The sequence below is a fragment of the Ixodes scapularis genome, unplaced genomic scaffold, assembly GCF_016920785.2.
Source record: "Ixodes scapularis isolate PalLabHiFi unplaced genomic scaffold, ASM1692078v2 ptg000979l_1___fragment_2___debris__unscaffolded, whole genome shotgun sequence".
Taxonomy (NCBI): domain Eukaryota; kingdom Metazoa; phylum Arthropoda; class Arachnida; order Ixodida; family Ixodidae; genus Ixodes; species Ixodes scapularis.
The window spans coordinates 3,932-76,020 of record NW_024610077.1 but is presented as its reverse complement, the minus strand read 5'-3'; the positions used below and the strand labels follow the sequence as shown (position 1 = coordinate 76,020).

At 47.9% G+C, this 72,089-nt stretch overlaps 1 protein-coding gene and 1 long non-coding RNA gene across 3 annotated transcripts; both read left to right on the top strand.

Annotated features, from left to right (window-relative positions):
* Positions 1 to 15,248: 15,248 nt before the first annotated feature.
* LOC8040825 (arylsulfatase B) lies at positions 15,249 to 64,096 on the top strand (the record flags this gene model as incomplete). The annotated part of the gene is made up of 5 exons (XM_042288043.1): positions 15,249 to 15,450; positions 58,474 to 58,586; positions 58,678 to 58,788; positions 62,911 to 63,048; positions 63,970 to 64,096. Coding segments are annotated over exons 1-5 (691 nt in total), but the record flags the coding sequence as incomplete, so codon positions are not given.
* Positions 45,409 to 49,058, top strand: LOC120845345. 2 transcript variants are annotated; one of them, XR_005716627.3, is made up of 3 exons: positions 45,409 to 45,449; positions 45,934 to 46,024; positions 48,960 to 49,058. It is a non-coding gene; the product is annotated as an uncharacterized LOC120845345 (long non-coding RNA). The 2 variants fall into 2 exon arrangements; XR_005716626.3 differs by lacking the exon at positions 45,409 to 45,449 and adding an exon at positions 45,799 to 45,835.
* Positions 64,097 to 72,089: the final 7,993 nt, after the last annotated feature.

The following is a 72,089-nucleotide window of genomic DNA, read 5'->3' as shown; positions in this document are numbered from 1 at the left end:
TCTGTTCTTGCTTAAAAGCGTCAAGCGCGTTTAATCAAAGTTCTTGAAAGTCTTTCTCGTAAAGTATAATTCGTGCTTGTGTTGCATAAAATGCTCAAATTCTCCTTACTTGCTTATGAAGCTCGAAATTTTTCCTTTATGTTCATGGCAGCCTTGCAGAAAATCACTAACGCGTACTGTCAGACCATAGGCTCCCACGCTGCTCGTCGCTTCCGGGGAGCCTGGGGCTATGCTGCCTCAGGCCATCCGGTCCCCTCCGATTTCGGGTTTTCGGAAAGCTGTGGATGTCGAGTCCCTAGCTTCGCCCGCAGCGGTAACACCGGGCGGAGTTAGCGGCGGCTCAATGTGCGGTGCTGCTTTGACTTCCATCACCAAACTCTCTTGCCTCAGAGTCTTCAGCATGCGGGTGTTGTCTCCGGTTGGCGTGATCACGAACTGCTAGATTCCCGGTACTCCGGGGTAAATAGGTGGGACGGACTTGCAGTCGCGGGAACCGTACAGTTTTGAATACGTATACGTCGTCCGGCGGAGGAGCAGGCGCCGTAAATGCACACAACAAAACGATATGCGAATATTATCTGGTCGGAAGCGCATTTTGTTTGCATCACTAGAATGCTCCAGATGACTGGAGGATCTCGTTGTTTGTTCGAGCTTGGAAACTTCTAGATACCCTAGGGCTTACAGAAGCAGCTTGCATTGCTGCTTGAGTCAGTCGTCGTTCCTTTGCAGCTTAATGCTTTTGTTTTACTTTATGTGTCTTGGCAAGAGTTCACGGCATTAAACATTCATTTTAGTTGTTTAATGATTAAGTTTAGTCGTTTATTCATGACAGTATGGCGAGATGACTCGCGTTAAAATGCAGTTTATCTCGTTCTTTCTGGTATCTTACGGGGCATTCGCGGGGTTCCTTCTGGGCGGTTTCGAGCGCTATTTCCAGGGCGCTCGAGATCAGGTTGTGGAGAGGAGGTGCGGTGGTCTCATCGGCTGGCTCTTCCCGATCGCTCCCCTCCCTCCTAGCGCTCCTAGCACTCTGTCTCGAGCCGTCTCGTGGTACGTGGACAGGGAACACGTGCTTTGGTTGACGATGGCGGCGGGAGTGGTCTGCTGTGCTTGGGAGAGGAGCGTGTTGGTTTAAGTCATGGATGAAGAAAGAATAAAACAATTAAAACAGGGACAACGCAACCACATCTTTCAACTAGCAACAGACGTTGCTAGTTGAAAGATGTGGTTGTGTTGTCCCTGTTTTAATTGTTTTATTCTTTCTTCATCCATGGTCTGCTGTGTTCTGCGGGGTACGGCGTGACGGCGATGGATATCTGGTTCTACAAAATGATTGTGCGTTCGACGTTGCGAGGGTTACAACGAACGGAACGACATCCACATGGGAATGTGACGGGAAACCTCGACGTGGGAAGTGTACCCAGTGCTTTTACGAGATCGTTTATCTTAAGGCGGCTAAGCCGCAAAGGTGATGCTTGCACAACATTCCGCCGAGAGCAAAATGGAGTTTATTAACCATTTTATACTTGCTTGTTCTGCCATACGCATGACCACTATCGCATCACGTTCACTGTCGAAAACGTCATTAGTTGCCAACTATTTCCAAACATTGGCCTTTGTTGCGTTCAGCGAAGATCTATGCGTACGCAGCTAAATGTTTTTTTTTCAATACGTTGCGAGCATTATTTTGATCAATCGTCCGTCGTACGCTCTAAAATACTTGTTTTTTTATTTATTACCAATGCAAAAGACGTTTTACTTCCTTGACTGGTCCGGGAATGCCAAAGCGGTCCGAGCCTAGCAGTTGTGAATGGCTGAAATTGATCCTTAGAAGCCGTGGCGGCGTGGAGGGCGCGCTCTGATGAATCAAGGTCAGAGGAGAAAAGCGACCACCCAAATTCGCCATTAACTTGCGTATTCGGAACGCGTTCCGGCGACCTTCCTTTGCACACAATTAAGGCCCGTTCACACTCTTGCGAACTCTTAAACCTAGGTTCCTTACAACTTCTTAAACCAGAAAACACACTGGTGCCATCTATAGGGCAGCAGTGTAAACTCGGCGGTCCGGCATACTTTTTTTAATTTCTCGCGCATTATCCTTTCTTTCTTGGCTCGAAAAACTTTTGTCAATGTTATAAACGAGCCTTTCTATGGGTATTACGCACATTTGACCTCGGAAATCCCGCAAAACCTTCGCTCTTGTGAAATGCAGTTCCAGGGTCACCGCATAGATGGCGCCACAATGCCAGTTTGTTCCCTTATTTTAAAAACATTTAACAAGTTTTAAGAGAACTCGTCTCTCTCAGTCGTACTCGGTCGCACTCGGTCGCAAGAGTGTAAACGGGCCTTTATTTTTGCGCCGCTAGCGAAGCTTAAGGTTGCGGGTTGGGCTTCATTGAAAATACGGTGGTCAGGCGCGGGCCCGTCGGAAGACTTCCGTGGCTGCCCGCGGGAGTAGGTTTGGAGAGCCCTCGTCTAGGAGTAACTGTGATTGAAACTTTAAAATGTCGGGAAGTTTTTATTTTATTTTATTAACTTTAGAATAATATCTACTACCCATTTGGTTAACCTGAATCGCCTATAAAATTACGCCGCTGAAATGAAAAGATCGAGAGGATATGAAAGCTATCAGACAGCAAGTATTAAAACGAAACTCAATGGGTCTAGATACTTAAAGTGAGCGCTTCTTTCGTTGCACTGCGTGATATGTGAGTTGGAGATGCGTACACAGTTTCTTTAATATTCGCTTCTCAATCATAACGCCTTATGCTGGATCTCTTTCAGAGTGCTCGCCGTCATCCTTGTTCAAGCATCAGTGCCCACCTCCTGCAGATCGCCACCACCAAACATAATTTTCTTTTTATCCGATGATTTGGTTCGTACCCAAACTTTTTTTCACTCAAGCTTGTAGTTTTTAAAACAATATATTGTAAAAAATAAAGCGAGCTGCTAACATAAGGCAGTTTTCACCAGCTTTTAATCCTATCGACTTTCCTAGAAATCAGGATATATTTTTCATTGTGTTTTGTGGCTGCAACGATAAAAGTGTATTCAAGAGATCTAATTGGTATTTTAATAAGAAAAACAAAATTGCATGTTAGGACCTTCTTTGTTTCTTACATATCTAGCCTCTGGGTGGCGCCTTTAGTATCCTGTTGGCCATAAACTAAAAAGCAAAAAAAAAAAAACTGCCTACGTGATTTCAATTTTACGGTGTGATTTCATTGCGTCATATTTTGCAGTAGTTTGTGATTATTTTCTAATGCGTATTCAATAGATGTAGGCGATATTGTGGCGCTTCATTGATGGCGTGCGTAGGAAATGCCCAGCTTTATCACATCAGCTTGGGCACTCTAATCCACACGAGTATTTAATATAAGGGACTCTTGATTCGCAAATTTATTTGAGTACTAGTAAAGTTCTTTTCACCGCGCATAATACTGAATAGAGTAGAGACATCTAGATATGGTATTCAAATCCTTTCGAAGGTACTTCCGCATCGCATAATTTGTACCGACCTCAGTGAAAAAGGTTTGACTACTGCAGCGGAAATTTAGCTTTCCAAGGTCTTCAAATGCTAGCAACAGAGACAAACAAAACAAAATCGCAGTGCTATTTTTTCAGTCCTAGTGCAATGAGTGGGATTAATGTGGTGCATGCAACAATCTATCTTTTATGAAGAAAATGAAAGACGATTCCAAATATCTGCAATTGCAAACTAGAGCGCAGCTCTTGAGGAGGAAGAGGCGAGGGTATGGAGGGGAGGGTATGGTCTCCCTCCTCCTCTCATCTTGCCGCTGAATTTATTTTTGGATGACGTCAAAGATCAATACACTAAATAAATTTCCGTTAAATTCAGCGAAAAAACGGAATTGGTGTGTAGGTCTGTGACGTCCCAAATTGCAACACTGCGAATTCAGCTTCCCTTTTAAATTTAGCGGTAACACTGACGTCACATTCCTTCAACACCAATTTAGTTTCCCCCTTAAATCTAGCAGAGAAACTGAATTTGTTCATAGGTGATGTGACACGAAGTCATGTGACGTCATTTTGCCGCTAAACGAAGCGGGGGAGCTGAGTTGGTGTGGAGATCACGTGGCTTCAATTTCCCAGCAAAATTTAGCGGGGAAACTGTGGGAGGGGGGAGGGTATGGAGGAGGATGAGGGAAGGGTACGGAGGTCGAGGGAAAGGTAAGGAGGAGCAGGGTGGCAGGGTAGGAGGAGGAAGACGGGAGAGTACGGAGGACGAGGAAGGGAAGATACGGAGGACGAGGATGGGAGGATACGGAGAAGGTGGGCACGAAGGGGTAAGAGGACACGGAAGAGGAGGAGGTTGCAGAACCAGTAGGCGAGGAGAGTCATCTATGTTTGTACATGTATATATTTCCTTTTCAAAGTGTTTAGCAAGGTATATTGCAAAATCGAAATACCTCAAGAGCAGCGCTCTAATTTCGTATTACAGAGTTTTGTAACCGTCTTTAATTTTTTTTGGACGGATTTTCGCTTCGGTATTCTTACACCGTTCGCGTTTGAGCGAGAAATGGTCTGTTTAAAAAAAAAGAAAAAAAAAACAGGAATTTTTGAAATTGGTCGCGTCAAACATGTTGTCTACATAAGTTCGTTTGATTGTGGGTTCTGCTGTGTGGGCCAGTGGGTTATTCTCTAAATGACCGCCTCTTGGAACATAAAAGAAACGTGAAAAATGTTTTTCTGTCGTCTGTACTATCCAATATATTGTTGAGTGTAAGGCGCGCTCGCCGTTCTGGAAATGTGCTTCAATCTTGCGCAAAGAAAGCGATTATTTCAAAAGAACCTTAAAGGCAAGCTTGAGCATGACCACAGAAATGGTGTGCGCTAGCCGCCTATAGCTTTGAAGGAACGCGTGAGAAATGTCCTTCGGTTGCAAGGTTTTTCTTTTGTTGTCGAGGGTGGGTGGTGCAGTGTTGGACGAAATACTCGACTAAAGTATTTAAGATAGGTTACCACAGAAAGGCTTTAAAAAGGTATTAAGAGTGCTACTCAATATACTTTCCGTGCAGACTGACCCGAGTAGACTATAAAAATACTTAGAAAAATAAATCTATAACTTTCGAAGATATTTCAGCATTGCGTAATTTGCATTCCCAACTTCAGTTCATTTACAATTTTTTATCTGCAAAAAAAAAAAAGAAACTAACATAATAAAATCGCAGTGCTATGTTACGCATTGCAGCCCCATTACGAGGAGTAGCATCACTGGTGCATGCTACAAGATGAAATGTTTGAGATATATGAGCCGAAAGAGGTTACTCTGTCTATAGTGTCAACGCTGAAATCCACACTTTCTTGTGAATTTATAATGTACCCCTTGAAGCGCTCTGTCCTGTCTATTCATTATTTCTGTGTTCGGCCTTTGCGCTAATTTTATGTACTATGCTTAACCGACTAGGCTATCAAATTATTTTGTTGGAGTCACTGTTTTCCTAAGCGCCGAAGTCGCCATATCCGAAGTTAACGTGAAATAAAATTTAGATACGTAAAATATTCACTGAATAACAATGTATTATAGGCATGGCACTTGCTGCGCTTTCTTCAAGAGGGGTACGTCAAGAGGTGCATTCAGAAATGACTAAACTTAAAAGAAAAAGCACAGGAGACACAGAGAATCACTGCAGTCTCCATTGCGGTTGTAGATATCTTTATGATTTTTTACGTACTGAGCTGCAGGAGCCCATTTAGAGAGGCATGCAACTTCGGGAGGGTTATTCGTCTGCATTTTGAGAGGTTATCCTGTTCCTAGCTTGTTTACCTCCTTGGTGGAACCTCTGTCCTCAGGAGAGCGTCAGGCTAGACCGGTTCCTGCCGTGCGGTCAAACCTAGAATTAAAAAAAAACACAAAAAAAAACATTGTATAGTTTTTTTTCTCTCCTCTCGTCATTTCCTTTGATATGCTCATTTGTGAGCATTTCGAGTCTGCATCTTGTGGGGGACAGTGAGCCGCGATGCACGTGGAGGGACGGCGCCATGAGCGAGGAAGAGAAAGGAGGCTCGGGGCAGAGAGAGAACACAGGCAGTTCCAAGGGCATTGACGAACGGAAGAGACGGTGCTCAGCAAGCCCAGAAAAGACCCGGACCACAAGGCCGCCTTGGCCCTCCGCAGCACCCGACTCACACATTTGAGTATCGATTAAGTATTCCTCCATGATAGCGCTGCCCGTGTGACTTCCTCGGAGCGAGTAGAACTCGGCCTGATCGAGCGGTATTGATAGGCGACCCACAGTATTTGGCCCTGGCTTGTTACTTGTTCAGTGTGCGATCGTCTTCGCACTATGTTTTCAATGTGTTGAATTTGGGCTACGCTGTCCCGGTTGCTATTTCCGCATAACATTCTCGCGACAAATATTTTCAAAGTTCACATATATTTAAAATAGTGGATACAAGTTACTGCGAAGTGTAATTAAGATAGTGTAGCAAGTACCCCCGACCAAATGCATTTCCGAGATACCGAATCACTATCAAAGGTGATTGAAATACAGTATCCTGAGTAGACTAATTGAGATAGGCACAAGTCTGTGGAGCAGTCTTTCTGTCGGTTCACATAGCCTAAGTGGGGATTGTTATGTCGGGCAGCTTGACGGCGGGTGCCTGCTGGTGCCATGGTATCTGGGTGTAGGTCAGTCTTTCTGGCACAGTTCCGCCACCTGTGCGGCGGCCTGACTTTTTGATTTCCATCTTTCCTGCGTCTGTGGACGGCTATAAATTGATATTGTCTTTCGAATAAACCCAGTTACGTTTTAAATATTCCGTCGTATTGTCCGGTATTTTATTTCTACTTTTGTCAGGGTTTAGGTTATGATGTTCTCTAACCAACCCACCCAGGTTCTTCCACTCCTTGAAGTAGGTTATGTTGACAATTTCGTCGTAAGAAACGCAAAATCAAAAAGACTACAAATTACTTTTGCTTCTGATATATAACATATATAAACCAAGTTCGTACAAATTACATAGAGGTATCACATTCAGACTTCTAAGGAGAAGACAACAAGGGTGATCGCGTGTTATATTACATATAATACGCAATATTTCTAGAACACAAGTAATCAAATGTATTTGGAAATAGGAGTAGAGGAGTAAGAATATAGTAATTAAGATGATTAAGATAGAGTACGAAATGTTCCAGATAAAATGTATTTTGAAGAGACCGAAACTCTACCAAAATTATTTGAAATAGAGTATTGCTGGTACCGTGTTAGAGATAGGTAGACGTGGCTTCTGACTAAGAAAAATTTCGAAATGAATTCTGGGCAGGCTCTTAATGTTTGAAATCTATGTAGAATAATACCACTTTAGGCTTTCATAAGTCCGAAAGTTTCAGTTAAAGAGAGGAGTGTCAAGTAGTTTCCTGGAATTATCATGGAGCATAGATTTTATTGGAGGAGCTCTTGCCGAGCCTTAATACAGACTGAAGAATCGGTTATCCAAAATATTTCGGTGGGTTTGTGTCCGTTGAATGTCCATCAACAGGTCTTACTTGAATATTCATAAATACTTAAAAATTATAAGTGCCAAAAAGAAGTAACAAACAGAGAGCATAAAGAGCTTGATAATGGTTTGAATTATTCGGCAGGATTAGCATGACCTTAATTACGTAAACAATACACGCTACTTTCAACCCATACGAAAATGGTCTATGGTCGGCTATAGAAAACCTTTTGTATGGCCGGCTATAGAAAATCATTTGTATGGCCGGCTATAGACAATTGGCCCAATTAGCTATAGCCGCTCCTATGGCTGTCTATAGCTTTTCCTATGGTCTCCCCTATGGTTGTCTATAGCTTTTTCAATGAAAATTTCTTTATCGAATTTTGTATGGTTTAGTCAGTGGATGTCTTTAGAAGGGATATGCTATAGCCGCCTATGGCTTTTCTTTTGGATCCTTTGGCTGTCTATAGCTTATTGTATGGTCAGCTATAAAGATCTCTATGGCCTACTCTATGGATCTTTTTATAAACCGTGCTACAGCTGCCTACGGCCTTTTTTGCGGTTTCTTTAGCCGCCTGTTGCTCTTTGTATGGTCCGCTATAGCTCATTTTATAGTTCGTCCTATGGTTCTTTATACCCATCGTGATAAAGCTGCCTGTACCATTTACTATGGGTCCTTTAGCCGCCTATAGCATCTTGTATGGTCTGCTATAGAGATCTCTATTGCTTACTCTATGGATATTTTTAGACAGTGTGCCATCGCAGCCTATTGTTTTTCTATTGTTCCTTTAGCCGCCTATAGCTCTTTGTACGGTTTGCTATAGCTTCTTTTATACCTCGTCTTATGGGTCTCTTTACCATCGTGCTATACCTTCCTGTAGTCTTTTTTTTTACCGCAATCGTATGAAATGCGAAACAAGTTATTTGTTGTCGCTGCACATCTTTAAAAAACCTTGTAATACGTGTCGAACTTCATAACCCAATTAAGAAAAGAGCTAACGCTTCAACAAAAAAAATTACAACAAAAAAATGAAAGCCGCTTACAACTACTGTAACGCCGAATTGGAGCGCAGCTCTTGAGGAGGAGGGAAGGGCACGGGGGGGGGTTAAACTAACCAGGGGGGGGGGTCACGTGACCTTGGGGGTCACGTGACCCCCAATGCCGATGATGTCATCACTGACGTCACTGATGACGTCATCAGTGACGATGACGATGCGGGTACCGATGACGTCATTAGTGACGTCACTGATGACTTCACCAGTGACGATGACGATGCGATTGTCGGTGACGTCATCAGTGACGTCGCTGATGACGTCATCAGTGATGATGACGATGACGATGCGGATGCCGGTGACGACATCAATGACGCCACTGATAACGTCATCAGTGATGGACGATGACGATGCGGATGTCGGTAACGTCATCAGTGATGATGACGATGACGATGCGGATGCCGGTGACGTCATCAGTGATGATGACGATGACGATGTGGATGCCGGTGACGTCATCAGTGATGATGACGATGACGATGTGGATGCCGGTGACGTCATCAGTGATGATGACGATGTGGATGCCGGTGACGTCATCAGTGATGATGACGATGACAATATGGATGCCGGTAACGTCATCAGTGATGATGACGATGACGATGTGGATGCCGGTGACGTCATCAGTGATGATGACGATGACGATGTGGATGCCGGTGACGTCATCAGTGATGATGACGATGACGATGTGGATGCCGGTGACGTCATCAGTGAGGATGACGATGACGATGCGGATGCCGGTGACGTCATCAGTGATGATGACGATGACGATGTGGATGCCGGTGACGTCATCAGTGATGATGACGATGACGATGTGGATGCCGATGACGTCATCAGTGATGATGACGATGACGATGTGGATGCCGGTGACGTCATCAGTGACGATGACGTCATCGGGGGTCACGCGACATCGGCGGGGGTCACGTGACCTCGGGGGGTCACGTGACGTCGAGGAGGGGGTCACGCGACCTCAGGGGAGTCACGTGACTTCGGGGGGTCACGTGACCCCCCATGAGGTCACATGACCCCGGTGGGGGGCTCGCGCAGTGCATTATGGGACATTTCCCATGATGCACCGCGCGGTTACGCCGACGGCGACGGCGACGGCGACGCCGCTCAAGCCGGAAACGGGCCCCTAAGAGCTGCGCTCTAAAATGAAAGCCGCTTACAACTCCCTGTAACGCCGAATTGGAGCGCAGCTATTGAGGAGGAGGACGGAAGGGCGCTGGGGGGGGGGGGTTAGACTAACCAGGGGGGGGGGGTCACGTGACCTTGGGGGTCACGTGACCCCCAATGCCGATGATGTCATCACTGACGTCACTGATGATGTCGTCAGTGACGATGACGATGCGGGTACCGATGACGTCATCAGTGACGTCGCTGACGACGTCATCAGTGATGATGACGATGACGATGCGGATGCCGGTGACGACATCAGTGACGTCACTGATGACGTCATCAGTGATGATGACGATGACGATGCGGATGTCGGTAACGTCACCGGCATCCACAGCGTCATCGTCATCATCACTGATGACGTCACCGGCATCCACATCGTCATCGTCATCATCACTGATGACGTCACCGGCATCCACATCGTCATCGTCATCATCACTGATGACGTCACCGGCATCCGCATCGTCATCGTCATCATTACTGATGACGTCACCGGCATCCACATCGTCATCGTCATCATCACTGATGACGTCACCGGCATCCACATCGTCATCGTCATCATCACTGATGACGTCACCGGCATCCACATCGGCATCCGCATCGTCATCGTCATCATCACTGATGTTGACGTCATCAGTGATGATGACAATGACGATGTGGATGCCGGTGACGTCATCAGTGTCGATGACGTCATCGGGGGGTCACGCGACATCGCCGGGGGTCACGTGACCTCGGGGGGTCACGTGACCTCGAGGAGGGGGTCACGTGACCTCAGGGGAGTCACGTGACCTCGAGGAGGGGGTCACGTGACCTCAGGGGAGTCACGTGACTTCGGGGGGTCACGTGACCTTGGGGGGGGGGGGTCACGTGCCCCCCCACGAAGTCACGTGACCCCGGTGGGGGGCTCGCGCGGTGCATTATGGGACATTTCCCATGATGCACCGCGCGGTTACGCCGACGGCGACGCCGACGGCGACGGCGACGGCGACGGCGACGGCGACGGCGACGCCGCTCAAGCCGGAAACGGGCCCCTAAGAGCTGCGCTCTAAAAACAAATGCACTCACCCATGTGTTTGCAGAAGCACAGGCAGACAGAAACTAGGAATTGTTTTCGAACCTCCTAGTAGGTTACTACACACAGCCGATTCTGTAGACAAGCACAAACTAAGCAATTTGTAATATGTGAAGAGGTACCACTGAGGCTATTATACAACTGAGAATATTGCAAAGCAAACGAGATTCAAAGGCCATTCTTGGGTAGTGTCTACTCTCCCGGCAGCCGGTCAAATCCCCCCCCCCCCGCCCAAAATTCTACTGCCAGTAGCCACTTATTGGCGCTGCAATCAGTTCATCGAACGACGTTTCATCGACAGATCGTTTCATCAACACGTGATGTTTATAAACAATCCAAAATATGTTTTTTTTTTGTTTTTTGTAATGGGTTGCTGCAGACTCGCCAAGAAGTGGCGTGAACGGGTGGGCTGGGTCGGTGAGCACGCGCCTCAGGAATACAGGCGCGACGAAATGTCCCTGCAGCGTGCAATTCGCGTAACGAGTGTCGACGAACCGTTAGTGTCGACTAAACGTGTGTCCAGGAAACGTGTATCCACCAAAAAGGTGTCCATGAAACGTGCTTTCACAAAACGCAGGGAGAATAAGAAAGTCAGTATTCTAACTGCAATTTTCACTTGATTTCAGACAGCTAATGGCAGGGGACTGTGGTAGAATTTCGGAGAAATTATTCTCCCAGCTGTCAGAAGATAGGCACTGCAAGGAGATAGACACTACAGAACGGTCAATTGTCGCCGAGTAGGTTGCAGCGCACTTAGGTTGAAAATACCGGACTTGAAAGATGTAATCCGAGATATATGTCGACACGGGGACTGCAGAACAACCACTCAAACACAAAACCGAGAAGGAAGGGATCCGTAAAGATTCACAACGATGTAGCACAAGCTGTCATTTGGCAAAGCAAACACTGAGCGCATCACAAGAGTGTCTTGGGCTTCTTTGAAGAAATCGCTTGTTGCCGACTTACGGGTAGAACTTTTCGATCGAGATACCATTTACCATACACGCGAAATCCACAGCAGCCCCGCGGGCTGCACGGCACGCGAAACTAGGTCCGCATAGGGTGCCTGCATGTTTCCGCCGCTCCGCTGTTTAGGATGGCGACAACGTTTGTGGTACCTGCTGCCGACAAACCAGTGTTGCCTACCTCGTTACCATGGCAACCTCCGCTGTTTTCGTCGACCATTTTGTCACACCCGCGGGTCGTGCGCTCGGACTACGCCGCTAGTCCTCGTTAGGGCTAGGGAATGCTCACCGCTCTCGTTCCGACGGCGAGGTTTCGGCTTTCAATGGCGGTTTGTGGCGTTCCATTTTGTCGCGGGAACTCGCTTTTCGATAAAAGCAACGCACACTTCCTGCTCGCAACTACGAAATATTAAACACCCGAATAAAGAGAGCGACTTAAATAAATAAGAGAGCGACTGCCACCACGACCGCCATCCCGCTGAGTTTCCGACTTCTCTTATGAACTTAAACAGAAGTGGCCTCACAGAGTTGTCAGTGTGTCGAGACTACAGAAACTCAACGTTGTGTACGTTTAGCAAAACTAAGAAGTGGGAAAAAATGGCGGTGGGAGGGGATCTGGGAAAGGGTAACAAGAAGTTGGTGCCACCCTAAAGCGGAGCGGAAACATGTAGGCACCCTAGGCCCGCAAGCAGGCATTCCGGGATTGGCAACGGCTCATCCGTCATCCTTCAAAAAACGTGATCACGCTCCTTCCGTTACATACGCACAGAGAGTGTTGTCAAGCGATGAAAAGTCCACGGTTGATTGGTCCGCCGAGTGCGCACCTTCTACAAGGGTTTCAGCTTAGGGAGACAGAGAAAACAGAGAAGTTGAAAAGCAGAGCTTCTTCAAGGCCAAAACGAGGGTGCGATCACAAAGACTAATCTTCTGGGCCATACCAACAAGGAACACAACGAGAGAATGTGTCACTTATATCCTGTTGACAGTTCGACCCAAGGTTGATAGTGCAGTGGATGGTATATGAGGCCTTGGGCTTAAGGCAGGTGGTGCCGTGTTCAGCGTTATCACCTGCTTTGAGACTGTTGTCACGTGACCATAACCGGAGACACGATTGGCATCAAGAACACATAGCGTATACTCTGTGACCAGGACAGCTCCGTGAAGGCCAGCTTTTGGACTTCCAAAGTTGCACTTTCCAGAAGTGACCCAAAACGGGGCAGGTCTGAAGATATATTTTACGCCGTGTAACCCACATAATAATTTGAAATGAAGAATTAATGGCGAATACTCTTTTTGTGCAGGATGTCCACAAGTAAATAAATAAATAAATAAATAAATAAATAAACATATATATATATATATATATATATATATATTCTGTTTTACCAACCACTTTCGAATTATGTGTCAACTGTTAGGTTCGCATTTTTCAACTTTAATTTTGGGAATCTTTGCATCGTTGTGGCATTTTTGATTGCATGGTGTAAGAAATTTTTGCCGTTATACGTTTTTCATCCGTGAGTTCAGTCAGAGCAACGACGCAGCAACCGCGAAGCGAGAGACAGCTGCGGCTCGATCTGGCTGTCCGCGTTCGCTCTGATAGAATGTGAGCATGGGACTCTCGAGCAGCGTTAGCTTGCTGATGATGCAGGACGCCGCTTGACGTTGAGAATCTTTGTCCTGTGAATGCCGGCGAAAATGTTCCAGTGCTCGGCGTTCCCTAGACAGCAGCGCCTGTCAGAGACCACCCGCGCAGCATCGCAACCTGTCTGGAGCCTATTGGCCATCTGCGACCGCCGACGATTTATCGTCGCGACTTGAATGGGAGCATTTTATGAACCCCGCGAACATGAAACACCGCGAACATGAACTCCCGCGAAAATCAACTCCCGCAAACATGATCCCCGTGAACATGATCCCCGCGAACATTATCCCCGCGAACATGATCCCCGCGAACATGATCCCCGCGACGACCGACCGCCAGCGCTCGCAGACGGAAGGTTCCGATGCTGTGCGAACGGTTGTTGGAGGACGCTGCGTAGGGTACACCGGGTGCTGGAACGGCTTCGCAACCATTCGAAGGGCAAAGGATTCGCGACGGCAAAGTAGCGTCGTGCATCTTCAGTAAGCTAACGCTGCTTTAGAGTCTCAAGCTTACATTTCCCAGAGCGAGCGCGGCCGGCCAGGTTGATGCGCAGTCGGCTCTCCCGTCGCGATTGCTACGTCGTTGCTCTACCTACACTGATGACATGTGCGCCGGCATTAGAAACAGCCCTCTAGAGAATTTATTCGAGTCCAATAGACGACTTTATAGAGCGATAGACCGTCGTGACAAGAGTAGAGCTCACCTCCGTAGTGGCGTAAGGAGTGGCTTTATGTTCGTTGACGCCGTGTCGAGAACGACTAAATATACACGAAAAACATTAAATATATTTAATACAACAGCCAGAAAGAAATACAAACATGACAGGAACACGGACAAAGTATAAAGCGCGCTACAAAATACATATACTTACCAAATACACTGGAAAAGACAGATAAGTAAAGATAAAAAACGGAAGATCGAGATGACGTCAACGCCGAAACAAAACAATGCGCAGTGAAAGCAGCCGTCAAAACTGCAATAGTCCTGTAGGCAGCTAAGGACGCTTTTGTGATCGCGGGTGTATAGCCGCGGCGACGCACGCCCCGTTAACCTGGCTAAAGAAACTTCTCGCCCCGATCGAGCGCATGAATGACTGTCTTCTACTTTCCTACATCCACAGTAAAAAAAAGAACAAAAAAAAAAAAAAAAAGGTCGCGTGCCTGTAGTTTACGAAATATAAAACACCATTGAGCCCGCTAAGAAAATTTAAAGGGTCGCGAGTCTATAGCTTGAGAGGCATACATACCTGTACAGCCGGCTAAAGCACATTGAAATATCGGAGGGTATAGTCGGCTAAAGAAAATTAAATGATGCAATTCTATAGATATAAGGACATACACCACTCTATTGTCGGCTAAAGCCCATTCAGAGGTCGAAGGTTTATAGCTTTGGTGACATAAAACGCTATAGGGTTGGCTAAAGAAAATTCAATGGTCGCGAGTCTATAAATTTAGGGACATACATTACTCTATAGCCGGTTAAAGCACGTTCAATTGTCGCGGACTTATTACATTAAGGATATACATATTTTTATACTTCGCTTAAGAATATCGAACTGTCGCGAGTCTATAGCCGCGTAGCCATAAGTTGTTCTACAGACAGCTATAGAAATCGGAATGGTCTAGATTCTATAGCTTTGAAGACAGATTTTTCTGTAGGTGGCTATAGCGTGTTTTATGGTTTCTTATGGCTGAACACAGAGGGCCATATAAGGTGATAGCTCACCATATGATTTTTCATAGACGTCCATTGACCATTTTCGTATGGGTAACAACCAAGGACAACATTTTTGAAATCAACTCACGCCGCCTGCGCGTATTACGAGAGCAAACAGTGGTTAAGCGCCTGAGACATGATTTACCCAGATACGCAATATGTTGAAATGTCAATAGCCTCGAATATTCTGAAAATATTAATCACGCAGGGATGGGCGGACGCAAGCTTCCGCGGAAATCCCCAGATACCAACCCCAAACTTGGATGTTTTGGCATCGTCGGGAGTTATCCTGAACAACTACTATGTGCAGCACCTCTGCACGCCTTCAAGAGGAGCTCTCATGACTGGCCTCTACCCAATACACACAGGTGGGAGATTACGCCGTATCGACCACACCGGCCGCGTGTTTTGGTTCCAGCTTTCTGATACAGTTGTCGTATAACTGTTTAATGTCGTCCGTCTTATGAGGTTTGAATTTGAGAGAGTTGAAATTTGTCAAAAAGTCCAACTTAGTGCTTACGCAATTCGTTGTCAACGTGGCGTCATTGTCGTTCCCGCGCTGCCTTCTACCACGATTCTGGTGATTTTCCCGCTTTCTGTCTTAATCCGTTCTTGCGCCTTATCCGTATTCCGTCTGAGACGAGCCTGTATAGCGCGCTGTAACTGAAAGTCGCGTTTTTCAAACCAGCAACGAACGTTCCGAGGTCTATATCATACGACGTGAAAGTTTGTTTGGTCGGACGGTTGTGCGCATGCGCCGGCACAGCGGGATATCGACCAAAGTTAAGACCCCCAAGAAGACAAGGTACACGCGTGAGGTCATCATTGGCAGACCTCCGTCCCGCCCCTAGCGGCGAACACATTGAAGCTTTACGAGAGCCGCCGCAATACTTTCACATATAACTTTAAAAATATGTGCATTTGTGTCTTAAGCGGAGTAAAACGTATTTTGCTCCACAACAAAGCTTGCCGCTTTAAACGCCCATCTGAAAAGGTTCATGCTTTAATTGCTCTCCAAAGAGCGAAATACTATATATATTTATATTTTCTAATGAAAAACTATTATAGCTTGCAACTAATAAAAACGAAGCAATTAAAATGCGTTTTCCATGAAAATCGAATTCGACCATGCTAGATTTTTGAAACGTTCCGTCATTCAAATGTATATAACAAATTGTATTTTCTACATATGATGTGGACTTTGTACTTATTAAAAGAACTAGATTTGATCTGTTTGGTGACTTAAAGATGATTAAAATATCTTAAGTAAATAACACAGAGAAAGTTGCCCTACTTTTCTGAAAAATATTCAAAGGAAAACTGTTCGACGTCGATTTTTTAAATACACTAAAATATAAGTTATTAGCTCTTAAGCTTCATAAATTCTACTTTAAAAGTGTCACAAAATGTTTTAGTGTTTTCTTTTGAGAAATTAGAAAATAGCTTTCGGTGAAGTCTGCAATCCGCGCCCAGTACGTGTAACTTCAGTTTTCGCTAGGGCACCTTCAATGGCCAAAAACTAGAACAAAAAAAAAATGATCCGCTAAGTTTGCCGTTTGACCTCTATTTTGTAATAAGAATGCTCAAAGAATATTACAAAAAAAAATCCACTTCCAAGACGGTGTTTGATTTGTGACGAAAACAGCCATAAATATTTTGTGCTGCCGTTTTTTGATGATGGCGCTAAATTGTTTCTATTGTGTTTCCGTGCAAAACGCGAGTTCGAAACGATGTGTTTCAGGCTGACATTTCTCGCCGGCAGGCTGATACAAAGCGCGAGATAACCTTGGACGTTTTATGGAATCTTACGTTGGATGGCGAGGGTTAGCCAAGATTTTGTAGCCATAAGCCATACTTGGATATTGGGGTCTTTTATCCAACGAAAACTTGTTGGACTCGTCACATAAACTCAGAATGGGGGTTGTACGGAAACAACCAGTGGCGAGTCGTAATCCAAGATGGTGCACTGGATGTAACAGTTTCAGAGCCGATTGCCGTGCTGTTTCATACACTATAGCAACCTAGTCAAGACGGAATCACACAAGAGAATTCTATAGGCGCAGGAGACATCTATCTGATCACCAAGTCTTCTTAGCCACGGCCTTTAACAGCTTCATACTTTTAAGGCATTTTTCCTAAAACACTTCAAGTGAAAAAAAAAGTAAACTTCTTATCAAGGATCAAACCCACAAATTTGCGCTCATCTTTAAAGGGATTGTGGGGTCAAGTTTTGTATTTGAGAAAACAATTGAATTTCATTGTTATTGCATCGAGACGCATCGTACGCGCAATATCTGAATTTTGTAAGACCCTCTGCATGAGTAATTTAATTTATACTGCTCCAATCGCACTCTAGCGTAAACGGTGCTTTCTGTGGCAACATTGGAGCTCCGACGTCGCACAACACAAAGCGAGTATTTCTGTTTCGTTAGTCTTGTCGTTTACCTGCAAGTGAATGCTTCATCGTGCTTCGTTTTTGTTGACGTGCTCGACTTGTTTCGTGGTTGGGTGAGATTTTTGTTGCCCGATTGGGTGCCACAACCACTGGGCAGCACATGCGAGCCAAGACATGACCTTCCACACTTTTACGCGAGGCGTGCAGTGACTAGCAAAATGGATCGTCGCCGCGCGTAGGGACTGGGTTCCCGTCAAGATCAAGATCCCGCTTATGCAGCAATCATCTCACAGAATAGAGCTACGAGCCGAGTTCAGCGGACAGAAGGTTCGTAAGCTGAGGTGTGTTGCCGTGCCAACGATATTAAACTACGTCCATACACTCCTTGCCCAGATCGGATCAATCATTTTGTTTATGCAGCGAAACCGAAACCAACAGCTAGACCACTTGGAAACAATACCATAAGTTGTATTTAGCACGCGTGCAGTCAAATTCTGTTTGACCCGCATGTGCAAATAGAGCGTGGCTGCGATTCACCGAGCTCGTCCAAGTCAAGTGACGACATGCATTTAAACGATTCGCCGGTTGCCTTCGACCCGCGGTCATCGCCTCTGAGGGAAAGACCCGCAGCCTCATCACCGATCCAGTGGAAGCGCCATCATGTGTACCCAGATACTGCTTCGTGTACCTAGTTGCCGCTTCAGAGGCGAAATCTGCATCCTTTGCTTTGCAAGCGCTCCTGATTCGTTCGGTGGCCGTCGCAGTTGTGCTTGCACGAAACGGCATACATTGACTCGAAGCTTATGGCTGTTTTCGAGTAATATCCTGCTAAAAGGCGTGACTTTTTTTTTGCACACACTTGGAAACTGCAAGAAAAGAACTTTATTTCAGTAGGGTACAGCCTAGGAGAGTGAATCTAAACCATCGATGTTTCGCGGACCCCTTGTGGATCGGCGGAGATGATGGAGGACCCCGTTCGTGGTGAGAGGAGAGAAAAGGTCTAGGTTAAATATAATAATCATTTAATAAATGGATATAACTAAGGGCTAGCGTGAAGTAGACCTCTCTTATTGACGTTCACGCGAAAAACTCGCCCGAAAACTAAAACATTTATTTTCGACCTAAACAAAAAAGAACTTTTATTGTTGGACTTGACTGATGTGGCAGAGCTTCAAGGACCCCCATTTGAGAACCACTGGCCTAGGAGACTACACAATTTGAAACAAAACACAAGACATCCATCGACCAACGCTTGTTATCCCGACCATCCGACAAACCTTTGCGTTTTGTGACGTCACGCAGCGGCTACGGATGTCAGCCATACACACTGGCGAAATTCGGGGTGCAGTTTCGTACATACGCTCTTGAAAGGTTTAGTTAATAGCGGGAGATCATATATAAAAATAAAAATGTTGTTTGTCGAATTGAAGACTCCCTCGACTTATCGAGCGCGAAAACGTAAGTACTTCCGGTTTCGACCGGACAATCCCTTTAACAGGCAACCGCATGGCTTTCAGTTCGAGGTCTGTAATCAAAGGTAGCTTACAGGGCAAGGAAAACGGCACACAAACCGTTTTCTCCGGGGAAAACCTAAAATCATTTCCGTCGGCCAAACTAGCAACTTTATTTAGAGCTAACTGAAGCTGGCGTTCACAGGTGAAACTGTTACGAGAGGAACACGAAATTTGAAGATCGTCTACGTAAATTGAGTATGAGATGGAAGACGGGAGTGCAAACCCCGACTGGTGTGTGCAGGTGTTTACCGGCCGTCCGTATCTTCGGACCGTCTCACGGTGTCGTCACTGTCTGAAGGTGTTGGGAGAGCCTCCCACTCATAACGCAGTAGTCTGCTCCGGTGTCGACGAGTGCCGTCGCGTCGTGGGCGCCTATCATAACGTTGAGGTTATTCGGCACAGTTGCGCAAACATCGTATTGGGGCGTTGCGGCGCTAGAGTGGGAGAACTTCGACGATCTTGGTGGATCTTGGCATCGTTCTTCTTCGGCGACACCACCTCCCGGCATTGCCGCGCCTAGATTTCCCGACGGAAAGCGATGGGTGACAGGCTGTCTCGGCGAGACCGGCGGAAGGGCCATGGCGAGCGTAAGGAAGACGGTGAACGGAATGCCTAGCGGAGAGACGACTCAGGAGGTGAGCGGCGAAGGCAGTCCTCGATATTCCGAGGCCGCTCTCCAAGATGTGGTTGAGAGCCGTGGGGCCCAAATTAACCGCCGTAGGCCCAGTTGGCGGTAGGATCATCGACGGTAGATGTGGTCCGCTTCACCGCTGTGTTAGCAAAGCGGGCGTCGATCGGCCGCGCGCCACACATCCGTCTTCTTAGGCTCCGTTTGTTCAGTACGGACGAGCTGGGGCTGCCCTTCCCGGCTTCAAAAACCCTTCGGCTCTGGGTGACGTCGCGGCGGCGTGAAGTTCTGCCAGGCAGCTGGCGCCAGTCTTCGAGCTACTGCCGCGTAGGTCAGAGAGGGCTCATCGGGTGCTGCTACGCTAGTAGAAGCCTTAAATTTGAATGCCCGTTGAACTTCCTCGCGGACAACTTCGGCTATCGACAGCGAAGCAGGCTGGTGGGCAGCAGGCAGGATCTCCCAAATTTGCTCCCGGATGATCTCGTGGATGTTTTGGATGTTGCAGCTGGACGGCGAGAGGGAAGCGAAGCCGGGAGGTTTCTGGTAGTGTAAGGCCCGTGCTTGAAGGGCAGGTTCGATGTTGGTGGCCTCAATTATGAAACCTTCGATGGTAGTAGGCGGGCTCTACACGAGGCTCTCGAAGATGTTTTATTTCACATCCCGCATTAAGACCTTCAGCTTCTTTTCTACGGGGGCCTCAGGATCCGCGCGGTTGCCCAGTCGAAGAACATTTTCGACAAAGCTAACGACGCTCTCGTTGGCGTCTCGAACCTTCGCTTGAACAAGGCTTCGGCGCGTTCTCTTCGGTGTTGGGGAATGTTCTTCGTAACTTAGCCTTGAGAGTCTTCCAGGGGGTGATCAATGCTTCGTGGTTCTCGAACCAGTTCCGCTTGGTTGCTTCCAAGGCGAAGTAAACATTCCGAAGACACTGTTCCGGTATCCACCTGTTATGGCAAGGCACTCGTTCGTACTGTTGAACCCAGTCGTCGATGTCTTCGTGGCTTTTGCCGTGGAAGGGAGCCGTTGTTGTCCGAGGAGCGACGACAGGTAGACGGCGGAAGAACGGCCGGGTTCTGCTGGGACATCATCGTCGTCTTGGTCTTCGAGTTCTCGGGTAAAAGTCCTAATTCCGGTGGTGGGCCTCGGTTGCGGTGACTTGATCGGGTCTTGGTCTGGTCTTTGTTGGGTTTGTTGTGCTTGGTGTCTAGGGGTACAGCAAGCCGACTACAAAACAGGACCAGCCAGGTTGAGAACACGAGCCAGTCTCCCTTTTATTCCTCGTCTTCTACTTATATAGCTGCAGGTGGTGCTTCTCTCTTGGAGCTGCTAGAACATCTTCCCCTACAAATATCGAGTAACCTAGCAGGTCGTCAGGTTTCACAGCAAGCCCACTCCGCGTGGTTGGAAGGCCTGTAGTTCTCGTAGGCAAGGAAGCCGTAGATGTTGTAGACAAGGAAGCCGTAGATGTCGTAAGCAAGGAAGCCACGTTAATGGTAGCCAGGGGTGATCCGTCACGTGCGCATTGTTAATGTGACGTGGGAATGGGAATATAAATCAAGTGTCCTCGATTTCTTCTCACAACTCCCGGGTCGGTCTCAACTATATATGAACGGGCCCTCCTGAAGGCTCCGTGACGTCACTACTTTGTCTTTGGTCTGAGGCCAACGTGCGTTGTGCAATATGCAGTGGCTTAGGTGCGTGTAGTTCATGCCTTTTGTCAAAGTTCATTTTCTCTTTGTCCCTGCCCTGTTTCTCCCGAATATTGAGGAGATCGGGATACGGAGTCTTAATTTCGGCGAGATCCGTCCAAGGGTAGTGAAGTCCTTTTGCGCCTTCGGATCAGGAGCTCTGCGGGGCTGTAGCCGTTTTCCAGAGGTGTGGCTCGGTACGACTGAAGTGCGCGATAGGCGTCATCGGTCTTATTCATACTGCGCTTGAATATTTCGACAGCAGTCTCTGCAAAACCGTTACTTTGCGGAAACTTCGGGCTGGAAGTTTTGTGGTGGAAGCCCCAGTCTTGTGAAAACTTGAAATATTCTGACGACTCGATGTTTTGGAACTGTGGGCCTTTGTCACTGAGCCAGTTTCTGGTGTGCCATGTCTGGCGAAGATAGATTTGAGGTGGCCGATTACGGATGTTGTTGGACAGGCTCGTGAGTGGCGCAACTTCTGGGAATCTAGAATAATCATCGGTGACAAAGAAAAAACATTTTCCTGCTAGGTAAAACAAGTCCCTACCAACTTGCTGCCACGATCTTTCAGGGAAAGGCGTTGGCATTAACGGCTCTCGTCTGTTGCTCGTTTTTTAGATTCACTAGTGACATTCTCGGACAAAGTTTTCGATTTGAGTCGATATGCCAGGCCACCAGACAGACCTGCGTGCGCGTGTGCGGCATTTAGTAATGCCTTGATGTCAGATGGTGTATTTCACTGAAGATGTATTCTCTCGTGGATTGGGGTACAAGAATCCTTGAGCCTTTCATTAGAAGCCCCCATTCAGAGAAATAACAGTTCCGCATTTACAAAAGTCATTACACGTTTGATCTACATTGCTCTTGATAGGCCACCCGTCAGCACAGTATCGGGTCAAGAGCTGACAGGAGACATCTTTTTATTGTACCTCCTCGATTTGCTGAAGTCGTTTGTCCGTAGCGGGGAGACTGCATTTGATGCCGTGAACGTAAGCGTCGATCTCTTCTTCCAATTCACGGCTAGGAACTTCAGCCAGAGGATGTCTGGACAAGACGTCAGCGACGATGAGGTCTTTACCTGAAACATGTCTGATATCATATGAGTGCCTCATCATGCGTAGCTGTATAAGCAGTAGTCTCAGTGAGATATCTTCTAAACGTTTCGTGGAAAAAATGGGACCAGAGGTTTGCGGTCAGTTTGAATGATGACTTCCAATCCTGTGATGAGGTCGCAAAAACTTTTCACAGCTCCATTTCACAGCCAATCCTCCCGTTTCGATTTGAGCATAGCGCCTCTCTGTGTTGCTGAGTGTCTTTGATGCATATCCGACTGGACGATACGTGTCGCCACTCCGCTTTTGTCGCAGAACTGCGCCAATGCCATAGGACGAGGCGTCTGCCGAGATCACTGTTATTTGCTTGGGATCAAACAAGGCGAGTATTGGAGTTGAAGTGAATGTTGCTCTCAAGGTGTCAATACCATCTGCTGTTTACAATCTCAGACCCAAGCGTTCTTCGAACTCGAAAGCGCCGTTGGGGGATGTGCTTTTTGGGCTAAATGTGGAATGAATTTTCCAAGATAGTTTATCATTCTCAGAAAACTCTTCAGCTCACTTCATTGGCTGCTGTTTTCATTGCCCTGACTGCCATGAGCTTGCCTTCATCAGGGTGGACACCAGTTTGGCCTATGATGTGGCCTAGGAACTTCACTCGGGTTGCTTCAAAAACGCATTTAGAGTCGTTTAGTGTGATTCCCACTTGTTGTAGCCTTGCAAGGACATCTCTCAGTCTTTTGTTGTGTTCTTCCTTGGAAGAGCCGTAGGCGAGGATGTCGTTCATGTTGCATACATGGCCCTCAATGCCGCTCAATAGCTGGCTGATCTTCTTCTGGTAAAACTCTGGTGCGAACGTGATACCAAATGGAAGCATTTTGAACTTGTACTTCCCGAAAGGAGTGATAAAGGTTGTCAGAATCTGCCGCTCTGGTGCTAGTTGAAACTGCCAGAAGCCGGAATTGGCGTCGAGCTTGGAGAAGAATCACGCATTCCCCAGCTGTGCAAGAAAGTGATCCGTGGTAGGGCGATGATGAAGTTTTCTCTCAACTTACTTGTTCAATGATGTGAAATCCACGCAGATTCGATAGCTTCCATTTGGTTTCCGCACCCCTATCGTAACGGAACACCAGTTGGTGGGTTCGTCTACCGGTTCCATAACGTCAAGCAGAATCCTGTTTTCGAGCTCTTTCTTTATTTCTTGCATGAGAGGTATTGGGATCCTTCTCAGGGAGGCTAAAGAAACGGGCACAGCGTCTTGATTCAATCTTATCGTGTATGGCATGTTCACGCAACCAAGACCTGTAAAGAGCGAAGGTAACTCAGCTTTAGCGTTCACTGTATTGGAGTTTAAAAGGGACACGAGCCAGTCTCCCTTTTATTCTTCGCCTTCCACTTACATAGCTGCAGCCTGTGAGTCTCTCTAAGAGCTACTAGAACAAGGTCTTCTGCGGCTTGGGGTCGGACTTGCACTGCGGGCCCTCGGAGAGATGCGCTGAACGGACATTGGCTACCGCGCACCTCCACCAATATATCACGTATGACGAGGTGACGAGCAAGAAATAACTGAGGAAACTGAAACATTTAATGGGGCGAACTTGTGCCCGAAACAAAAAGGAAACAGAAGATAACAACAGAGCGTCGCGGACGGCTAAGTCCACATAACAGCAGGATCGAGCGCTGGGGCGAAATTGACTCCGGCTCGTCAAGCGGAGCCCCTTATGTACACGCGTGGGCCTCTGGAACGTTCGGAGTAAAACATTCGGCGACTAGAACATTCAGACCTTGAATGAGTAACGCAGTTCTAGAATTTATCAGAACATCACATTCCACAGTCAACCAAATGTGTACCCACGGCCAGGACTGGAACCTTGGCTTTTTGCGTGGAAGGCAAACGTGCTAACCGTTAGGCCGCGAGCGCGCTGCCTGCTCGGTCGGCGGCGCTCGGGGCAATATGCGTGTTTTTTGCGGGGATCCAATCCTCGTCGCCATTGTGATCTACAAGTTAATTTGGGATAATGGAAGGATATATTTATTTAACTGTTTATTTTACAATCGATGGGTGTTACGGGAAGCGTCTTTTCTGGTCTGCAACCGCGCCCAGTTTGTCGCCTCCAGATGTCACGTGTTTCTCTGTAGCTCGCCACTCGGTTCCCCCCCTCCTGGTGCCTCGAGTTGCATCTGCCGTTGTTTGTGCTCAATAGGTCGTGTTCACTATGCACGACGAACACGCACGTAATACCACGGCCACACCTAAAAACCAATTCGACTCACGAGGAAAATCTCAAGGTAGCTCAAAAGCTGCATTGACAGTTCGGGGGAAATTGCTGAGTATTTTCTCAGTCGAGTGGAGTTTTAAGTCGAATGTGATATATGAAGCGAAAAACCGTTGTCAACTGTAATTTGAGTGAGGTTTCAAGTCGAGCAGCCTTTGCACATGAACTGGTGCCGCCGAGGCGCGTTCCACAGATATCTCGGGCAGAAAAAACCAAGTGAAGGGCTAGCACTGTCAAATTCAGATTATACAAAACATACCACACTGTATCCAAGCGCCACGAAACATGAATGAATGAATGAATGAATTTGGAGTTTTCTGTCGCAGCAGCAACATAGGCCATAGTGCGCCACACAAAGGGTGAGTAAATATCACGTCTAAAGGTTCATTACTGCACGAGATCAAAATATCAAATATCACTTAAAAAACCTAGTTTCAAGTCTATGTAAAATATTCATGTTTTCTAAAAAGGTAAAAACTTGTGTGTACGCAATAACCTGCTCGTCTCCAAGGAAAATGGCTAAGTGAAAAAATATTTGTTTTTTGAAGAAGATTGGAAAGTAGGAGCGGCGTTCATCATTAAATTGTGGACATACTAAAAGGATATGAAGTACAATTGGGATTTCAGAGCAGTAGCCGCACATCTGTGGGTCGTCGCTTTTTAGAAATCACGCATAAGTCAAGTGTGTATGGCCTATGATCAGTCGGCATAAGATGACCTTGTGAAATTTTTCGGATCTCTGGCACTGCGCCATTAACTTAAAAGAGGCGTAGCTCTATGGAGTTTATTATGAGTATCCTAGTCCCACTCTACTTGCCAGGAATGTTTTATTTTATTTCGTAGTGTAGTTCTATAGTCTGTCACTGCGCGGGTGTGAATTTGAATGGGCCTCTTTACACATGCACCTGCGGCTCGGTCGGCATCTTCGTTGACGTGTATTCCTGCATGGCAAAAGTGAATAGTGATGTTTTGCATTGTAGCGTTTGTTACTTTAGCACGAAGCAGAGAAACGAGGGGATGCTTCCAGGACGTTGCAGAGTTAAGGGCAAGGAGGGAACTGAGCGAGTCTGAAATATCACAGATAATCTGTATTTTTGCTTGATTTTTTCATCTACCATCAATAAGATTCCAAGAAGTTCAGCAGTAAACGCAGATGTATTGGCATTAATTCGTCTAACACGTTGAAAGAACTGCCCAACCGCAGCGCAGCCAGCATAGCAGTAGCCTTTGTCCCATCAGTAAAAAACTTTTCTCCGTTTCGTAGTGACTAGCAATCTCAAAAAATTCTTGCGTTATAGCACTGGCCGCGGCAACTTTCTTGTTGTCTTTTTTCAAAGAGAGGTCGCGTGTTATTGCTGGGCAATCTCAATGAGCAAGTCTGTGTTTGGTTTTAATGACAGAATAGGCTACATCAAAACTTTAGGTCGCTGCGGCATCCTTCATCCGAAGTGCAAAGGAAACCGTTAGGAATGACTTGTTTTAAAAGGCCTGGTGGTATTTTATGCTTTTAATAAAAGAAAAATTCGGATGCTGCGGAAAAGTATGGAGTTTTCAAAAGCACTGCGTGCTAAGATAAAACCTACGTTTATCAAGCGACCGCTCATTTGACTCGGCATACAAGCTGGGCACGGGGGTGTTCGAAAGGCACTGGTTGCCAGTCGGATCTTCTGGTGATGGATAGGGTCTAACATTTTGAGTGTAGAGGGTTTGGCAGAGCCGTAAATAGTGCCTCCATAATCCAACACTGAGCGAACACAGGCCCTGTAGATTCGCAAAAGGCAGACATGGTGGGAACCTCAAGAACGGTGTGCAAGTACCTTAAGAAGATTCGACTTTCTCTAATATCTTAGTCTTAGCTCCTTTATATGTGTGCCATAAGTTAACTTACTATCGAATTCTAGGCCTAAAAACTTATGCTCCGATTTAACAGGATTGGGTGTACCTTTACTGAACAATGATGGCTCGGCAGACGTTCCTAGTTTCCGACAGATACATACAGCCACAGTCTTCTGGGCAGAAAGCCGAAAGCCATTCTGGTCAGCCCATCTACTTATCCTGCTTACCGTAGGCAGTACTTGACGCTCACAGATAGCTAAGTTACATGAGGAAAAACAACCCTGGACATCGTCAACGTAAAGAGAATGAGAGATCGCGGACGAAATTACTTGAGATAGTGAATTAATTTTTATAATAAACAAAGTGAAACTCAAGCCAGAGCCCTGCGGCACTCCATTCTTCTGAGGGAACGGGTCGGAGATTGTAGCTCTTAGGCGTGCCTGAAAGCTACGATCCTGCAGAAAGTCAACAATGCAGTTGAACATTTCCTTCCTTATGCCCAACGAGATAAGGTCATGGAGTATGCCGTATCGACAGGCGGCTTCGTAAGCTTTTTTAAAGGTCGAAAAATACAGACAGACAAAATTGCTTATTTATGAAAGCCTCGCGGATCGTCGTCTCAAGGCGTACCAGGTGGTCAACAGTAGGCCTGGCAGTGCGGAAACCACATTGAAATGTGTTTAGGAGTTTGTTTTGTTCTAACATGTAAATAAGCCTGCTGTTAACCAGCCGCTCAAAAGTTTTCCCTAGACATATAGTAAGGGCGATTGGCCTGTAGCTCGTGGCTTTACTTCGGTTTTTATCTTGTTTTAATATCATGAAGACAATAGCCTGCTTCCAGGTGCTAGGAAATTTCTCTTTCACCCAGATGATGTTAAAAAACTGGCGGACAATGACTAGAAAGATTTCAGGTAGATGCGAAAGCATGCTAGGGTGAATTGCGTCAAGTCCAGGGGATGTAGGTTTTGCTGCAGCCAGAGCTCGACGAAGCTCGTCAAGAAAAAAAGGAGAGTTATATTCTTTAGTGCAACGTTCTGACCTACGAATCCGTCTTCTCTCGCGGTTTAACTTAAACTGCAGAAACTCTGGAGTGTAATTTTAAGAGCTAGAGACTTGTGCGAAGTGCCTGCCCAGTGCGTTGGCTTGTTCATAACGATCAAAATGCTTCTCCATTGTCATCTAGCACCAAAAGGATTGAGAAAGCATGGTAGTCACCATCCATTCTACCTACTCTGCCCCGGATAATCTTCGCTGGCGTGAAACTATTAATAGAAGATGCACACCAGCAAAATGATATCCTTTTTGCCTGTTTCCTAATATAGCGGGCTTTTGCGCGGAATTGCTTAAATGCCAAGAGGTTTTTGGAAATGGGATACCTCATAAATCTTGTCCAAGAACAGTTTTGGCGGCTTCGAGATTTTTCACACTCATCACCCCACAATGGTTTTTGACGTCTCAGCAGCTTGCCGGATGTCTGTGGGATCGACAAACCGGCTGCCTCAACGATTGCTGTTGTTATGAGAGCATTTCCTTCGTCCACAGAGGCCATTTGCGAAAGATTCAAGGAGGAAGGAATATCTGACTGAAAAAGGTCCCGATCTGTTGAAGGGATATTCCAACGGGGAAGACGACAAGGAAGCCTGGGCAGGACTTTTAGGGGAGCAAGATACACCGGAAGGTGGTCGCTTCCGTAAGGGTTATCCAATGCATTCCAAGTAAGATCTGTAAAAAGTCCAGCGGAACAAATAGTGAGGTCAATGCAAGAAAAAAAGTGATTCGCAGAATTAGAAAATGTTGACTCTCCTACATTTAGGACACATACTTCTCCGAGAGATAAAAACCGCGCCACAACAGAGCCTCGGCTGTCAGTTCATACATTGTCCCAGAGGGGGTTGTGTGCATCAAAATCGCCCATTAAAATGAAAGGTTCCGGTAGTTGATCGACTAAACTTTCAAGTTGGGCGAGTTCCAGGGTAAATGAAAGGGGGATATGTAAATGGAGCAGATTGTAATGAGGCGATGCTGTAGCAACATCGCTGCGACGACGTCCAGAGGCGTGTCTAAGAGGGCCACACAGGCAGGCGTGCCACTGTCTACAACAGTAGAGACTTCCCCGGAAGCGCCAGAGGTGGTCACACGGTCCTTCCTGTAGACCTGATATGACCTAAGAAAGTTGCGGTTGTGCGGTTTAAGATAAGTCTCTTATATGCAAAATGCAGAGAATTCATGCCACTCCATTCAAGCGTCATCTCAGAATGGAGTGGCCACTAGCTTGGGGATACAAGGAAACGGGGACCAAGGAGGCAGCTCGGGTAGTTCGTCGGCCGTCACCGATCAAAGGGGTGTCGAGCAGGAAATGGAACTCATCTGAGCGAAGGAGAAGTTGGTGCGACTTGAGCTGGAGCTAGAGCGGCTACGCGTAGAGAACAGACACTGATGTAGCACAAGCAGCGCGGAGTTAAGCCTTCAAGAGGAGGTGCTGAGTTTTTCGCGGCTCATGAAGAGTGTTTTGACTCAAATGCCTTCGTCGGAACTATTGGTGCCTAGCTGCTTCGACGGTGTTGAAAACGTGTTTTAGACGTATGAGGTGCCCGAGCGTCTGAGGGGATCTCTCATCCGACCCTATTTTACGGAGCGCATGCGGGTGCTAGTGAATAGGCTCCCTGTGAATGAGGCAAGCGAATACGGCGCGGTTAAAGAGCGCGTCTTACTTGGGATGAAAATGTCGCCGGCTGAGTACAGGAGACTTCTTCTGAACGCCACCAGAGCGGAGAGGGAATCCTGGACTTAGTTCGTGACACGCATGGAGAGCTGCGTCGAGTATTACGCTCGAAGCCGAGGCGTTGAGTCTCTTGAGGACTTGCTGGCACTAATAGTTTCCGACCGCGTCATGGACTCCATGCCGGCTGACATGCAAGAGTACGAAACTTTAACGAGGGTGAAAAATGGCCGAGACCCTTGGAGGTGGCCGCGCGTGCCGACAGCTTTGACGAGGGCCGGCGGTGCCAGAGGAAAGGGGGGCCCTCACCAGTTCCCAATGACCGCTCACTGGAAAAAAAAGCGTTGACTCCCGCCAACCGAAAACCGAACTCCTGCAGGGTGAGGTGTTTCAGCTGCCAGGAATTGGGTCATATTCCTGCGATTGTGCCTGAAAACGCATGCAAGCATGAAGGAGGGAGACCGAGGCGATAACCCCGTTGTGGGTACGGTCGGGACCGACCTGCAACGGCTCCAAGAAACTAACACGCAGCTGGGCGCACCCGCGTCCTCTTTTTGAGCAAATTCAGGGACGCGCTGGGTTGAGAAGGGTTGATATTTGTTGTGGTACGAAGACCATTAATGCTGTCATCGATTCTGGCGCCGAAATTACCGTAGTCCATGAAGGGGTCGTGCCGGAGACAGATGGGTTATCGGGAAGGTTGTGTTCACGGGTGCGTTTGGAGACAGCGTAAGCGTTATTTTGAAGCTCGTGCCAATGGCTTTCCCTGCGCACTACGTGGAGTACGCCCCTTGCGAAGTGCCACTTCTCAGCGCTGTCACCAACCGGCTGGTGGCCCGAGTGGACATGCTACTGACGCCCGACGACTGCGAGGGCCTAAGAGTAAACCGCGGGACGACTGAGGCCGGCCACGGGGGCCGGCGGACCGCAGACGCGTTGCATAACGAACACGACGAGACTTCTCTCTCAAACGATGGCGCTGCAGCCGTCGGCGCGGTAGTTGGTGTTGAAAATGTCGATGGACTGTCTCTCGGACCACCGTTGTCGTCGCCGCGCTTTCGAAATAGTCAAATAAGCGACGAGATTTTAAAGAGTTCCTGGGAGCAGGCCGGAAGTTCCACCCACGGAATGTTCGTGGACGACGGACTCCTGTTCCACAGGGTGGAGGTTAACGGGAAGCTGGTGAAACAGTTGGTTCTGCCGCTCGAGAACAGGCCAAAGGTCCTGGAGATGGGACGTGACTCCATGTGGGCAGGGCATTTGGGAGAACGAAAAACGAAGGCCCGCGCGAAGATGTCCTTCTACTGGCCAGGCATGGCGGGCGGCATCAAAAAGTACAGTCAGTCATGCGAAGCCTGTCAGTTAGGATCGCCCATCACAGCCGCTAAAAGAGTTCCCATCGCTCCCCTCGAGCGTCCCGAGGTGCCGTTCAGACGGTGTTCATGGACTGCATCGGTTCGCTAGAGCCGCAGTCCGCTCGCGGACACCGGTATGCGCTGTGCATCTTTGATGCTTGCACACGATGGCCAGAGGTGGTCTACCTCAAGTCTCAAACCGCTAAGTCCGCTTGCGACGCCTTGGTAGGGGTATTGTCGTGCACGGGCGTGCCCGAAATAATATGCTCAGACCAAGGCGGCAATTGCACCGCGCAAGTTACGACAGTGCTCCTAGAGAAGATGGGCGCGACGCCGCGTTTTTCAACCCCTGACCACCCGATAAGGAACGGGTTAGTCGAAAGGTGGAACGGCACCTTTAAAAAATGCTTCACCACGTCGTTCACGAGCGGGGGCGGGAATGGGACAAACACGTCCCTTTTCTCCTATGGGCCTATCGAGAGGTGCCGAACGAGACAACGGGAGTGACCCCGTTTGAGCTAATGTATGGCAGGGAGCCTGTTGGGCCGATTCTTTCTAAAACTTGGACGAGGGAGTGGACGGCCATCTGTGGGCCGGCGTCGTCGGCAGAAGACTATCTCGTCGCACTGAGGCAGCGGTTGGCCGCCGTGGCGGACGCACCACGTGAGCACTCAGGCGGGGCCAAACTTCGTGCGACGGCTACTGCAATCGGAACGCGAGGCCAAAAGCCTTCCAGGGCGGCGCCGTTGCGCTCGTTCTTGAACCCGGCTCCACCAATGCTCTCCTGAGGAGGTGAAGGGGCCTGGCGGTCGTTGTTGAGCAGAGGAGGCCATGCAGATGCCTGGTCCGGTTCGAGGACGGCTCGCAGAGGGTTTTACACGTCAACAAATTGCGATCGTACCACGAACGAGTGTGCACTGTGGGCGTGATTGTTTAGAGAGACGAAGAGCTCCTGTTACATTCCTGACATCCCGTTGGAATCGCGTTCAGCGTCTCATTCTCCAGATCTGGCCGGGGCCTGCGAGCCCCTGGGGGGCAGCCAGCGTCGACAGTTGGAACACTTGCTGCGCGCTTTCCCGGGCGTGTTCAGTTCGATATAGGGCGCTGTGAGACCGGGACGCAGAAAATCGAGCTAGTGCAGGCTGCGCAGCTCCGACAGAGCTATCCTTACAAGGTGCCAGTGGCCTTCCGCGGGGAAGTGGACCACCAGATCCCCGAGTTGTTGGAGACGGGGTTAATCTACCCCGTTGAGTCCAGCTTCTCTCATCCCGTTGTGTGTGTGCATAGGGAAGAAAGACGGGGGATGCGCCTATGTATTGACTACAGGAAGCTGAAGGCCGTGGCCATTGCAGACGCTTTTCCCATGACGGATGCGTGCGAGACGCTGCTCCAAGTAGCTCAGGCGAACTTCATCACGACTCTAGACATGTTAAGGGGGTACTGGCTAATCCGGATGGACGCCGCGTCGGAGAAGTACGTACAACGCCTTTGTGACCCACGGCGGTATACGCGTGGCGGGTGATACCGTATGGGTTAAGAAACTCGGGTTCCACCTTTCAGCGCGTGATGAACCGAGCAATGGCACCCCACCGTCAGTACGCGTGTGCGTACATTGACGACGTCGCCGTCTACTTTGCGTCTTGGAGCGATCACGTCGACCATCCGACGGCCGTCCGCTGCACGCTGGCCGAAGTGTGCTTCACGGCCAATTGGCGGAAGTGCGAATTCGCCGTAGTGAATGTCCTGTACTTGGGGCATGTCGCTGGCTCTGGACAACACTCTCCGGACCCTGATCGGATTGAGGCAACGTTACTAAAACACTCAGTTGGGAAACTCGCCGTCGAAACCTGGGCCGCTGGCGTCCACCGAGACCGAGCTAAATGCGACAACAGCGCCACTCTTTTTCGTTTGTCTGTACTATGGTCACCTCGAGCTTTTTGAAATCCTGTTTTTGCCTAAAAACAAACGGAAAAGACTCTTTTTGTATGAAATTTATTGGAGTTTAGTACCAAATGATGGGCGCGTGATGTCTTTATCATCTTTAGTTCGCAAGGTTTTGCGGAACAATTAATATTGTTTTCATACAACCATGCCTCAGCGGGCCTTTCAGGTAGCGCGTCCCGAACTAGGTGCATTTTAACTTCGTTGGTTGAGCGCGGCGCGTCCGCCGGGGAGACGGGGGTTGGCTTGTCGTCGGGTTGCGGTCGCTCGTTCGTGCGAAGCGTCTCTAGTTTTGCACGCGCCCAGGGACCTCAATTTATTTGTGGTCCCCGGGGTTCGAAGCCTCCGCCATGTCGACGCCTACGAAGGCACAGTGTTTCTCTTTTAATGTTCCGGCGGACACTCCGGTAGATGCCATCATGGACAGCATTCAAGCCGTCGCCGGCGGGGATGGTCTGTCGTACCTGCAACACCACGGTGGAGCAATGTTCATGGCAGCAGTCAGCACCATGGCCGCCGCACAACGACTTGTAGCGCAAGGTTTCTTGTCGCTGGGTAACGTGGAAGTCCCCCTGGAGCCAGTGGGAGCCCACGTTGTGTTTGTCTCGGTGTACCGCCTTCCCCCGTACGTGTCGGAGGAGGCACTGTTGCAAGTCCTCGCACAGTACGGCAAGGTGAAGGCGATCAACCACGTCACGTTTCGAGACCGCCCGGACGTCAGGACCGGCACCCGGGTGGTCAAGATGGAGATGTCGAAGCCGGTCCCCAACTTCGTCCACATCCAGGGACACCGGGTGATGGTGGACTACCGTGGTCTGCGACGCGTCTGCAGCCGGTGCGGGCTGGAAGGCCACATCGGACCCGCCTGCAAGACCCCACGTTGCGACAGATGTGGCGTTTTTGGGCATGCGACGGCAGGTTGCACGGCTCCTTGCCAGCGGTGCGGCCACGGCCACGCGACTACGGACTGCGTCCAGCGAAAGTCGTATGCTGCCGCCGCCAAGCAACCCAGGGAGGACCGTCCACGCACTTCGCAGCGAGTTGTCGACACCGTCTCCGACCCAGCCCCCCAGCTTTCCGGTGACGACTTGGACCCGTCCATCCGCCCGCGGACCCCACCACCTCCCCCTGTTGTCTCGGATTCCGACGCTTTGTCGAACGCCGGAGTTTCCGACAGCCAAGCTTCGGGCGCTCCATCGAACGCGGCCGCCCCTACCGACGGCCAAACTTCGGACATTCCGTGGAACGCGGACGCCAACCCCGGCAGCCAAGCGTCGCGCGTTTCATCGAACGCGGCCAGCAGCCAAGCCTCGCGCGTTCCATCGAACGTGGCCGCTAAACCCGACTGCCAAACCTCAGACGCTTCGTCGAATGCGGCCGCCATCCTCGAATCTCACAGCATTGATTCCGAAGATCTGAGCGACGATTCCGACCGCCTTTTCATCGCCGAGGAAGGCGACGTGACCCCAGGCCAGGGACATCCGCCACCCACGCCAGAGGTTTCGACGACAACGACGTCACGTGAGTCGTTCGCAGAGTCGGCATCTCCCGACGCCGACATGCCGGACGACCGCTCCGATGCCAAACGCGTTTTCTCGCCTGCTAGCGGCGGCTCGGACGCGTCTCCCGCCTCGTCAGCTAAAAAGAAGCGGCTCGGCGCGGACAATTTTGACTACGCGGAATCGCTGGAATTCTAATCGACTGTCAGCCATGTTTTTCTTTTACTTTTTTTTCATGGGCCTACACATTCTGACGTTAAATGTGCAGGGTTTTCGGAATCCGAACAAGCAGCGCGAGGTGATACACTTTGCCCAGTCTAATCACTGCGATCTGCTCTTTTTGCAAGAAACTAATTTTTTTTCTGCCCGGGATGTGGCAGAATTTAAGGCCCGTTTTTCGATTCCTTGTTATTTTTCTCTCGCACCTTCTTGCGCGCGTGGTGTTGGTGTTTTAATATTCCGCACTTCGTTTTTGCGAGGTGCTTTTTCACTGTGCGACCCGGACGGTCGCGTCCTTGTGTACAGTTTTTTTATCGGTCATGCCAAGTTTCGGGCTATAAGCGTTTACGCTCCAGTTCGTGGCGGCCACACGCCGGCGAGGGATTTTTTTAGAAGCCTTCTGCAGTATGTGCCTGAGGACGGTTTTTTCTTCCTCTGCGGGGACTTCAACTGTGTAATAGACTCCTCTCGAGACGTTCGCGGGCCTGGTCGCGGGCGGAATACCTCTGACGCTCAGGAGCTGGTTCGGATTCTCGGGCTGCACGACCTGCGCGATGCCTGGGTCGAACTACACGGCGCTGCGTACGACTCCACGTGGTCGCGGGGCACGTCGTCGAGCCGGCTGGACCGCGTCTATGTCCAGAAACATCTTGCATTGCGTCTCCTCAGCTGCGAGGTGCTTTCCTTTCCATCAGCTGCAGGCTATGTTTCAGATCATCGCCCGGTTTCAGCGGTTTTTGATGTGACGGGTTTTTTGTACCCACGCGGCGACACATGGCGCCTAGATATCTCGCTACTGCGGGACGAACCGTCCATCTCTAGCTTACGACAATCGATTCGGGCGTCACTGACGGCCGTTGCCTTGTCCCCCGCCCAGTGGGACGCGCTGAAGTCTGACTGCCGGTTTTTCGCGACGGCAGCTGGGAAGTCGCTTCGGCGCCGCACGACGGAGGCCCTCAATGAGGTTGTCCGTCGCATTCGCATTGTGCAGCGTGGTGGTGTGCGCACCTCCTTGATGTTTGAGTACCTCACGGTTCTTCGCGATCGCCATCAACGTCTGTTGAGCATGTCCTCTCGAAGTGCTGTGGCGCAGCGGCTGCGTGACCAGCCGGTGGAAGACCCGGAGGTGCTCCGGTGCCTCCGTGCCACACGCGCCGGTGGGGACGGGTACTCGTACGTTCCCAGTGTACATCTCGCGGACGGTGGCCTTTCGGAGGACCCCCGTGAAATTGGCGTGGTGTTCCGAAATTTCTTTTCGTCCCTATTTTGCTCGAACCCCGCCGTAAACATCTCGAATTTCGCCGAGCGGGTTCGCCTTTTTTGCGGAGATCTCCCGGCCTGCCCTGATGATCTCGGCTCCTCTCTGTTCCGTCCTACAATACGCGAGGAACTCTTTGACGTCCTCCGGGCTATGAAAGTCGGGTCTGCCCCAGGCCCCGACGGTTTACCAGCCGAATTTTATGTCACTTTTTGGGATGTCCTCGCGAATCCCCTAGTCCAGCTTGTGAACGGTTTTCTGGAGACAGGCGAAGTTCCACCATCCTTCAGAAGAGGTCGCGTCATCCTCCTCCCAAAGGAGGGTGGCTCTTCATCGGATCCTGCGGCTTGGCGACCTATCACTTTGTTAAACGCAGACTATAAGATAGTAGCGTCTCTACTCGTCTCGCGCCTCCGTACGGTCATGCCCCATGTGGTGAGCCCAGTTCAAACGTGTTCGGTGCCTGGGAGAAACATTTTTTCGTCCCTGTCACTCACACGAGACCTCTTTTCGTACGCGAATTTTACCCATCTGTCGGGGGCCTGTGTCTCCCTCGATCAAGCGAAAGCGTTTGATAGGGTTGAGCATAGTTATCTGTTCGAGGTCCTGAGAGCCTTTCGCTTCCCCGAGACTTTCATTTCGTTACTTCAGTCCCTATACAGCGGACTGACTGGCCATTTGCAAGTCAACGGGTGTCTTCTTCCGCCTTTTCCAGTAAGTAGGGGAGTACGACAGGGCTGCCCGTTGTCTCCCTTACTCTACGTTCTTAGTCTTGATCCGCTTCTCCGACGTCTTGCATCCTGCTCCCGGATTTGTGGCTTTCCGCTGCCCGGCCGGGACTCAGTCGTGGTTAGCGCCTACGCAGACGACGTCAGTTTGTTTGTCCGCAACTCTGACAGTTTTGAGGCTGCTGGACAGCTGTTCTTGCAGTATGGCGCACTCTCTGGGGCTTGTTTAAACACTACCAAGAGCCAGGCTTTGGAGTTTGGAGGCTCCCCTCCCGCTCTACCTGCGGATATCCAGATTGTGAACGAGCTCCGAGTTCTCGGCGTGTTTTTTTACTCTCGTGGAGTGGCACCCCGCACGTGGGAGGTTGTAGCATCCGCCGTTGAACGTCAGGTGGCTGTTGCAGGGACCTTTACGCTCTCCCTCCGCGACAGAGCTTACCTAGTAAGAGCTGTTTTTTGTGGGCAACTTTTCTATGTTGCCCACATTGCACTTCCCCCTTCTCGATTCGCTAGCCGCATCACCTCATGTCTCTTCCGGTTTTACTGGAGCAGGGGCACTGAGCTAGTGACAAGGTCGGTGCTCCGCCTTCCCACGTCACTGGGCGGAAGGGGCATGCCCTGCGTCAGCACGGTGTGCCGCCTGCTCTCCCTCCGCACTGTTCTAGGGGTGTTAGATGACACGGATCACCCGGCACGGTCCCTGGCTCTTTATTTTCTAGGGCCCTCGCGCCGAGTGCTTGTTCCTCGCGCGTTGGGCAACCTTTACCCGAGCGCAGAAGCAACGCCACCGTTTTACCAAGCGGTGGTGGCTTGCCAAGAAGAGTTGAGGCGGGCGTTACCAGACCTCGAAGTGCGCGAAGTGCCACCGGCTCGCGTCGTCGAAGAGCTCTGCGTGACCCGGATCACTCGTGAGCAGAGGGATCGGGCGAACGCCTTTCCGTGGACCTGGTTGGTTTCTCGCCGCCTTCCCGGACCTGTGGAGGATTTTGAGTGGCGTCGGGGCTGGGGTGTCCTTCCAACAAGACAACGACTCCACCGCTGGGGCATTGTTCCCGACCCTAAGTGCCCCAACTGTGGACAGGTAGAAACAAACACCCATGTTTTCTTTGATTGTCCCGTTGCGCGCTCATTTTGGCGTTTGGTGCACCATGGATTCCGGGGTATCGGCATCTGGAACTTTGTGTCAGGCGGTAGGTGCCCCCGCGGGGGCTTCGCCCTGCTCCTGTTGGCAGTCGGCCAACTGGTCCTCTGGCAGAATCGTTGTGCGGCGGTGGGCCAGCAACGACGATCTCGTGCAATGTGGCCAGTCCTCTCTCGACTGCGGGGTACCCTGCTCCGTCACCTAGACTCCGAGCTCTTTTGGTTGGGCGAGGAAGAGTTCCTCAGGCGGTGGTCTTGCCGCTACGTCCGGCTGGTCGGTGGTCACATCAACTTGCTTTTCGCGCCTCTCGCACAGGTGTGAGAGGCGTGGGGTGGGGTGAAAGGGGGAGGGGGGGGGATATGACGTAAGCCAGCCGAACGCTACGCCTGGCTTACACTGACATTTCTTAGGTAAAGGAGAGAACCCTCCTCGTGTGTGCTGATGAGATGTAAACAGCGGCCATATTTGATTCGCTAAGTTATGTTTTTTCGTTACCTCCGTCCCTGGATCTTTGTAGCGTACATGTTCCCATTGTATACCGGTGTGATTTACGTCTTGCAGTTTACAGTGTCAATAAACTTTTCTTTAAACCCTGTAACCTCTACCGCTGTATCTGTTCTTAAAGCCAAATAGAAGTCACGTGGAGTTCTTCGAGTGGCCGCTGCGGGAGAAATGGTGGCGTTGTGTTCGTCATTAGCTCGGTGCTCGGAGACAGATTGGGGCCACTTTTTCAAGGCTGTCTCTATGGGAGTTTCCCAACTGAGTGTTTTAGTAACGTTGGATTGAAGGGATCTCCAAACTCAAACGGCCAACGACGAAGAAGGAGTTGGGCAGCGTGCTGGGTCTGTGCAACTATTACAGGGACTACATCCCGAGATTTTCTGACGTGGTTTTCCCACTTACTCAGCTCACCAGCAAACGGGTCCCAGACAACATCCCATGGGGACGGGACGAGCAAAAAGCGTTCGATGCTGTGAAGCACAGCCCTACCCGGGCGCCACGCTGTACGCTCCGGAGTTGGGGCGCGAGTTTGTCGTAGCGACCGATGCTTCAGACCACGCTGTGGGGGCATGCCTGTCGCAGTGCGATGACGCGGACAACGAGCACCCCATCGCGTTCTTGTGAAAGAAGTTGACGCCCACCCAGCGGCGCTGGTTAACCATAGAGCGGGAGGTGTACGCGGTGGTGTAGGCGCTCGTTCTTTGGGACACCTGGCTCTTTGGGGCCGTGATCAAGATAGTGACGGACCACAATCCGTTAAAGTATTTGATGCTGGCCACGCCTCACAGCGGCAAGTTAACTCGATGAGCGCGTTCAGCGTTATACCGTGACCATTGAGCACCGGAAAGGGTCCACCAACGGCAACGCGGACGCTCTGTCGAGGCTCACGAGGAGCGTTTAGTCCGGCGTTCCTCTCGCTCTCACGTCAACTGAGTAATCCGCTATTTAGATATAGTGCCAATTGTTGTCTGTTGCTGTATGAGCGTGCGTTTATTTTTGTGTGTGTCTTCCACACGCTATTGTATTTTCGCGTGGTGGTTCAATGTATGTGTTGATGTGGCTTACTGCAGCGAGAACCCGTTTAGGGCCCGTTTTACGGTGTGTGTACCGAATGTGCGTGCCTCCGATATTTTTGTTTTTTTGCGTTTGGGGTTATTTTTGTTTAGATATACACAAAGGTTTTTTTCGCAATTGCTGTCTCGCGCTTGTGTGTCTACAATGTCGGTTGCGGTTGTTGGTTTGTTTGTTTTTGTTGAAAGGTGCATTTCCGTATTGGGTGACGAGGCCTCCCTTACAAAAATGAACAGTGAGTTTCAATTGAGCTTGTGATGTGTTATATAGAGTCAAAAGAAACTCAAAAGAAACTCAATGTTAAATGAGTTTTATCATTACAAAACTAAATTTTTTTTATTTTGAATTTACTCATTACACATTCTAATGAGTGTTATCATTACCCACTCAGTATGTATTCTTTTGAATTTACTCATTACAAATTCAAGTGAGGTTTATCATTTCCCAATCAATATCTATTCTTTTGAACTTACTCATTACAAATTCAAGTGAGGCTTAATATTACCCAATCAATATCAATTCGTTTAAGTTTCCTCATTACACTTTGAATTGAGTGTTATCACTTAGAACACAATACCATTATTTTGAGTTTACTCATTGCAAATTGTAATGAGTTTTATCGTTACCTACTCGATATCCATTCTTTTGAGTTTACTCATTACAAATTCTAACAAGTTTTATCGTTACCCAGTCAATATCCATTCTTTTTGAGTTTATAAATCTACTGATTACTCATGCAAATGAGTATTATCATTAAGAATGCAATATCCGTTCTTTTGAGTTTATCCCAGACACTTAAGTGAGTTCTACCATAAGGCACCCAATAGACATCAGCTGATCCACAGCGGAGGAATTCGATAAAGGCAAATGTGAAGACAATCATGAATGCAGATTGCCTGCTATTCAGAAGAAATCCCCCTCAAATAAAGCCAAGTTCAAAATTGCAATCCAATAACTTTTCATATTTATTAACCCTTCTATGAAATCAAAACATATTCAGTTATTCTAATTCTCAATTAGCTTACTCTCTCGGCCGATCAAAATAACACAGCGATAGACATAATGACTCAATATACAGCATCTGCTCCCAAACTTTCCTACGCTCGCAATCCACTAAAATATAAAATATATCCTGCCACGACCCCTCCCCCTCCTCCATTCGCATTTCGCTAGACCACAAGTCTTAGCATCTCAGTGCATAAGCTGTAACATATTGAAATTGACTCTGAACTTTAGTTTCTCAGGTAATACAGGTAATTTTAACAAATTTAAAGCCATTGGAAAAAAAGAGAGAGAAAGAAGCCAGGCGTTTTTTTGCGACACTCCGCTAGATCAGTCACGGCACCCCTGGGGATCGCGCCTCACAATTTGGGAAGCACTGCTGTTTAATATTACAAATACAGAGTGCTGATTAGAACATTTTTCAAAACATTTATAAGTAGCAACTGTTGACCCAATACCGCGCAAAAATTTAAAGCAATTCTCACACAATCTCGCAGAAACATAATCCCAAGTTTCCACAGAATAAAAACCAGTAAGAACAAGACGAAATACACACTGGGCTGATTAATTAACTCTGAGCTGTCATTTTGTTTTAATTCAACACACATGAAAATAAAACAGGAATAGGAATGCCAATAGGCATTCCTTTTGGTCCCATAGGAGGTGTGACTGCTCCCATAGGGACTTTATCGGAGCCAGACCATTAGAAATATTTATCGGTCAAACGAAATGTTTTGTTGGCCAGAGAGGTATGCCTAGGCCAATTGTGCATGTGTATTTGAGCAATAGAAACCAATTAGACGTATGTCTGTCAGAACGATATAAATGCATATTAAACGCAACAATTGAGAATCGGATCAGAGGGAATATGTTTCTGTGCTTTTGGAAAGCTGTGTTTGGACGAAGCTGATATATTTGTCAGACATCCAATTGAGGTAAAAATAGTACCGGTCAGAAATACACCGGCCCATTTGATGCACGTGTTATGTAGCCTGGGCAGTATGATACAAATATCTGTTCCACGTCCAAAGAATGTGTTGCTAGAATTCCAGCATGTATAAAAGTACATTAGACAAGTTAATTATGCGGCAGTGTTACGCTTATTTTTCAATATTTTCGGACGGCAAAAATGGTCTCAGCCCAGGTTACATAACACACCATCGTCGTACATCGATGGGGTTATGAATGCTCAAAGGGACTCGTAGCTCGAAATTAATGCTAGTATCAAACACTCAGATACAGTCACAATTTAGATGAAAATAGCCTATTGCATGCTTGGCTTTTCTGAAGGAATTTTAGGACCATACTCTAAATAAAGCTTAGGAGCATGGTGCGGCAAAATAATGTACTAATCAAATTCTGTAAGCTGAGCGTAAATTAAAAGTAATCTCCACAAAAAAAAAAAAATATAAAAAAAAAATAAATCTGCTTTCTACTGAATTGCACCCGAAACAAATAGCGCGTCGGTGCTAGTTCGGATTTACACATTTATTTCCTGTGCTTATAATAATGACTGTATGCACCCTCTTTTACTCTTAAGTTTCTAAAGACATATTTACGGCGCCCCTCTATCGCGATTTGGTCAGTTTCGGCTTCAGTATTGTAACTTTTACTGGTTTCGGTTTCGTATTGTAAGGATCGCGCCTTCAACGCCCCATCGGTAGCGACACCGCGACACCAGTTCTTTGCTTTTTCTTTTCACGGCATGAAATGGCGACCGTTGCGTTTCTCGTGTGTTGGGTATTGTGTGTCGCGGGATGGAAATGCCTTTAGACATGGAAATGTGATAATTTAATCACGTTTATCTATCTGTGAAGTTTCCTCCCGTGATGATTATGTTCAAGAAGAGCGCGGAAGACCGACGACGCGACAGAACCAGCAACTCAACGCAGTTGGTAAGCATGCTTCTTTGTTTGCATTGTACGCGTTGAACGAGAAGTGAACATTAGGGAGTTTTAGAATAACGTTGTGGTTGCTGTGCATGCGCAGACCCAAAGCAAGCATTCGGACTGGAGCTTTGGGGCCTCTCATTTCTCGAAAATAGCGTGGGTACCGCAAAAGGTGGCGCCCACGAAATCTCCGTTGATCGCGTCTTCGACGCCGTCGCCCGCTCGGGAACTGCGTGAATTGCACTCGGCGACCGCAGTCGGTATGGTCGGAGCGTATTGAAAACGCCACGGATCGCTGGATTCACAGCTGAAAGCTATCGAAGCGTGTGTACTTACGATCGCGGCAGACATGTAAACATGCCTGGGTAGTGGATCGTCTGGGCTTCGTAAATACAACAGAGCAGCTTGGCAGTGACAAAAACAAAACATGCGCATTCAGTATAAAACAACTATAAAAATGTTACTCTGGACGAAAAACTTGTTTAATTTTCGAGATATAACGTTCTAACATCCGAATAAAAGCTGTCGCGACATCTTGGTGGCGTTTTAAGCGCGACATGATTGCGTTTTGGGGAGTCCCCGGCAGAGAAACGTTATTCTAAAAAAATCTTCGCCGCAATCCTCGCTATTTTGCCGTCCGTAACGCGCGGTAAAGTAGCGCCCGGTATTCTAAAACTCCCTATTTTCTCGGCAAACGTTCGCTCGTTAAGCTTGATTTTTCTTTCTTTTTTTTTTTAACTAGTTGGGTTTGCTTTATCTGTCCTTATGTTTGGGTCTCTGCGAGGCATCATGAAAAGTTGCCACTCATTCTGTGTATGGTCCTAGAAAGTGTAGCTTATGTCAACAGAGCACTTATTGAATTCCTAATGCTACTTTCAGTCCGTTGCTTTAGAACATGTCTTATTGGTCTCGCAGTGTACTGATGTCGGTCAACTATAAATTGATTACGTCGATCGTACTTCATTACATTTCAGAAGTTAGACTTCCTTGGAATTCTACATGTTTAGAATTGGTTGGTTGCCATATTTTAATTATTGTATTCCCCAACCAGAGAGATTTCTCTCAAATGTTTAGTTTCAAATTCCTTGGAATTCGGTTCATGCAGAGCCAATATTCCTTTGCAGTCAAAATGGTTGAAGAGGATAGCCATCTTTTGTTTTGAAGTTATGGAAGTGGACTGGATTGTACTGTTAGGACAAACTTCGGTCCCTTGGCTTTCTAGAATTGAACTGGGTTTAAATTTGTAGGTAAGAATTTTTGATAAGGCGTTTGTTCCTTTTTTGCTTCTTTCTTTTCTCTTTCATTTTGCAACTGTGATGTGATCAAGTCGAGGGCCGCAGTTATTCCCAAATGCAGAAGCAGCTGTGTGTTCCCAGCTTGCGTCACTTCGATTCATTTCAAGGCATGCCACGAAATGAATGCCCCTGTTCATACAAAGTTGGAAGTGGGACTGGCTTCAAAATGCAGTTCGACACAGTGTTTGAGCGATATGGGACGTGTGTTGAATGACCTACGTGGTTGTCACAGGTTCGTTGTTGGTCAACCCAAAACGCTCCAAGTCCCACTTCCTTCTCGTTTTCCTCTTCCCATGTGTTTGAAGCTCGGCCGGCATTATACTCTGTTTCATACTTAGCGTGCAACGTCAAAGCCAGAGGTCGGCATTTTAGGTTTGCCACTCACTTTCACCTTCAAAGACACACTCACCTAAGCCCCTCTCTCACCCTCACCCTCACAGCTACACTCACCTTCAGCCCCTCACTCACCCTCACCCTCACAGTCACACTCACCTTCAGCCCTTCACTCACCCTCACTGAACCTCACGGCCCTCACGCACTCACCGCCCTCACGCCCCTCACGGCCCTCACGCCCCTCACGGCCCTCACGCCCGTCACTCACTCACGGCCCCCACGGCCCTCACACCCCTCACTCACTCATGGCCCTCACGAAACTCACCGCCCTCACGCCACTCACCGCCGTCACGGCCCTCACCACCCTCACGGCCCTCACCGCACTCAGCGCCCTCACGGCCCTCACCGCCCTCACGGCCCTCACCGCCCTCACGGCCCTCACCGCCCTCACGGCCCTCACCGCCCTCACGGCCCTCACGCCTCTCACCGCCCTCACGCCACTCACCGCCCTCACGCCACTCACCGCCCCTCACCGCCCTTGCGGCCCTCACACCCCTCACGCGCCTCACGCACTGGTGGCCCTCACGCCACTCAGGCCAGCTTCAGATGGGGCAATTTCGCCCAGAAACTTTACGTCGCAACAGCAGCAACACGGGCCGTCCGCGATCACACGCAGCAACCAATTGCTGCAATTTGCCATCGTCATCATAAAATTTTATTTTTCTTGCACTATTTAGACACAATTACGCGTTATAAACGTGTTTTTATGCATTTAAATCTTGTTAAGAATACTAATGCACCCTTCTGAAACAGTTTATTTCCAAAAAACGATCGATTTGAAACCAGAACCAAGTATTTCGGTGTCATCATCACCGGCACGAGGTATCACGTGAAAATTTTGCGTCCCTGATTGGATGCAGCCGCTTCAAACGTATTCGAATTGCTCCGAGTTTCTTGCTTATTTCGAGCCGGACCCGATCTCAGCAATTCGTGTCGATCTAGGGAAAGCTAGAAAACAACCCGTCATTAACACCAAAATTGCTGAGAAAGATGCTCCATCTGAAAAGGACCTCACGCACTCACCGCCCTCACGCAATCATGGCCCTCACACACCTCATGCACTCACCGCCCTCACGGCCCTCACGCCTCTCATGTCACTCACTGCCCGCACGCACTCATGGCCCTCACACCCCTCACGCACTCACCGCCCTCACACCACTCACGCGCTCATGGCCCTCACGCCACTCACCGCCCTCACGCCCCTCACGCACTCATACCCCTTACCGCCCTCACCGCCCTCATGGCCCTCACGGCCTTCACGGCCCTCACCGCCCTCACGGCCCTCATGGCCCTCACCACCCTCACGGCCCTCACCGCCCTCACGGCCCTCACGGCCCTCACGGCCCTCACGGCCCTCACCGCCCTCGCAGCCCTCACGGCCCTCACCGCCCTCACAGCCCTCACAGCCCTCACTCACCCTCACTCACCCTCACACTCATGAATTTTCCTGGTTCAGAAACTCACTCACCCTCACCTCACCTGTGAAGATGAGGGTGAGTGAGGGTGAGTGAGGGCCCTCATGAGTGAGGTTTGCCGAGGTATGGTCAAAGCTACTGGTGCGAGTGCGTGGCTTCATCTACGGTTTTGTTTGCGCGAGAAGGCGTGTAAATGATCAACGAGATCAAGCCCCACGCTCGCGCCAGTAGCTTTGACAGCGTTGCACCCTAAGTATAAAAGGGGGTATAGTCTCATCCAAGTTCATGCCTTTGGCGCTCAGGTAAACATGTGCGAGGATTGCAATTGAACCCCCCCCCCTTTCCCCCAAACCACCCTTAAACAGAACAAAATGACAAAAAAAAGACAAAATTTTTGGCAGCGGTGTTCGAGAGAAACTGCCGACTTTTAATTACCCTGCCTGAAACTTTGCAAACATTTCAGTGTGGCTGCAGCTGTGAGGGTGAGGTGGATTCAATATGAAAACTAGACCCTGAAGCGACGCCTTCAGGATGCCGAAAATAATTATGGTAAGTTCGAAATTAACCCACTAGTATACATCCTAAATATTTGGGCCGGGTGTCGATTAAAAAAGTTTTAACCTAGTTAATTTGTCACATAAACTTTCAGGCATAATATCTTGAAAAAAAAAATGAAACTGGAGATGTTCCAAACTGGCTGAGGTAAAGCAGCCTTGCAGTGCACCAAGGTTTACACTGAACATACTTTTGTGTAGCGTCCACAAGGTGTAGCTCTTACATTGAAGTTTTATGAGTTAGTTTCTTCAATGTTTGAACTTTCAGCGTGCCAGCTGGGTAGTGCATAATTGTTTTTTTTTTTTTTTTTTTATAGCACAAGCAATATCTTAATCCTGGCGGCGGGAAGTTTCGGCTAGCAGTTGACATGGTTGGAAACGGTGTGCATGCTTGCTTTCTCTGAAGCGGCCAATGAAGCGAAATAACAGCATGTGCGGATTTTCCATGCATTTAATTTTTTGTTTCTTGTTTGTTTTAGGCTACATGGGCTCCCAGTACAAGGCGGTAGCCCACCAGGCGCTGACGACCAGCATGTCGTCTCTGCTGTGCTGTTGTGGGAAATTTAAAGGGTAAATATTGCAGCTGCAGTTTTTTTCTATTCTGTGCCTGCTACACTTCCTGCGAATTTCTGTGCAGGCTTTTTCTTTTTGTTTTCATGGTACTGTAAACTTTTGTTAAATTCCGTTGCAACTATAGAATAGCATAAGCCCCTCCCACAATTCCCTTTGCTCGCTATGATTGGCGGTGTCCCTAGGCTCTCCTCCTCTCTAGTGTTTGAAGGGCTTTGTGGGAGGAGCTTCTGCTATTCTAGAGTTGCAACAGAGTATAAATAGCGCTAACCACGGTTAATTTAATAATTTCGAAGAGTCCTAGCAGGCACCCATGCATTTTTATTTGAAGGACTCTGCATCATATTTTGAACCGAGAAAATGACCCCACGAACGGGAAAGCACGGGCCTTCTGCTACAAAATTACCCGGACCAAACTTTGTTTTCAAGATCAGACCGCAAAAAGTTGACTCCTGTCTTATAAACGGCGAGTAACAGAAATCCTCTGCTAGTCTCGCCACGTCAAGAAGCTAATGCTATGACCCCTATCTTGATTTGTTTAATTCTTGTTATGGCTGTTTTCACATCTGTTGTTTTCACTGTTTGGCCAAAAGTGAGTGGCAGGTCGCCATAGGTTTCCAGAAGAAAGCAGTCGCAAATGCAGAAATTTCTAGCAAGTTCGTAGCGCATTGGCGCTTCGTCGCAACGGAGGAAAACCTCTGCGGTATTGTTGGTGGAAAACATTAAGCCTCACGACCAGCAGCAACTTAATTGTGGATATACTGCGCCGTACGGCGTTTATTTGAGCTCTACTCGACACAAAATACTACAGGGGCACCTATAGGTATCCCTTTCTGGACTGAATGCGAAAACATTGCCATGCCTAGCGACACTTCCTTTTTTTTTCTCTCTATTAGGAATGGCAATGCTTTCGCATTCAATCCAAGTGGGGATACCTAAGTGCCCCTCTAATAATTTTCTTACGTTACATCATATGGCGTCACACATCCTGTATGCCATGTCACATGAAGTGTGATGTCATCGCACCGAGGACATATTATTATGACGATCTTTCGGGCACATCAACGCCGACGCCGTCTTTTGCCGTAATGGGACAAGCTTCTTTTTGATGGGAGAGTAATTCCGCATTCCGAAGCGACTGAGATAGCACAGCAGCTAGCATGACCGGCTCTCACACAGCAGCACCGTGTTCAAATCTCAGCCGTGGAAGCACATTTTATTATTTCTTTTATTCCTTCGTTGACATTTGGTACCACTCGGTTAACGCCGCCGGATGCCGGATTTTCCGCTCCATAATGCTTTCAAATTAAAAAGGCACATCCAGTCAGGAATGTGCCTCTTTGTGTGGTAGAGTCGCACAGCTGCCCACCACTTTGAAAATCTCAACTGAAGTACGAGGGGGAACTAGTAATCACCAAATCAGGTTCACGCCATTCATAGGCGAAGGATTTATTTCGGTGCACTGAAGATTTCTGCGGCATTTTCTTTTGTTAATTCATTGGCGCATCTCGCTGTTGATAGCAGTGCTGCACCTCGTTAGCTCTAACCGGCAGGATGGACAGCTCGGCAGACTCGTCGGCCGAATCCTCCGTGCGTAGTTTAGCGTTGTCTTTATGCTGCTTCAAGTAGGGATGCATGTGAACCAGGCACGTAGCCAGGGGGAGGCCCATGGGGCCCGCCCCCCCCCTTCCCCCTGAAATCTTCCATTTTGCTGGGACCTCCTCTCCCCCCTCCCCCTCATACAGCATTTTGTCATGGGCGCCGCCCCCCCCCCCCCCCCCCCCCCGATTCAAAACAAAATCCTGGCTACGTGCCTGATGTGAACAGTGCGCAAAAAACATGCCTCTTGCCCACGCTCCTAACTTCATTGCTGCTCGCGGGGAAATAGCCAAGTGGCGTGCGGCCATGTTTGGCCTAAGAAGTTTGTAAGACACTTTGGATGATGTTGTAATATTCCGTTGTAGGTCACACAAAAGTTGCGACAATTGTGTTTTTGTTAATACGGATTTCTTCTCGGATTTTGTCATAGGCAATTTTTTATCGTAAGTTTGCTTTTCGAATTCGGCCTCTGATGTCTCGATCCTCTCAATGATTCAAACTTCGTGTATTGCATCGATTGTGAAAGCTGCAGTGGACACACACCTATTCGGAGGATGGCTTTATGATCTGCGTAGAGCCCTATTACCGTTTCCTTCCTGTCTGTTGTGATTAAAAATTCTACTTCAAGATAGTAAACAAACACACACAAAAAAAAATACACAGGGACAAGAAGTGGACATAAAACACTGGCACCAGTGTTTACCACCACTGTGTGTTTTGTGGCGCTCGGTCCATGTGTTTTTTGTGGCGCTCGTCTAGGATCATGGACCAATTGGCCTGAATAACCATATTAATTTTTCGAGATGCTTATAAGTCATAGCTTTTCTACGTTCAAATGTGGTAAACTTTATAAGCGACAACATCTGCTCGCTTATCTCTGGTAGACCTTGCCAAAGCCAAAATAAAAGACTGCAATGCGGCGGAAAGAGCAGTGAGCGATTGATTCTCGCAGACTCGGGGACAAAATATACTTTGGCACCATAGTGCCCCTGACAATGTTATTTGTGTCACTCATTAAACTATCAAGGTTGTGTGTAAATTAAATGCCTGGGTGAGCAAAAATGTAGGAATTTTAAATGTGACTTTCCGCATTCAAGGCTGGTTCACACATACAGTGCAGCGTTAACTCAGCCCTGTTAAAGCAACGAGTCACTGCTACTTCCATGGCTTGTACCGTGTGTTCTGAGTTGCCTGCTTTCATAAAGGACTGATGTCCCGGTTTTTACTACTGATTCAGCGCTGAGGTAGTGCTGCGCTGTGAACAGGATACCTTGTTCGAACATTGAAGTTTAGATAAGCAGATCAATGTGTAACTGTGCATCTTTTTTCTTTATAGGTTACCAGTATAAGGTCTCCCGTGGACGGGAAGGCAGTACAAGGTCCCCCGTGGACACGAAGGCAGTGTACCGCATACTCGAATTCAGCATTTTTAATAAACCAGTCATTACTACTTCCCACGGTTTTATGCAGGCATTTTCTGAACCCTGCATGCATATATAGGCATACATGTAAGGGACACTTGCACCCACTTTCCCTTTCCCTTAAAACAGCGGTTACTTCCGGATCACATGTCATGCAACCTATTGCCGTCTTCCCTCTTAGTGCCCTCTATCTAGAAACCCTTGCTAGGAGTATAATTTCTAATACATTTCATTTGAAAGTCTAGATACACTGCTTTAAGTCTCTGTTGAAAATCAAGTGTTTTTTTTTTACTGCGTTGCAATTCAGGCTTTGATGGGCCATCTCATTAGGTATATTCCGACTGATCGCAATATACCAAATGAGATGCCACGTCAAAACCTTAAGTACAACGCGGTAGAAAAAAGCATTTCAGTTTCAACAGAGACTCAAAGCAGTGTATCTAGACTTTCAAATGAAATGTATTAGAAATTCTTATGAGGTGGCACGGCAAAACCTTAATTGAAACGCGGTGGCCAATTGTTTTCGTAAACTCCTTAGGGACTCGTTACAAAAAATCAATTGTCTTTCAACACAGACTCGAAACGGTGTCAGTAGACTTTGAAATTATATCCATATGAAATACATTAGAAACTTTATGCGGTAGCACGTCGAAACTTCAATTGAAACGCGGTGGCAATAGTTTTCGTAAACTCCTTACGGATTCGTTACAAAACTCATTTGCATTTCTATTGAGACTCGAAAAGATACAATGAGTAGACTGCGTAAACTTTCAAATGAAATTCATTAAACATTTTTGTAAGGGCTTAGACATACAGCCTTGACGGGCAGTCAGAATCACCTCCCGGGTGTGCTATTTGTGTGCATGCATTGTGTCCGTATTTTTTTTTTACCCATATGGCATATATATATACATTCATTGTTTCCGACATTTAGGTCCGAAAAATATATTTGTTGGGGAGGTGTGAGGTTTACTGAGCGCATGAGCAGGCGCGGAGAATGCGAAGATATATTCGTTGAGGATGTGTGAGGTCTCTCGAAGCACACGAGCAGACGCGGAGGATTCCAAGAAGCGGGTCCCGCGTGGGTTCGTTATCTGTTGTGTTTCTCCCCGCGCCTGGACGTCGGCGACTTGTTAATGGGAGCGGGACGAGAGCGGGACGCGTCCCCCGTACTTCGGAATGTGCGCCGCCCGTTCGTAAGATGTGAAGAGCCTCTGACCAAGGGTTTCTTGGTGGTGCCTTCGGGAGTCGGGTTCGCGGCCCGGGGGTCTGACCTTCCAGTCGCTGACGGAGACTGCCGGGCCGCCGACATCTATGTGTGTGCCTGTGTGTATGTGTGTTTCTGTGTGAGTCTTTTTGGAGTGCTTTTGTTGGTTTTATGAGTGGTCTCCCTGATTGGCCGCGAGAGGACCTTTTGTGATTGGTCGGTAAACCCGCGGGGCAATGAGGGAACTTATATAAGCGACCGAAGAAGGGGCCGAAGGGGTCTCGGCCCATCAAAAGCGTCTTGTAACTTTCAACTGTTTTGGTCTTGTAAATATATTCATCCTTCTCATCATCGACCGTTGAGCCCCGTCTTCAAACCCTTCGTCGCTGCGATCTGGCGACCTGCCGCCTCTGCCTTTGAACATCATCACCGACGCAATCCTCACGGAAGGGAAACGAACAAACTTCACTTGCAGCACGCTTTGCTTCGCAATGTTGGTTTATTCTCACAGTGATCTGCGAGATGCTCTTTGCTAGAGCACCTCCACACGTGTCAGATCCGCGACAGCTCCGCGTGCCGTGGCCGAATCGCTGGCACTTGAAGCAGAGCAGCGGGCTCGGTGTGTATGGCCGGACGCGGCAATGCAGGTAACCTGCCTTGACAGCTTGTGAAAGGATGATCATTGCAAAAGTCAGTACAGCATGTTTTGTTTTGTGTTTTATGCGGTCACTTCGAAGTGTGATGAGCCGTACGGCGGTCACACATTGGCTGGAAAGGCCCTCTACGATTTCTGTTTCTGAAGTTTCGAGCAAATCATCTTCGGAAATTACACCTTGTAGCGTATTTATTGTGCGGTGGGGGTTACGTTGACTTTGTAATCGGAGACTGAGTTCAATGCTAGAAGAGCATCACTCTGGATATTTGTGTGAATCTCTACGAGGAGGTCACCTGATGTCATCTTATTAACCTGAAAAGTCTTTTCCACAACACCCTCTAGTGTTTTCGCGACAAGAAAAGGGGACAGTTTACTTAGTGGTTTCTCAGTTTCGGAGTGCATCACCAAAAACTTAGTATACTGCGCAGTAATTACTGCTGAAATATCAAGTGTGCGAGCTTCTGTGCGTACTCTTTTTAGAGGCCAATCAAGGAAGGATTTGTTGTGCAGACCCATAACGATGGGGAAGACAATTCTGTGCCCGGGTGCATCGCCCACCACGGAGCCCAACAAGGGGGTAGGTAATGTGCCATAGCAAGAAAGGCTTGGCTGACGCAATTGCTGTACCAGTGCTGTCCGGGCACTATACTGTGGTGTGGTCGCAGGGAAAGGTCCTGTTTCCCCTCAAGGTTGGCCCTTGGCGCCTAAGAAAATGAAAAAGGAGGGAAGAGAGTGTAGGAGAAAAGAAAAAGAGGTAGAAGGAATACTGAAAGAACGAAGAAGAGGGTAGAGGAGGCGAATGACTGAATCACCCTAGTCGGGCCAAGCCAGGACACCCGTCTACGAGAAGCAGGGGCCAAAGCGGTATATTGCCTCGACCGGGGTGCCCCGAAGCGTCCAAACGTACCCCGGGCTCAGCTCAACCACCAGGATTCCCTTCTCCCCTGACACGGTTAAGCCACGCACAGTCAGGCGTGGGTGGGCAAACCTACACGGCTCGGGGTTCGTAGTGACCCCACTCACCAAGCATCTATTAAAGTAGGTGCCGCCTTTGTACACTCTTAGAAAAAAGGGGGCCAAAAGCAGGTAACAGACCGCCTTTACCACCCTCCTCGCGGCTAGGGGGGGGGGGGGGGGGGGGGGGAGCGCTCCGCTTGTTACTTTTACAGGCGCAGCAGACACTAGCAATGCGTTGCTACAAGGTGAAGTTCGCCACGAAGGAGCAGCAACGAGTTGAAATAATACCTTCCAGAGGATGCACCTGTTTGGGCGTTGCCAGAGCCTGGGCGCTGCGATTGGCTGTGGAAAGCCGCAACCGAGTTCGTTAATTGGTGTCCTCGTATGACGTCATTCTTCGCGCATGCGTGGGCGAGCGCCTGCCCGCTGCCGAGCGCGTTCCCCGCCGACGCTTCCCTCCAGTCATAACGGTCTTTCTTCTCGAACGTTCGACGGAGGCATCCCAGCTCAGGAACGTTCTTAATTCTTCTGTTCGACTCAGTCTCTTCTTACGAAGTCACCGAGAGCGCAGCATTGGCTTCAGTCGAAGATCCAAGTCGTGTGCACCGTATGCAGGTAGGAAAATGTTCTGCCCAGGGCGACGCTTGGCTTCGGTTATGACAAACCCGGGAAGGCGAACCCCCTACACAAATGAGTGGCGGATATGTCTTCACGTTTGAAGGCGTCGAGCGTTCGATGAAATTGTGTGGCGCGAACGAACACACGGTTTAGACCATTGAAGCTCATAAAAAGCAAGAACTAGAATGCTGTCGCTTCCCCTAACGTATATTTAGAAGATTGACATATGCTAACCAGTGGCGTAGCCACGAGCTTTTCCCAATGTATGTGTGTGCGGGTGGAGGAAGGGGAGAGCGGCTGCCCGGCGAACCTGGAGCCGGGCGGCCGGGCGAATAGACGCCTTGTGAATCGGGGGTCGTATTTTATTTTTTAATGCCTTTATATGCAGGTTTACGAATTTTTTTTATGTCGTCTGTTTAATGGTTTGTTTTGTCTGACATATGTTGATGGTTGATTCCGAGAGTTGCGGAGGGGTAATGATATTGCTTTATAGTCACATTTTTGTGATTTCCAGAATCACTGCTTTTTGCTTTCTGCAGCATTAGCATACTTGATTTATTCTAGTCTACTTAATACTTGGTGCCTGGAAGCATTTGAGGGTTGTGGTTTTATGTTCACATAGATTTGTGCTTGCAAGGTTTAAATACAAGATGGATTGTGATGGCTTGCAGGGTTTAAATACAAGATGGTCAAAACTGATTTTTACGATTCATTTGAAGTGGGCTAGCTTTTGGCCCTCGCGCTAGTCTGTTGTAGCTCAAGCAAATATGCTTGCTGCGATTACATCTTTGCAACGTGATGAGCGAGCGGCCGATGACAGGGCCATACTTCTTAACAATAGGATTACTAACATTGAGCATGACATCATGGCATTGAAGAGTGCATCAGCTCAGCCACTATCACCTAACAGCCCTCTGAATACCACCCCACCGGAACTTTCTGAATTAAAAGCGAGGTGCGACGACGCCGAGAACCGTCTCCGTCGATCAAACCTACTTTTTGGTATACAGGATTCCCAGAGTGAAACGTGGGCGAAGTCCGAAAAAGTTGTTATTAATTTCTGCTTACATAGATTGGGCATCGAGCTCGATACTTCCAACCTCGAAAGGTCCCATCGCTTAGGACGCTTCACTGAAAACAAATCCCGCCCTATAATTGTCAAGTTGCTACGTTTTAAAGATAAGGAATCAATCTTGGCGGCCGGTCACAAACTAAAAAATACTACTTTCGCCGTTCGTGAAGACTTTTCTGAATCAGTTCGCCTAGCGCGCGGAAAGTTATACCAGTTTGCAGAGCCGGAAAACGTGTCCTTTAAAATCCGCTTTGATAAACTTCATATTCATAACAAGCGTTACATTTACGATCCGATTAGTGACTGCGTAAAGGAGCTTGAAGCATAACTAAATGGGAATAAAAAAAACCGCCTCCCGACACCAAGCAACTGTCGTATCAAAACTAAAAAATCGCAGTCTCATGTTGTTACTTTTACAAATGTTCGTAGTTTCCTGCCTCAGAAAGATGAAATATGCAGTCTTCTCGAGGACTGCAACTTCGACATAGCTATATTTACGGAAACTTGGTTAAAACCGGACGTTAACGACGATGAGCTTTTTTATTCGAACATGAACTTCTCTGTATATCGTTGCGATCGGCCTCGGCAGCGTGTTGGTGGCGTCCTTGTGGCCATAAAAAAAGAAATGCCTTCATTTTACGTTCAACTATCCTGCGATCTTGAGCTATGTTGTGTTTGTCTTTCATCGCAGTTTAGCAAAACGCTTCTTGCAGTGTGCTATAGGCCCCCAGGTTTTGACTGTTCTTTTGTTAATAAACTACATACTGCCCTAAACGAAATCACGATACGATTTCCCAAAACGATTCTTTTACTGTTCGCTGATTTCAACTTCCCTAAATCAACTGGCAGTTACTCACATCTGCGTCACGTGATTCCAAGCACTTTCTTGACGTTTGCATGTTGTTCAATCTTAATCAAATGATCGACAAGCCTACCCGTGATGATAATATCCTTGATTTAGTCCTTGTATCATGGCCTGATCTTGTGCAATCTACTATTTACGTGCCTGGTCTTAGCGACCATAGAATAATAAATATATTGATCACACTGCCTGTTCTAGTTAAATCCCCCATGTCTAAAGTCATACGCGATTTTAATAAAGCTGATTACGCTGGTATTAATGCTAAGCTCACCATCTTTTTTGACGTCTTTCTATCTTATTTTTTGTCGCGGTCCGTAGAGGAGAATTGGTTGTTATTTAAGCAAAAGGTTACTGACCTGATCAACTTACAGGTTCCCTTGCTGCGGGTTCGTGGAGATGCTGGGCAACTATGGTACAATAAAAAGCTGAAATCAATTGATAACAAAAAGAAGCGCCTTTTTCGAAAAGCGAAGGCTAGTGGTTCTTCTTTTGTGTGGAATAAGTATTTTCAGTGCCTAAAAGAGTACACTGCGTTAATTAAAACTTTCAAGAAGTATTTTCATCAAGACTTGCCCAACATTCTTCGAACCAACCCTACTAAATTTTGGAAAACGATTACACCCGATCCTAGTATGCAGCCCATTGAGCTAGTTGACAAGGGCGGTGTTGTTGTGCCCGGCGAACTTGCCCCGTCAGTAATGAATGATTACTTTTCTTCCATCTTCACAACGGAGCCACCAGATAATATTCCCTCCCTCCCTCTACTTCCGTTTTCCCAAATGCCTCCGATCACTGTCACTGCATCTGGAATTTCTAATCTTATAGATAAACTGAAGGTCTCCTCTGCCCCGGGACCTGATACAATTTGCTCGAGAATACTGAAGAACACGAGAGACATCTCCTGTTTATTTCTCCAGCTAATTTTTAACCAGTCATTGTCAGACGGCTGCGTTCCAACGGACTGGAAGATTGGCCGGGTCATTCCTGTCTTCAAGAGCGGAGATCGATCCCTTCCTGATAACTATCCTCCCATATCGCTCACATGCATTGCATCGAAGCTTTTAGAGCATATCATCCTCTCTAACGTTATGAATCACCTAACCTGTAATAACTTTTTTTTTCCAAAACCAGCATGGTTTTCGCCAGGGTTATTCTTGCGACGCCCAACTTTTTGAATTTTTTCACGAGCTGCACACTAACCTTGGCTCGCTCTCTCAAACGGATGCCATCTTCATAGACTTTTCCAAAGCTTTCGATCAGGTTCCTCACCTACGCCTACTCGCAAAACTATCGCGACTCAATATTGATCCCTTAATCGTATCTTGGATTCGCAGCTTTCTCTCATCCAGAGTCCAATATACAGTCGTCAACACTTTAGAATCAAACCTTACCGATGTTTTGTCTGGGGTCCCACAACAGTGTCCTAGGTCCGCTTCTTTTCTTGATCTTTTTTAACAACCTTCCAAATTCTATCACCTCTAACATTCGTTTATTTGCTGATGATTGTGTCATTTATCGCCAAATAAATTGCTCCTCCGATCAGCTTCTTCTTCAGAAAGACCTCGATAATGTAACCAAATGGTGTGATCAATGGCTAATGTTACTAAACCACTCTAAATGTAAGTTTGTCTGTTTTTCTCGAAAACATTCCCCCTCTCTTTTCAAATATTCTCTAGGCTCATCAACAATTGAGTGTGTTCAATCGTACAAATACCTTGGCGTTCATTTTTCTTCCCGTATGTCTTGGACCCTCCACATTGACTCCATACATGCCGAAGCTTCCAGAACGCTTGGTTACATTCGACGTTGTCTGCACTCAGCCCCTCCAGCTTTGCGCCAGCTGGCCTACGAAACTTTTGTGCGACCGAAGATTGAGTATGCTGCTGCCATTTGGTCCCCACACCAGATTTACCTCACTAACACCTTAGAATCTATTCAGAATCGTGCTGCCCGATTCATTCTTTCTAATTATGAACGCACTGCCAGTGTGTCGGCCATGAAGGCTTCCTTATGCCTCCCCACTCTCATTTCTCGCCGAAGAATATCACGCATCTGTCTTTTCCAGAAGATTTTTTATTACCACCCTCTACTCAGACAGTCTTTACTGTTAAAACCGCATCGTTCATCCCGACGACTTTCTAACTCCCTTAGTGTCCATGGTTCCACTGTCACCTTTAACAACTCATTTCTCCCCCTTGCCATAATATAGTGGAACAATCTATCGGACCATGTAGTGCTCATCAGTGACCCGACCTCTTCAGACATGCTGTATCGTCTATATTTAATATGTAATCAGTGCGATGCTCCTACCTATGGCCAGTGCTCAGCCACATCTTGTTTCTATGTTTTGTTTTTTTTGTTTTTATTGTATAAAAATTCTACTTGTGTGCTTCTTTCTATTGTCCCCCCCCCCCTTATGTAATGCCCCTGGCGGGGCCTTTAAGGGATAATAAATGAAATGAAATGAAATTTGCAGCAGGATATACGACCCCTTTCTTCTTTCTATATTAGAAGAGAAAATTCCAGAGTCTACTTTCATCTACTCAAGCATTCATTCCACTACTGTGAATAGGACGGGCATAGTGTGCTGCTGTGCTTGAGTTGCAATGCACTAGTCATTACTAGTCATGTCTTGGTTTCTATTGATTTTTGCAATATGTGTGATACCGAATGTATGTTATATCACAGTGCGTCCACACTGATACTGGTTAGTACAAGACTCCGTCATTTGAGCTCACCCTGATGAAGCTTCGCTATTCCAAGCAGTGTTCAAAGCATTCACTTTTATTTGCCGGGTAGACGCTGATTGTTTATGCACCTTTTTGTGATAATTTTATTGACTCTCACGAACTAAAGTCCCGAAAGTATTGTTCCAAATGCCTTTATTGCGCTTATAACTTTTATAAGATGTCTAGTCGTGCTATTGATTCTTATGCCATTTTGTTTGTGACAGCCGCAATAAAGCATTGTCATTTACTTTCAGAACTAGTGCCGTCTTCATCTACTATAAGGCCCACTCTTGAAGCATGTACTATCACACCCACAAAGGGTCATAGTACCTTCCTTTAGGGGGGAAAAGAGATTCCATCAAGTGTACACTTAGCCTGTAGTAAGGTGGTGAACTGGATCACTTGGTTGATGTGATGGGAAAACAGCTCAGAAAGCGCGGACTATTCGTTCGTCGTAGTCCGCGTTTTTTTTAGCTATTTACCTCATCGTGTACAAATAACCCTAGAGTTTATCATAGTTCCCTCCATAAGGGGGAAAAGTTGAAACTAGGGGCGTTTACTCTTGCCCCGTAAATGGGCCAACTGTTGTCTCTATATGGAGGGAAAACCAGCCCCCCAAAGCTGGTGCTGTTGACCCGAAAAGGAGGTAAAAGCAGCCCTCTCACATATGTCGTCTTACCTCTCAAGGGGGTTGAAGTTTCCCCCTAAAAGAGGTGAAAGCCGACCTTGAAAGTATGCACCTTTAACACTGAAAGGAACTATGGTTCCCTCCAAAAGGAGGCAATGTTGCACCCGAACCCTGGGGGTAAGTTTGCATCCTCGTTGAAGGGGGTAACGTTACCTCCAAAAGGGGTTGCCCTGTGTGCAAGTCGGTTACCCCCTCAAGGAGGGTACTACAGTATCTTTTATTTTTTTTTAAGAGTGTACTGGTATAGTGACCCACGTGGCTGGAATCCGTGGTGACGCTACTCACCAAGCACCTACCACCAAATGTGCAGACGCGCCCTGGAGACGGCACTCTCCAAAAACCTGCTTTCACAGGTGCCCCCTGCTGGGGCCACGACACATGATATGTTGCATTGATGTAAAGGTTTGGAAGGCGATCCCATCGCCATGTGTTGGTTTAGAGTGACATTAACCAAAGGTAAGGTTTCCTACTAAGCATAGATCTGAGGAAATACCTTTCTGTCTTCTGTTTTTCTAGTTATATTCATGTCTAACATCTCAATTACGTGAACCGACTAGTGTTGATGTTCCACGAAGGTTTGTCGACTGCTGATTCATCGCCAAAATTCCGTGAATCATAACCAATGATCTCACCGTACACAGGTTTGCAGCATGGTATTCCTCACGTGGCGCAACCATGGGGCTTGTCGCCCAACTTCACCATCATGCCTCAGTACCTGAGTGAGCTCGGCTACACAAGTCACATAATTGGAAAAGTAACTTTACTTCTTTTTTGTATTTTGCGTCTTTCTAAATCGTTGCAGGAATGGCAACAGAAGAAATCTGTAATGTTTACTTTGTTTGCAGTGGCATCTAGGATATTACAAGAAAATTTACACGCCAACGTACAGGGGATTTGATTCCTTCTATGGCTTCTACAACAATGGTGAAGACTATTACAGGCACGAAATCTACTTGGTGAGCACAGCCGCACTAGATGCGTAACGTATCTGAAAGTGGTGGGCAGCCACAGAGTTACCTATAGCTCAGAGCAGGCACGTAGCCATGATTTGTTCTCGAGGAGAGGGGAAGAGGCAAAATAATTTCTCGCTCTCAAAGTGCTCTGTTCCAGCACCAATGTTAATTATATGCTGTGCATTGAAGTATATTGGGGTCAAATTCTCACAATTGAAGTGTACATGTAAAATTTATGATACCGAGTGAGATCATCCAGTATGCCTCATTGTAATTACCTTTTCTACAAATGCACATGTTAGCTTTTTAAATTGCTTATCTATTCATGAATTTCCAGTATCTCGACTCAAAAATAGATAAATCAGGTATCAAATCAATGCAACCAAAAACAGTCGAATCCCCGATTATTCAGCGCATACCTTTGCACTTTAAAAAAAGGACTGTGTACTTCAGTGTTGATACTTGTCGCTTGCTGGCTCTCGAGCAGTTGCTGGCTCCGTCCTCGTTCATGACCCTCTTGTCGCAACGTTTCACCTTCCGTCACGGAACATCTCGTAGGCAAGATTGTCGCACCACGAACTTTGCACACTTGCGGGATTGCAAGAAGAGTCTGCTTTGAAAACTAACACTTGTCTTACCAGAGGGATAAAAGGAGAGACTTTGGGGCACGAGTAGATGCAGGATTAGCCACTCGACTCATCTCAAAGGTCTGAAAAGATCACGTTGGCGAACTTCAAACACACGTGCACACCCTTGCCCCACGGAGAGGACTGCACGGCGCCATTCACAAGCAAGGGTCATGGGGGCCCTTTAACAAATACAGAGGTTGTTGTGGGGGAGACTGGAATTTCTAACTTTTGACTTGCATCTGTTGCGCTACGCCGTAAAGTGCACCCTGTACTACGGGCGCTTCCGTTTGGCACCGTAAAAAGGGACGAAGATGAGCCCAGTGGAGTGCACTGCTCATGTTCAAGTTCTTTCCCTATTCTTTTTTTAAAGGGTGATGACCCAATTGAATTTTTGTTCTGGGGGGGGGGGGGGGGGAGGGCTAGCCCAGACGACACCCCCTCTGGTTACGTACCTGGCTCAGAGGGTCCGTGTCGCAAAAGACAGCACACGGAATCCTGTCTAGGATTTGAAGCCTTTTTTTCTCAAATATTGTTGATGGCTGTGGCTACGCGACGGACAGACCGGGTTAAGGATATTCGTTGACGATGTTTATTGACCCATGATTAGGTAATGGTAGCGTTGGTCAGTCCCATTTTGTGTCCACCTCGCGAGTATGCTGGTCCCTATTATATAACCACTGTGATGCGACGATATTGCGCCACCGGCGGGTCCCGGCGTGATTGGTGGTGGCAGTTGGCCTCGATCAAAATGAGGTTGAGCAGCCTCTGTCATTGGCCGGCCACTTTATGTCGTCGCAGCAGCAGCTCTGCTTGTCGTTAAAAGACGAGGAATACGGAGACCCATTTACGTTGCTAGCTTTGGCCGATGTTCGAAAGCCTTGGTTCCGGTTCTTCGAGGAGGTCTCTGTCGATCCATGTTGTTTCTGACCGTCCCTGAAAGTGCGCCGTGATTCGAGCACGTTCTCGTCGAGGTAAACATGTCAGTATTTATATCGGCTTCAGAATGTAATCTCAGCGTGCGCTTGTAGTAAAAAAGGAGAAATAACAGCATCAAATGTTGACAAATTCACATTTAGCAGCCACACCACCAATAAAAACCTTGCAAAACGGCTCTGCAGTTATCTTATTATGATTATTAATTGGGACATTCACCACTTATTCCACCATCGTACCGCTCGAGTAAAAAAAATTGCCAGTTTAAGCATGAGGATTATAATCTCTGTCGAAGGGGAACAAGGGGGACAAAGAGCATACACAAATCTCCAAACACAGCTAGGCGACTGGTGCGCGACCGAACCGCACCTGCAGTCACCTAGCTGTATTTGGAGAATTGTGTTTGTTTTTTGCCCCTATTATTCCCCCTCAGGATTATTATTGCCATACTCGTCCAGCTCGCTCGCACATTTGCATTAATTTTATTAACATGATAACCTTAATATGCAGGTCGTTCACCTTTGTTGGTGTTAGACAGGTGGCAGCTGATAAAACCCGTTTGCTCTACTGACGTCTAACTCCCGGTTAGCTCAGTTGGTAGAACGCTCCACTGGAAATAAAGCGATCCCTGGTTCGTAAACAGAATCAGGCGGATTTTTTCGGTCGCGCAGCAGTCACTTAGCTGTGTTTGAAGATTTATGTGCGTCCTTTGTCCTTCTTCTTCCCCTTCTTCAGTGATTATATTGTCACTCTTGTACTGCTCGCACGCACCTTTGCTTCAATTGCATTATCATCACTTCAAACATATCACAAATACCCTCTTTAATCTGTTCGACAAGGTACGTCCCATAAATACTGAAAGACCTTTCCATGGTTACTATATCTACTTTACTTTCAGAATACATTATAGTATGCTGGTTTGCTTGGGTAGTAAGCCTACAGTGCCAGTCTTCCCCTAACGGTGCAGACACCAACTTGTTCTAGAAAACACATACGAATCGCGATGTCTATGCGGTTTCGCTTAGGCTCTACGCCGAGGAAGAGGGCCACAACCCACGCATTAAGACTCCGGATTCGCCAGCACACCAGAGACGGCTCTCTGCGCTGTTTTGAGAAATGCTTACATCGATAGAAGAAGGCAGTCACTCCACCCTGTTCAAAGAGGAAAATCGCGAGGCTGTGCGCAACCAGACATTCCAACTACACAAGAGCTGTCGGTCACAAGGTCATAGGATTTTCGCGAAGTAAGATCTATTGATATGTAGAGTATTTGGCTGCCATGTCACTCTAAAGTCAACTCTGATGTGCTTTCGCTTTAAAGAAACTACGGCAATGTTTACATGGGCCCAAAAGACTGTAACGAGGAGGCGGTGATGTTCAAGTGCTGTGATGCAAGCAGACGACGAGCCGCCACGACGTCACGGTTCTTAGAATCACACGAACCACAGTCATTGTTACATAGTTGCGCTTCCTGTTCCGCGACGTCACCCCGAAATCTCGGCTTTCAGCAATCAAAACCGAAGTCGCTTAGTAAAAGTAACGCAATAAGTAATTTTCTACAGCACTAATATAATTAGATTTGCTAGCTATTGATGATGCCATACTAAACCTCAAGGGTAAGAGGCAACCCAAAACATTGAGGTCGTTACTTCTTTAAGTTTAATGAATTGGGTAGGCATTATAAAATTAAATCTCCGATCAACGAGGACTTTGAAAGGTGTAAAAGAAGTTAAAGTAAGCTTCGGTTAACGCCTAATGTAAAATAAGGTATAAGTGTATTAAAATATCAGTTTCTAAACGCAAAATTGCTGACAAATTAACAACAAAAAACAACATCCGAATTTTACACACAAAAAATGCGAAACCAAAAATTTATTAAAATATAGTGAAAACTCATGAAGCTCGTTAAATATAAGGCGCTTGACAGCTTCTCTTTAATAAGACGCATCATGAGCTTATTAAAAAGGGGGAACGTTCAACCTAGCCCTTATGAGGGACGCGATATCTCGAGGTGTCCTGGGCCAACTTTGCATGGGTGATTATGAAGATGGCCTTTGATTTAGGTGGATGATAAAGCGGCGAGGGACCAATTGATGTCTTCTGGCGTAGTTTGAATGGTTCATAATTCTAAGATTCTTTGTCGGTTGTTATTCTCAATGTTGATTGATGATGCGGGTGTTCTCTAAGTTGGCGAGGTGCGGTGGCCCTTGATGGCGGAACGTCCAGCGACCGCGCTGAGCTCAAAATTGAAATTTCGAACGTCTGCTTCTGGCAGATCCTTTCCCGAAAGTTCTTGATCAGAACTCCTTGAGTTCTCGCTTTAGAGGTCCATCTTTCGGTTGTGGCATTAGGCATCCAAGTGTTAATGTTGGCTTGTAGGCAATTTGGATCCCTTCTCTAGCCAGAAAAACGTGCTCCCTCTTTCTGGCATGTGCAAAAGAGAGGTCCGCCTTGCCCCAGTCTGACTCGCCTCAGTCAAATGTTCACGTTCAAATCATTGGCTTAGCACGTTTATAGCTTGGTTCGTTAACTTTACCAGCTGCTCTAAGCATTTGTGTTTCAGGAATATAAAAACGAAAGCTTCGTTGGGCTAGACTTTTGGGATGACACAACGCCCGTTCGTGACAAAGGGGGCGTTTACGCAACAAGGCTATACACGAAGAGAGCGATTTCCCTGATCAAGGATCACGATAAAAACAAGGTAAGTCGCGTTTTATCGCACGATTTCTACACACGGTGATCCGAATGCAGTTAATTCTCGTTAAAGGGAAGCCGGGGAAATTCTTGAAAAAAAAAAGTTTAGAAATAAATTTTATTACTTGTTCTTTGGTGTGTTTGAAGATTACAAGCATATGACTCGAACGTAAAAGTAAAAGTGTAAAGAACAAAATAAAACCCGCTAGGTGTGACTTCATCACCAGAGGTATCAACTGCATGGCTTGCGACTGCCATTTCCTCAACTTGATTTTGTGGAAACGCGTGCAGCATTTTCACTGCTTGGGAAAGGCTTGTAGAACGCGCGAAAATATGGAGATCACTGTATAATACGCCAGATTATGGTGCTTCCTTTCCATCTCGGCTGCACACTTTCGCTCTTGAAGATTCTCTCCTCCCACCGAAGAGGCCGGGGAGAAGGAGCATCAGCAGTGCTTTGAAACCGCTGTTGTGGACGTTTGGAGCATCAATCTAAAATATCACCTTTATATTTGTGATCCTGGAGGTCAAAATGAAGACGACATTAGTGGTTTTTTTCTTGCAAATATAGAACTTGCGTGTTGTCCCCTTTTTCATCCGTCGTCTCTGGTTTTCAAAAATCTGTAAACGCTTTAGCTTTTTTTTTTCAATGGTCAAAACTCAGCTGGTTCATAAATTTTTAATATTGGGAGTGTACTAAAATATTTTCGACTTTAAACACTCGTATTTAAGCGAATTAGACATATTGTTACGGTGAAAGATGCTTTCTTTACAGAAGATTAAGGAGGGTTGTAGGGAGAAGGATGAGGTGGGTAGGCTTTGAACTTGAGGGATCGAGAGATCGGGCACTTCTTCCTTTTTTTTCTGCCTGATTGCCCGTCTTTGTTTTCTTTATCTTGGTAAGAATATTTTCTTCTTTATTTTACAGCCCTTATTCTTGTACATGCCACACCAGGCCGTCAACGGTGGGGACGCCGAGTTTGGGTACAAAACTCCTGCGTCCGCCATGGAACATTTCCCCTACATTCAAGACTTGAACAGGACCATGCTTGCAGGTGAATATAGGCCTAAATATAGTGCCTTTCCGTATATTTTTTATTGCCCGGGTCGAATTACTACACACTCATATCTTCCAATTCCCGAGTGTAATTTATCAATATTAACGTATAGTTGAGGGAGTCCTTGTTAAATGGTAGAAAATCCCCTTTTCTTCTCCTAACTGACTGTCCTCTTTTTTTTCGCTGTTCCTTCCTAAGAGTCTGTCCGTCCCGGGAAGCAACGATGCAGTTACAGCATGAAAAATAGAGTTTGCGGTTGCCGACATGAGCGGGCAGAGTCCAGTGTTTTGCTCAATTAGGTATAACTTTGTATTTACTGGACGCGATATGCGTGAGGTCCCAGCCGCTTGCTTATTTTGAAAGGTACGCAATAGCTTTAAAGTATTTGCCCTGTTCACTGTGTACATCTAAGATGACTTCAAAGGAGCACATATACCCTGGCTTAAACAACATCCCAGAGGTTCCGCTTTTTAACGTGAAACATGCTTAGGCTGGGTTTTCAGATCAGTCGGAGCCACAAAAAGCGTAACCGAAAGTTAATGGAGTTGTCACCGCTAACTCGACTAATTCTATTAACACAAGCTCTAAATAAGTCTATATCTAGCTCTATCTACCTCTAACTAACACTAACTATCTCTAACTCTAACTAGCTCTAACTTTAATTCTAACACTAACTCACCACTAACGCTACTCCTATTACTTCGAATAGACTTACTGGTAAAGGTTTTGCATGACTTCCGGTTCTCTTAGATTTGGTAGTGTTTAGCGCATTAGGCAAGTGATACATGGAGCAACATACTGCCGAGCATAACCTCTCAGCCACTACCAGAACTTTTCGGATCCGTCCATCTTTTAACCGAAACAACAGGCCATGACCAGTGTCTATAAGACTATGATATGATGGTCTTTGAAGCATTTCGCCAACTTTCGTTTTCATCTATTTTCCCTTTGCCATAAAAATATGGCTTGGTTTCTACTGACATATCGCTTCGGGACGCATTTGTAAAAATGTGTTTATTTATTGAAGTACACCAAAAGCAACCTGCTTTCCTGGTGGTACCATCACAACACATACGAACAAAATTGTATGGCAAATTGCTAGGCCATTGTAGGAGGTCGGTGAAACGTTCTCAAATCACAAACGTTTACCGATACTCTGACCCCAGGTCCACAAAGTTTGGGGAATGACAAGTCGCGGCCGGTCAGGTGTCAATTTTTCCGCTAGCGGTTAAACTGAATTTGTGTCTGGGTCGCGTGACGCTAATTTTTCCGCTAAATCTAGCGGGCAAACGGCACTTAAGTATAGGTCCCGTGACATCATGTAACGTGACGTTAATTTTTCTAATAAATATAGCGGAGAAACGCTTCAAAAAACTGCTGTTGCAGCTCACGTGGTGCAAAAGGCCTGGGTGTTCTCGTTGGCAGGTCGCAAACCATGATGGTGCATTCTGGAAAGCTTACATCGCGCCTTAGTAGTGACGTCGATGAATTTCGAAGACCATGCATGCTATTCTTGCTATGAGGTCTGTAGACGGGCCAAAAATGTTCCAAGTTTACAGTAGAAGTTCGATTGGTGACGTTGTCAATCCGGCTGAGAACGTCACCGGGGACGTTGTCGACTTCTTTGACGTGACGAATCTCAGTTGTGATTTCGGCCAGGAAGGCTAGCTGGCCAATTTTACCTGGTGTGTAATGAGACCTGGAATTTCAGATGGTGTAAGTTAGAGGCTTTTGTTCAGTCCATAGGGTAAATGACCGTCTCTCTAAGAAATGCCGAAACTGTCGCACAGCCAAGTAGGCAGCCAATAGCTCACATCCGAAAGCGCTGTCGCGTGTTTGCGGTTGTTCACGCTTCTTGGAAAAAGAAACCAATCGGCCGCCACTCTCTGTCGACCTATTGTTGTAGCACCGCTCCTACGGCTGTGCGAGATGCGTCAGTCATCAGCGATGTTGAGGCGTCATGCTTAGGATGTACTAGCATTGCTGCTTCTGCAAGTGAGTTCTTCACCTCGCCGAAAGCGCGTTCTCCATCTTCCTTCCAAGGAAGGGACGACGTTTGTCGTTCCTGTCTTGTTAGGAGCATCTCGAGGTGCTCGAGCATTTCTGCGAAGTTAACAACGAAGCTTCGGTAACAAATTACCAAACCGGGAAACTGTCGAAGCTTGGTGTTTGAGGTCGCTCTCGGAAAATCTTTGATGGCTAGTAGCTTCGAACGCAATAGACAAATGCACGAGACGTCGAGACGATGACCAAGGATGTCCAATTTCGGAACCCCGAACACGTTTTTCGCGCCTTTAATGACAATGCCGTGACAGCGTAGCCGTTCGAAGAGGAGGTCTAAGCGCGTCGTGTGATCTCCATGTGCCTTGCTGGATATGAGCAAATCGTCTACGTATGCGAAGACGAAAGGTGACCCTGGCATTAAAGCGTCCATGAACCGTTGGAATGACTCAGCCGTGTTTTTGGGGACGAAGGTCATGCGGAGAAATTAAAAAGTCCAAACGGTGTTGTGATCGCTGTTTTCGGGATGTCTTCGGCCGCGCAAATTGGGTGGTAGACCGGTGTCAGATCAATCTTTGAGAAGATCTTCGTGCCTTGAAGGCTCACCGTGATTTACTGGATGTTGGGCACAGTGTATTTGTCCGGTACAGGTTTTTTATGAAGGGCAATATAATCGCAACATGGCCTCCAGTTTCCACTTTTCTTCGACACCATGTGCAACAGAGACGCCCAGCTGCTAGGCGAGGGTAGGACGATGCCAAGCTCTATAGTCAGTTACAGGTTAAGAAAAGTTTTCGAGGGAAAGACGACTCGAGAGCAGGAAGCAGACGGAACGCTGAAAAGAGTCGTGGTGTTTCCTCCTCTCCTCTCCAGCATTCCGTGAGCTTCCTCCTCCCCAGCCCTTCTTTCCCTTGGAAACGTTTCTTAATGTATAACTGACCATAACGTGTCCTCGAACTCTTGGCGAGCATTGCAGAGTTTCTCTGGGGCAAGATGGCGGGGCCGACAGTAAACAGGTGGTCTTGACGTCAGGATATGGTGGTGTAAGTTGTGCGAGACTGGTTTGTTCCATCAGGTGAGAAAGTAAGGCTCGGAAAATTATTCAGCGAGGTCCTGAACGTTTTTCCGTGATCGTGCAGGCAGAGGTGTAGACTGAATCGCCGTCCTTGGGAGACCATGGATGGAAAGTTGCGTGGTAGGAAGAGGAAGAAAGGGTAGGAAGGAAGACAAAGAAGTTAACCTGGGGTATTTTGTCCCGGTTTGCTACTTTGTTTGGGGGGAGGGGGATGAGGGTATTAAAGGAGAAAAAAAAGAATAAAAAGATAAAATAAAATTTAAAAAAACATCGTAAGAGCTACAAATTTTGAACACTGTAACACTGCGCTACTCACTAACAATGAATGTCATCTTCTATAAGCAAAAGTCCAGGCGTGTTGTTTTTTAAGAATCTAACAAGTGTTTTTGTAGCCTCGGCTTCTTTGTGTGGGTTGTCCCAACTACCAAGCAGCTTGTCACGGAGAAAGGTCGGTTGTATCGGCATGCTAGCGTGCTTTTGAGTTGTGTTCTTTCTGCGCCGTGGATGACACAATCAGAGAAGATGTGATGAATTGTATCAATGGAGTCACAACTTGGGCACTTAGGTGTCGTGACCTAAGTGGTAGAGTCTATCAGTCGCCTGCTTCTAATAGCCACGAGGAGCTTGTAGTGGTTGAGAAAGTGTGCGCCGAGAATTCCTTGACTTACACCGGCCACTAGGGAAATCCACCAGAATACCCACTGGAAGCCGAGGTTAGGGATGATTGCCCGTTTTCGGTAGACAGGGATGGCGCTGTTGGGTAGTGGGCGCAGAAAATAGATCGGTGTTAAAGGACGGTCGGTACGCGTTGCTGGAACTGCGCTCATCTCGGCTCCGGTGTCGACAAGGTACCGGTTCTTGGTGACTCGGTCACTCACGTAGAACAGGCGACTTTCGTCGAGGCCCTCACCACTCGTGGTCTCTATACGTCGGGCGTCCTGTTTCCGTGCCATGAACAGGGGTGGAGGCAATGACGGGCGTTGGCTCCGAAGTGGCGGTGGTAGTAGCAGGCTCTTGAAGGTCTCGGTGACCACGTGTTCTTGCCGCGTGTCTGACGAGACGCCGGATGTTTGCGACGTGACTGATGAGGGAGGGGGGGGGGGGGGGGGGGCAAGGCATTGTGTAGCTGCACTCTCGGGAAAAAGGTGTCTATTCTTACACCCCTTGAGCCATATTGTCACGAATGACAAGTTACGAGGCGGCGAACGACTGACCAAACTGAACGTTTAATGGGGCGAACTTGTGCCCAGAAATAAAATGAAAAAGAAAGATAACAACAAAGCGTCGCGGACGTCGAAGGCGGCGAAGCAGCAGGATCGAACGCTGAGGCGAAACTGAGTCCGGCTGCCCACGCGGAGCCCCTTTTGTACACGCGCAGGCTTCTGGAACAATCGGCGTGGAAGGTTCGGCATGTACAACATTCTAACCTCGAATCAGCAACACGGTTCTCGAATTCACCAGAACATTACATCAGAGTCAACAAAAATGCGTACCCGCGGCCAGGAATCGAACCCTGGCTTTCGGCGTGGAAGGCACGCGCGATAACCGTTAGGCCACGAGCGCGCTGCCTACTTAGTCAGCTGCGCTCGTGGCATTATTCCCCCCTTCAAAAAGGTGCATCGTTCCGATGCAGCAAAAAGCGAAAACACAAGTACACAACAAAAGGATAGCAGAGTCGCCAGCCACAGCTAGTTCACATATTACTCTTTGACGAGAGTTCGAAGAGAGTTCAAAGTTCTATCGTTCGTAATGTGGCTTAAGCCGGACGACGTGCACCACCTCAGGTTGTGGCTGGCGTCTTGAAGATGGGCGCGTTCCGTCGGGTAGAACTTGGTAGTTCAGATCGGCGAGGCGTCAGATGATCTGTCCTAAATAGCGTTTGAGAAGCTTCTCGCAGTGACCGCGGCGCCGTTACTGGTGTCCAAACCCATACCCGGTATCCCAATTGAAAGCGGACGTCCCGGCGACAAAAATTATACCTACGTGCGTCGACTCGCTGCTGATCCTAAAACTTGATTTTTGCCAGTTGACGAGCTTCCTCCGCGCGCTGGGAGATCAGCGGAGCGTCCTCGTTGCCATCAATGGTTGGCACGTGAGGCAGCATGGCGTCAAACATCGTGGTAACCGTCCGGCCGTATACCAGTTGGAACGGCGTCATTCCTGTGGTTTCTTCTACCGCTGTCTTGTACGCAAACGTAACGTACGGCAACACCTCGTCCCACGTCTTGTGCTCTACGTCGACGTACATGGAGACCATGTCGGCGATGGTCTTGTTCAGCCGCTCTTTTAGCCCGTTTGTGTGTGGGTGATAAGCGGTGGTTCGTCGATGGCTGGTGTGACTGAGCCGAAGTACCTCTTGAGGCAGCTGTGCCAGGAAAGATGACCCTCTATCTGTGATCAGCACTTCAGGTGCGTCGTGTCGAAGGAGAATGGATTCGACAAAAAACTTGGCGACTTCCACCACTGTTCCCAATGGAAGGGCTTTTATCTCGGCATATCGTGTAAGATAATCGGTCGCGACGATAATTCACCGGTTTACTTACGTCGATTTTGGGAACGGCCCAAACAAATCCATTCTGACCTGCTGGAAGGGCGTAGTCAGGGCAGATATCGGATGCAGGAGTCCTGCTGGCTTTGTCGGAGGCTTCTTACGTCGTTGGCACTCATGGCACGACCCTGTGTAAAGATGAACGGTTTTCGGAAGTCTCGGCCAGTAGTACTTGTCACGAATCCGGGCGAGCGTCTTGTCGTAGCCAAGCTGTCCAGCCGTCGGGTCGTCGTGGCATGCTTGAAAAATTTCGTCTCGCAGGCTGGCAGGCACAACCAGCAGCGTGGCAAGGTTGCTGGTTCCGAAGTTCTTCTTGAAGTGCACGCCTCGCCGCAGAACGAAGCTTGACCAGTCTCGGGCCAAGACTCGCGGAACGGAACTTCTTTGACCTTCGAGGTGGTCGATCACGGCGCGAAGTTCCGGGTCGTCGCGTTGAAGTGCTCCCATGTAGGTATCTGTAACTGGTCCGAGGAAACGGGCGTCATCGTCGTCGTCAGTGTTGTCGGGAGGAGATTCGACTGGGGCCCTATACAAGCTGTCGGCGTCATTATGCTTGCGGCCAGACTTGTGCACAATGGTTACGTCGAATTCTTGCAGACGAAGACTCCAACGAGAGAGGCGTCCTGACGGGTCCTCGAGGTTTGCGAGCCGACAGAGGGCGTGGTGGTCCGTGACAACGCGGAACGGGAGCCCGCACAGGTACGGTCGGAACTTGGTTAATGCCTAGATGACAGCGAGGCATTCCTTGTCGCTCGTTGGGTATTTTTTCTCTGCAGTGGACAGTGCCCGGCTTCCGTATGCGATCACCCTCTCTGGTCCGTCTTGTCTTTAAACGAGCACCGCGCCGAGTCCGAGTCCGGCGTTGCTGGCGTCCATGTGAACTTCCGTTTCCGCTGATGTATCGAAGTGTCCGAGAATAGGGTGGCGACTGGAGTCTTTCCTTCAGTTCGTTGAACGCTTGTTCTTGCTCCTCCCCCCACTGGAAGTTCACTTCGTCCTTCGTCAGATGCGTGAGCGGTGCAGAAATTTTAGCGAAATCGCGAACGAAACGTCTGTGGTAAGCGCATAGTCCAAGCAATCTTCTTACGGCTTTCTTGTCTGATGGCTTGGGAAATTCGGCAGCAGCGGATGTCTTTGCAGGATTAGGGCTTACACCCTGAGCGCTCACGACATGATCCAGGAATTTAAGATCGCCGTGAGCGAACCGGCATTTTGACGGCTTTAGTGTCAGTCCAGCATTCTGAATTGCCTGTAGCACGGCTCGCAAACGTCTCAGGTTCTCGTCGAAGTCGCTTGCAAATACTACGACGTCGGCGAGATAGACAAGGCAACTTTGTCATTTCAAGCCGGAAAGAACGGTGTCCATTACGCGCTGGAACATCGCCTCCGTGTTGTGCAAAGTCCGAGCGGCATCACTTTAAATTCGTACAGTCCTTCCGGCGTGACGAAAGCAGTCTTCTCACGAACCTGTTCGTCGACCTCGATCTGCCAGTACCCACTCTTCAGGTTCATAGACGAAAAGTACCGGACATGGCGCAGCCGGTCCAGACTGCCGTCGATGCGTGGCAGCGGGTAGACGTCCTTTTTCGTTACGGCGTTTAGTCGACGATAGTTCACGCAGAACCGAAGAGTCCCGTCTTTCTTTTTCACCAGGACTACCGGTGAAGCCCACGGACTCTTTTAGGGCTGGACGGTGTCGTCGTCGAGCATTTCTTGGACCTGTTTTTGGATGACTTCTCTCTCTTTCACAGATACACGGTGCGGCGACCGATGAACAGGAAGCGCGTCGTCTTCAGTAACAATTCTGGGTTTCGCAACGGTCGTTTGGCGCACCTTGCACGACGTGGAGAAGCACTCATTGGACTCGGCTAGAAGGTCACTGAGTTGTCGTCATTGTCGCCTTCGAACTGCGAAGGCGGCGTTGTCTTGGGTCGCAACAAAGAGAGGTCTTCTAATATTCCGGCATTTGCGGCTGAGTCCGGGAGTTCTTCGGCGTAACCCACGGTGGTGCGTTTCGTAAGGTGCCGAGCCTCTTGTCGGACGTTTGTTACGGGTGCAACAGTGTGTCCGTTTTGGAGCTCCGCGATGCCTCTTGTGGCGCCGATCCCTCTTTCTAGAAGCAATTGGAGGCTTCTCTCGAGCAGAACGTCGCCGCAGAAATCCCCATCGATCCCGACGGGTATGAAAACACTCGACCGCGGCGGTAAGTTCACGTGGTTGGCGAGGAATCGTACTGCGGATGACGTCGCTCTGGGTTCTTTATGCAGTGGAGCAGGTTTTTCGTAGCGTCAGCCTCTTTGCTCCGAGGTCGATGGCGGCGCCATACTGGCAGAAAGGTACACTCCGAGGATAACGACCCTCGCACA